Raw genomic sequence first — 72,089 nt, 5'->3', positions numbered from 1 at the left:
ATTCATCATTTTTAATGCCTCACAGCTTGATGCTGGAAATCTCATCAAGCACTCTGAAAGCTTCGTTGACACAGACTGATGATCTAAACAATTAACTTAATAATGGCATCAGCGACTGGAGGTTAGTATCAACCAGAAAAAGAATGGGCCAAACCCATCCCTAGAGTAAGCCTAATAAAGTCAAAGGAGGTACACTGGGGATCAATCTATTTACTGCAAACAATATATTTGACCCCCTTTTTCCTGTTCTGAGCTAATTTTTATGGGTCCAGCTATACTGTGAAAGTATTTTGCAGACAACACATTGAGATGTGTTTTTTTAAAAGGTTATGTATTAAACACTATAAACAGAACACTACATCTCAGAATGGTTTCCGAAAAGCTAATCATCTGTGCATATTTTATTATAGCTCAGCTGGAGGTAAACATTTCTCAGCTGTTAATTATTACCCCTCACCTGAGATGTGGTAATTGCCAATATATGTACTTCTGGTCCGCTCCACTGTATAGCTAAATAACTTTCAGTAAAACCCCAAGGATTTTTTTTGTTGTTGTTTTCTTCTGGCTTGTGGAGTGAGCATGTGTCTCTGCATGTGTCTCTGCATGACCCGAGAATCCACTGATGAACATAAGGTATCATCTGAATTCAAGCTGAGCAAATCACAACAGTCTTAAGGAAGATCTGCAATGGACTCTGAGAGATTCTAGACAACTGCAATCATGACGGTCACCTCATTATTATAGCCTTTGTTATCAGTCTTTCTGTAATATTTGCTATATTAACCTCAGCCTTACAGAAATCCAAAGAACTAACTCTTGAAATTAAGGATCTTAATTCTTCCTTAGATTTCTGTGATAGCTCAACAGTAAGTCTCATGTCTTGTGCCAACTGACGTAATTGTACTTGGCAAACAGAGCCTGGGAACTGCCAGTTTCAGGCTGGAGACTGACAAATAGATAGCTCTTTTTCCCTGAAGAGTGCCAGGTGCTTGGAGTTAGATGTAAAGGACTTAGGGACTGCCTTGAAGCTAAGCTGTTTCATCCTCTCTTTGATAGTAAGAAATGGAAGAAATTCATGAGTCAGATGAATTTAACAGTACTCAGACTTCAAAAGTGACATCTTCTGCCTTCTAGCTGCCTTTTTTTATGTTTCGTCATTTTTTTTTATGATATTGATAATTTCTACAGTCTTGTCATTCCTTCCCTCCACCAGAGTTATTTTAACTCTTATTTGGAACATATATTCTTCAGTTATTTCACAGCAGTTGATGTCTTTAACAGTACAATTAGGACTCCCACGTTAATACTAGTTCTTTTCCACTTGTACTTCTGGCCTCACAGAAATAGGGTGAGTGCTTAGCTAAGTAATTTTCCCGACTATAAGAACTCAGGCACAACTACACATAGACAGCTGCTTGTATTTGCCAGGTCATCTGTACATGTCAGTGACCTCGCAGTTGCAATTCCATTGTAGGGTCAACTATAATAGGCATGTTAGCTATGAGAACACTATTCATTACTTCAGGAATACTGATTTGTAGTAATTTTAGGGCAATTATTAACACAGCAAGACAAGCACTTTGCACGTGTACTGAACTTTCTCGTACTGAAATGTCGGATACATTTAAAATGGGGTTCTTCTCAGTAGAAGCAAAAGTCATTCTAAAGAAACAGGGTATTAGGGATGGTTACAATGCAAGGGAAGATGCTGACATTCAAGGCTTGGTCAAAAGTACATACATGTACGTATTATACATATAGGTCTAAATGCATACAAAGAATTACTGTGGCATGCAGGATGGCAACAAGGAGGGAGCAGGAACAATAAGATGAGGAACTATCGGAAAGTAGAGTGATACAGAGCCAGGTCAACTGGAGGTCTAGTCATGTTCTTGAAATAGGCTAACTTGTGGAGAAGACAGGAACGCATATACGTGTATATTTTTTAAAGTTATTTTCCCCTAAATCTTTCAGTTCTCAATGAAATTCTTTGCTGCTGCTCCTAACTTCTGAGAAGCAATGAATCTAAGTTGAGTCTGATGAGGCAGCAGTGAAAATATAGTTATCCTCTTTCATAATAAAAGAGCAAGCAGGCATTTGAGAAAACAGAAAGACAACATGCTTGAAGTTAAGAGAATATTTTCATACAGCACATAATTAATGTGTTCAACTCTGTGATAAGATAACAATGATGTGTTAGCAGCAGACAGAAAAAGCAATCATTCAGTGAAAATATTCAGTTACACTAGATAATATTAAAATACATTTTTACAGACGTAAAGTAATTAGGGAATTGCTAGATATTTCAGATATTATGACAAACTGATAAAAGCCTTAATTTCAGGAAACGAAAGTAAAGCTGAATAATACTATATATTCCTCTATTCACAATGCACTATTATCACAACTACTATACAAAACAGATCACACACCACAACTCAAATTCTGATGGCTTCAACTTTTATCATGCATCTCTTGCTCAAGATCTTCCCCTCCCTTCATCTCCACTCTGTCTTCCAAGAAAAATAATGTGTACATTTTTTTTGGGGGGAGTCAGTTCTGCTGTATATATTAGTCTGCTGACAATCTGTAAATAGAGAATGGATGAGAGGTGGTGGACAAAATTAATTTTGTGATATATCGTCTAACAACAATAAACTATTTTCTTCAAATATTACTTATATTGGATGAGACAGAAGCATAATGACTAAATATTTTGTTCATCAGGATCTGCACATGAACCTTTACCTTTTGTATGATGAAAGTATGTAGTTCCTTATAAAGAAGGCTATGAGTGTATGTATATGTGCCCAGCGCTCATTCAGCAGACTGGCACACCCCGCATGCACATCCATCACGATGGTATGCTTTGCAGACTTTACCCACCCTTATCTCTGAGGCTTTTGTATAAAACTGTAGTAGAAAAATATTACTTTAAAATGTAAAATGTACTTTAACAGTAGCTGGAAGTGACTTTTAAATCCATAACAAAAAAACCTTTATCCATATATTAAAGTTCATCTACCACTGATATTTGTAAAGAGGTATCAGGCAATGTGAAAAAGTAATTTCAGCTTAGCCTAATTGATTTTTTTTTCCTAAAGGATGCACCCATGATTGCCATAATTGTCCACTGGAGAATTTGTTCCAACTTTTCTGATGTATTTGATGCTGGCCATTCTCAGTTACTTTAAAATACTAAAATAAATAGACCGTTTATTTGGTTTGGTATAGCAGTTCCTATGAAAGGCTAGCCAATTTTACTTCTGTAGCTTTATCCTCTAAGATTAATGAAGGTGTGATTGTCAGGTTCTTAACAGATGCTTATTAAGAAGAAATTATTTAGTTTTCACATCCCTGTCTTTTCTGTGGATAGTATAAAGCAGACGAAGTACAAGTAATCGTATATGTATTTTTAGGCTAAGAGAGTAAAGGGCTATAGCTATTCATGCATTTCCAAAGTCTTTAAGCTATTTAAAATAGACTTGTAGCTCACAGATTACATACAGGTTATTTTCATACTCAGTGAAGTGATTTATATTTGCACGGAAATTGAAATTTGCCATACAGAAATACGCAGTTGAAAAGCAAGGAATTATTTGAATTATTTTATTTTGTATGTCGCTTCAACTTCTAACAGTAAGTTGCAATCTATTTGTTTATATCTATTTGTTTGCACTGAGAATACAGAAAAGGCCAGTAGTACAGGTCCTACTGTGCTGTTCTACAGACACAGTGATAATGAAAACATTACTAAAGGAACTAAATTTGTTGGCTACTGATGAGACTCAAGAGAAATTCCTTAACAGATGTTTCTTACATCAAATAGATACTTTGCCTTCTCTGATTAGGATGATCTTGAGAATGCATGACTTATTCAATGATCGACATTTCTTCGGTAGTCTCATAAAAAAGCAAAATCTCGCAGCATGTTTTCCTTACAGACAACAACTGGTAAAATATATTTATAGTCCTGAGTCCCTTATGGTGAAGCTGTATTACAGCATTCTGTGTTCACGACATAATTAAGGTTGTACCAGCACATCAGTCATACACTGATGAATCCACATCCCATTTTTAAGCTGCTTTCCTTGCAGTAACCAGTGACTACTACTAGCTGGCCTGACCACTTACTTACTTACAGAAATTTTCAACTACTGTACTCCAAGATGATTTATTATTTACTGCAAACAATTTCAACAAGCTTCCTGTGACAGCTGTTGTTCTTTTTTTTTCCAAACATCCATAACATGTGATACGGTGAATTTTACTCCTTCTAGCTATTTCCTTAACTTCAAGTTTCATTGAACACTGCTGAAGCATCTTTCCAGAACAGTTATCAAACCCATTCTAGAATAAACAGTCACAATCTAAACTGAGCATTTGCAGTTTATACCTAACTGTACCTATACCGAACTGTAGCTAGCCACACGAGAGCAAAAAGTAGTAGTTTGCATCACTAGATAAGCCTGGGAACAGAAAAGGGTCAAATAGACATTCCGTTTTAACACAATATCCAAAATTTATTTGTTCCATCTTTTTAAAATTTTCTGTTAGGACTCTTCAAATCTGGGATTATGGTAGTAGTTTTTTCTAACTATAATATAAGCCTGCTCAGCTCATAAAATATACAGTGTATGTGTAAGACCAATGAAGTATGGCCATTTTGGCAAAAAACAGCTGGAAACAAACAGCCCATTGCACAGACACTGAAAAGAAATTATTGCCAAAGAAACTGTAGTAATCCCTTAATTTTTCAGTTTTTAGACTTACATTGTAGCTTTTTGTCAAATGTTCATACTCTGTCAATTTTCACAAAGAAAATACATCATTCATTCCACAGCTCAATTTAAGTTTTTTGCTGCTTTTCAATTCCAAAAATTTTGAGAAAGTTAAAATCAGTCATCAAAATAGAACCTGGAATGCACTGATATGGATATTTAGAGGTACTAATATAGAAATATGTCATAGTATATTATTATTCTATTTCATTTTCTGTCTGCAAAAATACTAATGCCACTTTTTTTAAAAATGGTGCAGAGTAAAAAAGAATGCTTATACTGACTTCCATCTAAGTAGATAACAAAAATCTGTAGTTTTAGGCTAAGTTTCCTTCACACCATAATTTTCAATTTTTTTGTAGTTTAAGGAAATAAAAGGCTATGTATTAATTAGCATCCAATATCAGTAATAACTCTTTTATTAAATAAAAAAGTAAAATATCATACCTCTTAATAACTTGCTCTGCTATTTATTTTGTTAGTGTGAATAACAATTCAAGCACTTGGCAAGGCAGCTGAATATATATGATTTTATTTTTGCTATTCAAGGCATCCTTAAGTTTTTTATGAGTATACTGAAAAAAACTATGGCTCTTTAATCAATATAAATGACTTCTCTCAAAAAATACAACTGTACAATAAATACTATTAACATAGTTAAACTTTTTTATTTCAATAGCATAAGTCAGGCAAAACTGCAACTGAAATTAATGTAGCTATGTTGGCACATAACTGGCAATAGAGAAACAAAGCCTTACATTCTCAATATAATACTTCTTCATAGCAAGTCATTCCAATCTGACTGCATTCACAAGAGATGCAAATCCTTTAGCTGGATAACTCCAGCAATACAGTTTTTGTAATTATAATATTCATGCTGAACAGTAGTGAACTTGAACATCTGAGATAATCCTGGGAGGTTAAAAAATACACTTTAAAAAAACATCACCTTGCCTACTTCTTGCACATAAATCACAGACTGCCACCTTGTTTTTCAGCCCTTACCTTTTTAACTGCTAAAAATTGCTGGCATCATTAACTCACTTCATATTATGCTATTTCTCTTTCTGCCCAACCTGTCACCTCCTCATTTTCTCCTGCATCCCTTAACTTGACAGATGCACTTGTAGTAATACTTTTCTATTTCTTGAGTTACTCAGATTGCTATATTGCCAGCTTCCTCCTGAGAGCGCTGCTGTATTATCCGCCTATTTTCTGTGGTTGTTAGCTGAACTATCACAGACTTTTAAGCACCACAAGAACTTCAAGGTTGTCCTAGAGATACACTTCTTATTTCCAACTTAGTCCATGATTCATCTCCAATTCACAAAGACAACTGGCTTTTCCAAGGGAAATCCATACAGCCCACATTATGTTGGACTATACAGCTGTCTCATTAACACTGGTAGGGAATGCATTCTATTTGTGTAGAGTGTATGCAGGACATTATATGTTACATATATTCAAAACTTCTGAAGAATCAAGCAGATTTGTGTTCTCTGTTGTTCAACTGTATGTGAATGATTTTTAGAGCTGCTGATCATAGCTATTGTTTTGTGTACCTTACCAGGCTTTAACTAAAATCAGAATATAACAAATAGTGAGGATCATTTTCCTTTTAAAATTTATTTTTAAAAGGACAATTACATAATAGTAGTAATTGCTCCATGGACAGATTGATACTGAGCCATATCAAAATCAAAAAGCTGTTGATACAACATTAATTCAGTAAGGAATTAGAGTACAATTAATTTCCAAATCCATGATTTCTAAAATGTCTTGCAATCAAACAGTTTGGTGACATTATCAGGTTATATGCAATTTTGATTAAAAGCTGCTTGTAAAAATACAAATTCAGAAAGATCTAAAAAAGTAAAGCTACAATTATCAAATTGAGATGTCCATAGTAGGGCTCTATCAAGCATTAGTCTTAGTCCTGTACACTTTAACGTTTTCAGCAATGGTCTAGACAAAATATAAAAGCATCATTACTGTCTTGATAAAAGGTATATTGATATTTCAGACATGCAGAATAGTCTGGATCACCCACTCTACATTTAAGCTTTGTCTGAACATATGCTCTGTGGTGCACTCTGCAGTCATGGTATTATGACTGTTCAGACCAGATGACATGTTATAAGCGAACATTGCTCCTTTCCTTTCCACACTTTTAAGTGGGAATTAGATGCAGCCTATCTAGAATTGATAATGTGTTTTAATACAGCTAAATGCATGCTTTTTGTTCCTAGGATCAGTGACTTCAGTTCATGGGATGATATATGAATGAAAAAAATGAGTCCGAAAGAGAGTTACTGCTCAGTTGTGTACTTTCACTTGAACAAGTTCAAGTATTTACTGTTATGTTATGGCTAAGACAAGCAGCAGTCTGGGGAGAGAGCTGGCTGGCTGTGCAAAGATACAGAGCAGACCTGCCATGAGAGAGTGTAGCGTATCATTTGGCCTTTCACATGCTCATATCATGTCGATCCTCATATCTGATATATACAGGGAAAAGAAGATAGATGAAATACTAGTCTAGCTACAGAAGAGTACTTGTTCCCACCTCTCTGAAATGTGCAGGTTGATTGCAAGAATTTCTTTTCTGCCAACTCATATGTTGTATGTTAGATGATTTAGACACATGACACTTATAGAGCTATGGTTCGGCCTATTCTGGGATAAAATTAAGTTTTAAGGAATAATTATCAAAGGAAAGAATACGGAGTGTTCAGGGACTGTAATAACAAACACTTGGTTTTATAACACTTGGTGTAACAACAAACATGGAAGCTATGGAATCTAGGTCCTGGAATTTGTTCCTAGGTCCAACAATTTAGATATAACTACATTTCCCTGCTGCTGAGTCTGGATCTCCTCCCTAATAAGTCTCATGTCCATGCTGGGAATGTAGAACACACTGTTTATTCCTACTGTTTCAGCCTACATTGATTCCTGTGGGAAGGATAACTTGGAAATGTGGCTGAAGGAGAGCCATGACATGCCCAAAATTGATCAGGGAATGAGGCTGCTGTGGTACTGAATGAATAAAATAGAGTTCATCAGTCCTAGCTAGTTTGGATTATTTAAATATACATTTGCTGTCCAGACAGCAAAGACCGAAATGAAATGGCTACAGATAGTAAAAATTATGAGTTTACATAAAAATATAAAATATGAGTAATATTTTACAATGTACAATATATCAGTAATATGGTGCTGACTAGAAGTATTGAGCAATAACTCTACAACTGTGACCACTAGCAGATAGAGCACCAGAGAGCTTTTTCCAGATGGTCCATAAAGCTGCTCTGTCTTAGTATGGAATCAAATATATGGTGTTTTGAGATAGATGTAGGCAGATCAGACAAAGGTAGGTCAGGCAGATTTAAAGTATAGAGACTTTTTTGGATCAAGTAAGAAACCAAAACATACTGCTTCTCACACCTTAACCCTCATGCCAACTGAAAAAGAAGGAATCCTTGAATCTTGTGTGGTTGTTGCTTCTCTCAAGCTGCTGAGTGTTTAATTGTAAATAAACAACATTTAAATATACAGATGATACAAATGTATATACAACCACAAATTGCAAAATAACTCAGATGTGGCTGCAGGCATAGAGACTGTGTTTTTCCCAAATTAATCTTATTTTGTTAACACTGGTCTTTGCTTTTAATTTGTCTGTATTTCTATTCTAGCTAAGATCTTGGAATTATTTCTCTGTAGTATCTGCCAATTTAATTAATGGGCTGCTTACTCCCTCTTCGAGATCATTAATGAAATAATGTAAGTAAGACCAGTTCTAACACTAATCCCAGGGTGCCTTGGCAGACACCTCCCACACATTCCCCACATCATTCATCATATCCTTTGTTTGGAGATTGCTTGGAAGATACAGCAAAGCAAAACAAGGCTGCCCACCTGCTTGGCTATGTTAACCACAGGGAGCATATACACCATTTACTGAAAAACTTCTTGGACTTCATCTGCTTCTTGCTGTAATTCAGAAAATGAAGAATGTTGATAAAGTTCTAGATAAGAGATCTAACCCTGCTGGTCCTGGATACCTGAGACACGGCTTCAGCAACCAGGATAAAGGTATATGATCTTGGCAATAATTTATACAATCACATTCCTACTTTTTAAAAAGAACTACTACTGAATTAATAGAGGAATGTGATAAAAAATAACAGTTAAAAAAAGACTAAAAATTTCAGCTTTTGAAAGCTTCCTTTGCATCTCTGAAACCAAAATTTATTCAGCATTATCTAAATTGTATTTAAGTTACTTTGGACTTCTTAGTCCAACGACTTCTATAGAGACTTCTACAAATAGAAGACTCTCAAGGTAACTTTTTCCCCCAGATAATGATCTATTTTTTTTTATCTACCATTGAGCCATTTTTCGTGCAAGTAGTTTGCATCTGTTCCTTCCTATAATCTGCTGTCATACTGTGGTGCTATAGCTTTTCTGTCTGCTAAATCAGCCTCCTAATGGTCAAAGTAAGATCCTTCCTCTTTGAAAAAACAAATGTAAAATAAGATGCTTAGTGTCACTGTAAGCCTCAGCAATCTTTATTCTGTTTGTGTAAATATTTTACGTAACTTCTTGCGAGTCATAGTGGAAGCTTCCCACTACTACAGAAAGAGTCCAGGACGCTTACTTTTTGGACAGCTGTCTGCTCAAAGACAATTGTACTTGGCTATTTCTTTCAGCAGCTTCCTACTGTGTACTTTATTATGTTGTTCAAGGATATAAATTCTGTCCCCATATGCTTTTGAAGTCCAGTTATAGGCCTTCAGTGGTTTATTTTATGATGTTAGTTTTTTTCTCATCAGATTAGTAGTAGTAACCAACTTTAACTCTTCCCTAGTTATTCCAGGATCTAAAACCAGTGCTGATCTTTCACTCACATAACAAAGTTTCTCTTTTCCTTAGATCTGACTTCCAGTCACACACAAGATGGTGGGGGAAAAACAGGCACAGTTCAGAACTACAGTTTTAACAACCCTCCTCAGCTTGTAGTGGACCACACTCTATTAATAGAAAATACTAACCATTTATGAAGTTTGCATGAGGAAACTGAGGGCAAAGGTTGGAAAACAGTAAATAATTTGAAATATCTGAAGACAAAATACTGCAATGTCACCACCACTAAATTGAAAAAGTATATCCAAAAGGAAAGTTTTTGTCCTTGAATTTTCCACGGCTCCTGTCAAATGTCTTATTCATACGCTTCTTATATACTTTATCTATCTACTTTGCCAAATAACTTTGCTGCCAAAGCAACAATTCTCCCTACTTTACAAACTAGGAGAAATTTTATTGCACAGAAGCCTACATTTTACTGGTCTAGCACTTGAAATAACAGCACTTTAATGATAGCTGCCTGCCAAAATCTCTTAGAAATGGTATTTCAACAACAGGATGAAAAAATAAAAGTGCTGCAGCACGTGCAAGGCAAGGTTGAAAATTTGGTTAAGAAACATGAATAATCTCACACATAATTCCTAAACTTGCTGGGAGAATTCTGGCTGCCTAACAGTGTGGATCTTAGGAGCACAGAATCATGTAGATTTGGAAGTGAGATCAGGTTCCCAGGGTCTTCCCAGAAAGAAGATTTTAGAAAATCTCCACAGACTGAGATTTCACAAGTACCCTGGACAACTTGTTCCTGTGCTTAACCACTCTTCCTGAATTTTTATATTCTTATATACAATCAGAATTTCCCTTGCTGAAACTTGTGTTACATTGGCTCTTTTCCTCTTTGCTGTGCACCTCTGAGAAAAGCCTCTGCATCTGCAGTAACTTCTCACTTCCTTAGGCAGGTAAAGAGAGCAATTAGAGAAACGTAGACAGCCTTACTCTTCTCTTCTACCAAGCCAAGTCAGCTCCCTCTGCCTCTCCTTGTACTTCGGGTGCTCTAGTCCCCTAAACACCCTGGTGGCCTTTGGCTGGACTTTCTCTAATTTGTCTACAATGCCTTTCTTATACGGAGGAGTCCAAAATTACACACAGTAGTCCAGGAGTGTGCCAGGTAAAGGCAAATAGAAACTTAAATTAAAATTTAGCAAGAAAAACCTTGCCCTGATGGCTACTTTCCTTCTGATGTAGCACCGAATGCCGTTAGCCTTCATCGCCACAAGGGTGCGCTGCTGACTCATTTTCCAACAGGACCTTCCTTTCCCTCCCGCAGATCCTTTCCTGTGGAGCTCTTCTCAGCCAGTCAGTCCCTAGCCAGTACCGCTGCATAGGTTATTCCATCCTAGTTGCAGGACTTGATTTGAAAAAGCAGCATCTTCTTGCCTCTGTGCAAGCCCAGGCTTCTTTATTTCTGAGCTCCTCCAGCTCTACAAAATACACTACAAAAATATACTACATCTATACACTCTGAAACCCAGCAAGTCATTAACCAATCCTGGTCTTTAAAGGCCATTTGCTTAATTTTTTCTCCTTCTAATCCCTGCTACTTCTTCATCTTTAATAACAGAAATCTTGACTAGTCTTTCTCCACTTCCCCAAATTCTTCCTGGCTTGAAAGCCAGAAACAAAAGAAAAACCTTAGTTGGAGTACTGACAGGCTGTTCCTTTCCTGTAATGCAGCTAGGGAGAAAAATCTTTTTCTGCTCTCCCCAAGGAAAGGCAGAAATTTAAATATAGTTAAAGCTTTTCATCTAATTTCAAAACTGTCTCATACCCTGACCAAACTCAGCAAAGTCTATCCTTTCCTTCTAATCTGTTACTCTTGACCTATGGCTCAAGAATAAAATAATGATTGTAAACTCTGGACCTGGGCTTGTATGACTTCATCAGGAACCTGACACCACTTTGGGGCATAATGAAAGGAGTATTTTAGAACAGGAAAATAGAAATAACTTCTTCTGACTTTCACTATCCAATTTGAATTTTGCTACTGTATTCTTACATAACTTGCTATTAGAGGTGAAAGTAAAGGTAATAAATAAATAATATTTTATGTATGTAAGGCATCTAGTTTTGTTTAATTTACAGGCACTGTTTGAAGGGCTATGAATCATGTTAGAGATTTAGAAGGATTACTGATAGAGAAGAGTGTAACCTTTCTTCCAGTGGAACAGCTGTTCTGAAAAATTTCCATAACAGTTGCTTTTAATTATATAAAGAATTGCAAAGCCTTTTGAGCTTCATATCAATAATGCAGCTTTGATTCAAAAGTTGCTAAAGAGATAATCCTCAGTCTTTTTTTTTGTCAAGGCTAGTTTGTGAATAGCAATGATTTAAATCCCAATAACATAAATTTTTGAAAGGAAGGAAAGAATAGTCTTTTTTTTCCCCTCCAAGGATGGACTGAAAAATGGAAAATCATGCTTGGAAGGTATTACTTTAATGAGAGGCTTTCAAGAAATACCACTGATGTCTAAATAAATGTTTAAATAAAAAAAATCAGGAATACTGTACAAATGTGATAAAATTTTTATCCTAAATATCTAGTCTAGCATTATCTGGTAAGAATTAAAGGAAAACATCTGTATTTCTAAAATAGGTCTGTTTTATTTAAAAGGGAATTTTCTTAGTAATTTTGAAGGCCTAGAAAAGTCAGTGAAAATCCCCCTTCTTTAGCTCTTCCTGCTTCACTCTGTGATTGAATACTGGCCTCTGACTGCTTAATGTCTTATTCATTCCTCATTTTCTGGGCAGATCACTAGTTTGTGAACATGATTAGAAACCCCTGCTATTCCTTCTAAGCCTTGAATCTTGAGGCTAATTAAAATGGAGCGCTGCACGTATGTATGCAGCTGATAAAGGCTTGCAGCAAGGTATCAGGAGTCATAGGATTTGTACAACATAAGTAAAAAGTAGGTGTATGTGCTAAGACAGACTTTCCTACGGCCCTCATTGAATTTTGCTCTACTATTTGAGCTTCATGGATCTTACAATAATATCCAAAATGCTGTTTTAAATGAGTATTATCCTGTTTTTCAGGGTAGTATGAAAGTCCAATATCTAAATTTGAAGTAAAAACAGCTAGTTCTTCATCCCAAGATCATTTTTACCTGTCTCATCTTTCCTTTAAGTGCTACTCTTAAAATATAAAACATGGAGGGCAAGAGAATATACCTCAGAGCACTGTATGTGCAAATGCAATGCAAGGAGGCTACATAACATATTTCTGCCTCTTTCTAGGTACTTCTTTTCTCTTTTTTCCTTTTGTTTTAACATGTAGATAGCCTAAAAACACCATTGGACCCTTTTTCTTAAATGTCTTCATGGCTTTACCCTTTGAGTAAACTACAGCAACTTCTAAGTCTCCTCCAAACAAATATTGTAATTACTACTTAACTTGGGAGAAGCCAAAGCCCATCAAAAAGCAAAGAAAATTACTGGCACTGAATTGTGTTTCAGGACGCAGTCAAGTCATGAGAGCTGTTCATAAGCGCTGGGGTAAGTTATCCCATGAATACCCAGTTTTGATAAGATCTTCTGTTCATACCTCGAGGCAGTTCTACGTTGCTGTCAAACTTGTTTCTCCAAATGAAGACAGACCATGACTGCAAAACAGATTATGCTATTGTGAACCAGCAGAGGCACCTATGCTGACAGATATGAATATCTAAATGCAAACTAAAGTTTTAATTGGGAAGGGAATGGGAGCCTTTAAGGAGTCTAAAATTTTGAAGTGCAGATTTTCTGAGGTTTTTTAATGTTTTTGAATTTCCAAACATTTTATTTCTGAGGTTAGTCTGTGTCTTAGTGAATTCCTTTCTGATATTTCATCTAAAATTTAATAACTGAAGAAAAAAACCTTTGGAAAGAAATTTGGTATTAATATGAATATAGAACTTTGAAATGTCAAAACACATATACTACACTCAACATTTCTGAAGGAATTCCTATGTTTTCAAATCTTTTTGTCAAGTTCTGCTTTCTACCCCGCCCCAATATTTTAGAATAACACTCAGTCTGTAACAGTCTGATCTCTGTCTGACATCCAAGACACAACTTTGGATGCCCAGTCTGAAAAATAGGGCATGCAACCTTCCCACATTCAACTTCCCTTGGGATACATACACTCCTGGGAAGCTAAGCTTCTGCTATAGCCAAATTTCCACTCCTGTGAGGTACACAATTATAACGACTTGAAGATATCCAGCTGCTTCAAATTTCATATGAAGACAGGATTGACCAACTACACATACCCACCTTTTGGAGTCTGCTACAAGAGATGTAGTTTCTTATCATGTTCACCAGGTCAGCTCTTGAAAATAAATGCTCAAGAGTTCAAACTCTTGATGAGCATGATGAGGAAACTGTTGCAGTGGCCTCTGCAGCTCTCTCTCCTGTCATCTTACAACATAAGAAATAATTTATCTAGGTTCAAATCACTCTGATTTGGAGCAGCACGTGGACCACTGGTCTCATGACACCGTAATTGTCATAATCACTGGGTTATTAGGCACTCTAACAGAGAAAGGAAGGGGAATCTCTTTTGTGATAAAACATTCCCTTTAATACAAAAAAAAAGACACAGATGGATACTGAATACTTAATAACACAACTTAATAAAATAACTACATTATTATTATGGCTTAAATTCATTCCCAAGGTGACAAAAGTAAGTTCATACTCTCAAAAGCTCCTGTTGTAATTAATGGCAAGATCAGAGCCTATGATCAGAATATCCTTCTGGAGCTAGTCATATTACGCTATATGAAGTCTAAGGTGACTATGTTCAGGATTCAGATGCTCAAAGACAGATTTGATAATTCCAGGCTCACCTAAATTTGCCTTGGTTCCAGTCATTGCTTTAGTTAAAAGTGAGCATCCTAGGCAAGGTAAAAGCACATTGACGAGAAAGATCAAGGTAGTCTCAGTTCAGAACATGCATATTGAAGTCTCCCATGTTTTCTCAGGCATTTGAAACTTTAGGATCAATTTCACTCCAATTCTAAGGGAAAGGATGTGGTACTGGATTTTCCATGTAATAACTAAGTGGCTTTAGTAATCAGCTGATAAATAAAGCAAGCTGCCACAGTCTTTTTTTGAAAAAAAATACTTTTCTTAGATGTCTAAATGAAGGAGGTAGTTCACTGCTCTGAATCCAGAGTGCAGAGAGGCACTTCATTCCCCTATATAGTAGGCCCCTATACATCTAGGCCATCCTGTGGCATTTCCAGTTTCCTGCTCAGCATATACATGAGTCACATTCTTAGACATAACTCTCTCCTTGTACTGTACACCGAAAATAGCTGTCTGCTTCAAGTTATACAGTAGGGTATCCAACAGAAGGAACTGGCATTGCTCCCGGTGTGGCTAATGGAGAGAAAGACCTAATGAGGCTTCTGCTCTAAATCACTCTTTGATGAGGTGCCTACCTTTTGCCATTGCTTATATAGAGTTTCAAGTTTGCAGTATCTTCCAAACATTAAGAGTTTATGTACCTCCATTATTATTGAATTTTAAGGAGCGTAAGGAGTAGCTTGCCTCTCTCTTAGTCCCTTTTCTGAATGTAACCCTTTGATCTACATAGAAGAAAAATTCAGATTTGAGACAGATGATTTCTGCTTTTTTCTCCCAGTGAAGACAGAAAGTTTAATAAATACAGTACAAAGGTCTCTTAGGAAATAAGTATAATTCTCAGTGTTTGAAAGCAATCCGCAAGTAATTTTCTCTTCCTGACTGAAAACGACAAAATTACTTTGCTAAAACTAACACACCAATCAAGCTAAGATTTGCAAAAATTATTTGTTCATCTCAAGGCAAACCAGGAACTGATACAGAGCTAAGAAGATATTTTTTTACTGAAAGAGTGGTAAGTAACTTGCTCACAGCCAAACGTAGTCACTAACAGATGACCCTGTGGTCACACTATTAAGCCTGAGTCAAGGAACTCCAGAAACCATGTGACAACATTAAAATACTAGCAATTTTGTTTCATACATGTGTACACTTAAACCACTTAATTATTTTAGTGTTTTGGTGTTTTTTTCATTCTCTGTCTGGCTTCCTGTTCTGCTTTGGCTAAAGTACAATACATTAAACTTATAAATAAGTAATAAACTTTCTTATATAATATGTTAATCAGAACCCTAAGAATATGCTCATCTGTGACCAGTTTTTCTGTGGCGTAAATGAGGATAGTATCATTGCATTTCAACTATCCCTCTTCCTTCTAATCCTTTCATACAAGTAAGTATTTTTGATACATACTGCGTGTTCAGTGAGGGTAGCACATGTGTTGCAGCATTTGTTTTAAGAAAATCCCATACTAAATCTGTAACTTGCCATTTAGTTAACTCTTTTATTTTGATACATTACTGCAGTTTCTTCCTTTTCCTCCTTCCTTTCTACCGCAAGAACCCCCTTGGTCCATATTTTTATTTTACAGTTACTGGAGCTGTAAAAAACAGTTATGATATGAAAAGGACTTTACACCAACAAGAGGATCCCACCACTCACACCATCATTTATTCTGAGATAATTAACAAAAAATCCATGTTGGCTGCACATGATCTTCAAAATTGAATAGCAGACTGTGAATCCATAACTGGAACACACTCACTGAACAGAGCACTATTTGGATTAATTGCATTAACAGACTTCATTTGGAAGGATTTGGGAATGTTTTTACAAGGTTTAGAAAGAATTTCATTAGGATTACATGATGAACAATTTTGAGTGTGCTTAACTCTTCACATAAAGCTCTCTAGGCAACCATGTAATAGATCATGTCACCTACTACTTATTAATTCTTATCCAAGATTTTGTCACCATAAAGGGAATATCTTTGTAGTTCACCGCATCCTTCGAGCAATATTAAGAAAAAAAGTTATGCCTTAATGAGCATTTCAATGCTGACACGTTTTTTCTGACTACTGGATTAGAACAGGGAATGCTTGTCTTCTGCACATTTCCGTTCTGTTGCCTTCAGTTATCTGTGTTGTCTAAGAGAAATATAACTCCAGTATTTGGTTTAAATATTCCAGTTTGATTAGTCTATTTTTGCCATGTGATATTGTTTCTTGCCAATTCCCTTTTCCAAAGCTTTGTTAATTGCAATTTTAACATATGTATTTAAACTGCGTACCAGTACTCTAGGAATAACACATTAATCCAAAGGCAAAAATGCACATCAAACTAAGAGCAACTGGATGTTGGTAGCTCTACTCTTGCAAATTAATCACATTAATTTTATGTCAAATGGCCTACAACATGAACTGGTACAACAAGGCAGGGAATAAGGTTTCTGGTACAAGCTTTGGAAAATACAACCAAAAAAAAGGATATGTATGTTTTCCATAATTCTGGGAAATCTGAAACTTTTAAAAGAAATGTTCCACTGATTTCTAATGAGATCATAACTGCAATAATATACTAAATATGTCAGCAAAAATACAAATGTCCAGTTCTGAGCACACTATTGTTGTACTGCACACTAATATCTGAATGTAAATATTGCAAATGTGCATAGAAATATCCAGAAATGGTGCCTGAGAACACCACTGGGACACGAACTGAGGCAGCTAAGCACATGGCTATAACAAGAGGGGCAAATTTATCAGCATTGATTTGCTCAATTACAGTTTAAAAAGAGATTTAACTTTCATCATAGGTGATTTGCCATTAATTTCTGTATCTACTATCATAGTACAGTAGAATGATATGATTCCACTGATGCAATAGCAGACAAGTGACAAATAGCCTAATAGTAAACATCTACTCAAGTGGGATTTATTTGCTTGTTTGTCCTTTGAATTTGAAAATTTAATTACCCATGGGGGAAATTATGTCTTGTGGCCACTGAATTTCTCAAAGTCAAATACAGTGTGGACAACTAACAGTGTAATTATCTGACCCAATGTGTTATATTCTAACAAAGAATCCTGAAGAAAATTAAACCAAAGCTTTTATTTAGTATGCAATCTATCAGCTTCCTTTTAACATCTCCATCTTACAAAATGTATCCCTGTAGCCCATATAACTGGAAAGTACAGCGCTGAAACTCAAGAGGCAGCAGTTGAGATTTCCTGACTGAAAGAATTGCTGTTATAAAAGCAGCTGATTCTACTTACCACTCTGTAATATGTAAGCAGCAATATCACCAATAGTTTTGCCCAACAACTGCTGCCATTTATGTACTTGCATTTCACACTATGGAACAAAAACACCCTGACTATCAGATTTCAGCACTGGGCACTATATGACACTATAGAAGTGTCATATCTCTTATAGTGCCTCTCTTCCCTTTGTTGCAAGGGAACAAGTTGCTCTTAAATACATTTTTTTGAACACAAAGAAACTCCAAATTGTTATCAACTATCACCAAACACATATAACAGTCACGAACAATGGTTTGTATCTACCTGGAGTTCAACATGAGGGAGTATAAAACGGCATGCAAAAGATGAGTTACTGCAGAATCTCAATGAAAACTAATTTGTTTACATAATTAAAAAAGGGAAAAGGGAAAGAATCTTTTACAAGGTTAGTATTGCAGTTTCAGATACATCTGCAGAATTTGATGCAGAATTTAAAACCCGATGTGCTGTAACATGCTGCACAAACCATCTGCTGAAGAATGTCCAGTTATAAACTCCCTTATCATTAAATGCTTTATATTTAATAACTAAATAACAGAAACAACTGTTATCTGTAAGGTACTTCAATTCCTATGTGAATGCATCCGTATGAGTTATGCACCCATTTCTACACCTTTGGAAGACCAGTAAGGTAAGACTCAAGGGTAGCAGAAAAATCAGGTTGAGTTTCACATATATTGGAACATAAGTGATCTCTTTTCTCTGACTAGTGAGTTTAATCCTTTGGCTAATGATTGCCTTATTTTTAGAATTTAGAATATTCACAGCAAACATACCACTGTGAAAAACAAAAAATGGAAAGGGATTACATTTAGCAGGACACCCTAACTTTGAAATACCCAGCTTCACAATTCAATTTTAGCAAACATAATACTTTGACCTGATTTATTCACTGCCTTTGGGGAGAAAAAAGTGTTCATTTTTTTTAGGAAATGAGAAGCATTTCACTCTGCCCTGAATAGGCCTGAATATTCAAGGCACGAAGCTTGAAAAAGCCTGGATATGATCCATTTATGTAAGTAACTGTGAACTGAGACATTTAGGCCAGTGTGAGTATACCTCTGGAGGTGGACATCAGGAAATGGCATCTAACGTTCTACGTGCAAATACTAATTCCCTCAAATTTCTTAAATGTTATAGAGTTTATTATTCTTACCTCAAATGCAGCAGTGAAAAGAATCTTTTCCTTGTGTAAACAGATTTGGACAACCTCCAAAACCTATTATTTAATCTGCTAAGGCCGAACTTCCAATTGTGCACGAAGTGAGTCTCACAGAACGACGTACTCGCAAGGGTGTTTTAAACAATAAAAGGAATCCAGTGATAACTGAACTATGCATTTGAGGATATTTGAAGTTCACACTTGAGAACAACAGAAATAGGATATACTGCGTTTTCTCTGCAGTGTCTGGCAAAACGAAGCCTGTTGCTTAATGTTCACATGGTTACTGTTCCCCATCCATGAAGACGGTCCTCTAAGCTCAAAGATCAAGCTGTGATGGGTGGGCCGGGACTGAAAAGAGAGGTATGTCACCTCCCCGCCCTCCGGACTCTCCACGGAGCGGGCGGGTCCCTCTCGGTGACGGACGAGGAAACGGCTCAGCCCTTTCCGCTCCCCTCACTGGACGGCCCCAGATCTCCCCTCGCGGTTGTGCCTCGCCGCCCTGCCGCTAGGGGTATAACAAGCGTCTCCATGGCGTTGCCTTCCTTCAGGCTTGGTCTGGACTCGCCCGGGCGGCGCAGCCCTTCGCTCCACGGCCGCCCGGTGTAGGCGGAGCGACGCGCGTCCCGGCAGCACCGCCTCCAAGCGAGCGGGAGATTTGAACGGAAGAGGCGGCGGGCGGACGTGCAGCGTTAGGTGGCGAGCTTTGGGCATGGTGGAGGGTCCGTGCTGTGCCTTGTACGGAGAGAGGCTCCGCGCCCGAGTGCGCCAGGGCCAGGCGGTGCGGAGCACGCAGGGCAGCGCATCGCCAGCCGGAGCTGGCGGCACGGTGAGGGGCCGGGGGCTGCTCTGGTGGCGCGTGGGGAGGAGGGCGTTGAGGGGCGGCCATTGGGGGCGGGGCGTGGGGAAGGGGCTGTTGGCGGGGCGGCCGTTGGGGGCGAGGCGTGGGGAGGGGGCCGTTGGGGGCGGGGCGTGGGGAAGGGGCCGTTGGGGTCGGGGCGGCCGTTGGGGGCGGGGCGTGGGGAGGGGGCCGTTGGGGGCGGGGCGTGGGGAAGGGGCCGTTGGGGTCGGGGCGGCCGTTGGGGGCGGGGCGTGGGGAGGGGGCCGTTGGGGGCGGGGCGGCCGTTGGGGAAGGGGCCGTTGGCGGGGCGGCCGTTGGGGGCGGGGCGTGGGGAAGGGGCCGTTGGCGGGGCGGCCGTTGGGGGCGGGGCGTGGGGAAGGGGCCGTTGGGGGAGGGGGCCGTTGGGGGCGGGGCGTGGGGAAGGGGCCGTTGGCGGGGCGGCCGTTGGGGGCGAGGCGTGGGGAGGGGGCCGTTGGGGGCGAGGCGTGGGGAGGGGGCCGTTGGGGGTGGGGCGTGGGGAAGGGGCCGTTGGGGTCGGGGCGGCCGTTGGGGGCGGGGCGTGGGGAGGGGGCCGTTGGGGGCGGGGCGTGGGGAAGGGGCCGTTGGCGGGGCGGCCGTTGGGGGCGGGGCGTGGGGTGGGGGCCGTTGGGGGCGGGGCGTGGGGTGGGGGCCGTTGGCGGGGCGGCCGTTGGCGGGGCGGCACTGCCGCCAGTGCTTAGAGCAGGTTAGCGTGTGTGTGTAAATTCTGCCAGGTCTGGGAAAGGAGACTTCTCGTTGCTGTTAGGAGTTGTAGGGCTGCTGAAGCGTGGGAACGTTTGGCTGAATGACATGAACTTAAGAGCAGGATCATTAGTGTCGCTGACATCCCTTTCCCTTGCCCTGTAATTATGTCAGAGCCTTAACCGCAGCAAATGTTAGCTGACAGCGTTCCCCCCGCTTCCCGCCCCACACACTTTTTTTTTTGTTCCTTTAAATTGATATGCCTTAAAATACTCTTGTCTTCAACAAAATAAATTAGCCTTAGCAGTAAGGTGTTTAAAGAGATGCTGGAGCTGGAGAAAATTAGGCTTTTTCTAAATGAGGGAAGTGGTAGAATTCCTTCTGTTCACTAAAAAGGGTAAATTTTAAAATATCATTTGGCTTCAGGAAACATGGTACAAGGAAAATTACAGTATTAGTTTCCTGGTTTTAATGCTTTTTTGGGTGATCTCATAAGCCTTCAAAATTGAAGGAAACAGGACAAAGATACACATTAGTCTACAGAAAAATGAATTTATTTACATAAGTATTAGCTTTAAAAACATCACATTAATTCGATCAGCTATTTAAATAAATAATTCATGTGGCATCTCTGCTCTCAGTGTATACACGGTATGTAATTTCTCTACTAGTTTTTATCCTTTTTGTTGGCAGCATAAAATAATTCAACAGTATAAAACTGCTGGGGCTTATGAGACCTTCTGGTAGAAAAAAGATGTTAGCGTATAAATGAGCAGTTCTAGCTAATGAGCTGTGAAGATCCAGTACTCTGGTTTTGATTATGGAGGTGGCTATTTTTTTTTTCTCGTGCCTATTTTTGTTTAGCTGTGAGAAGTGTTATGCATTGCTTGTGTCCTCAGTATGTGGGATATCACCAGACAGAAAGCTGGTGTGTATTTTTCCTCCTTTTGTGTATGTAAGTTAGTGTAAGATAATACTTAAATAAAAGATCTATTTTAGAAAGAATGTAGTTCAAGATACTTGCTCTGTTTAAAAGATATGTAATCAAAAGATTAGTTTTTATAGCTTTATGTCTTTCAGGCCTTTGATTTCAAACTTAAGGAGTTATGCCCTTGCAGTTACGTAAAGAAATTTCACTAAATATATTGACAATCCTAACTTTGTACCGTAAAAGTCACCTCAGGATGACTTTCTTCACTAGCAGGCAACCGTCACAAGGCTTTTGCACTGTTTAGATCTTGAAATGGTTATTAATCATGGATAAAGCCTTGGCCAGTGCAAAAGAATCTCCATACTCATAGAGACTATTTAAGAGTCTCCATACTAGGATTAATACAAAGGCTTGCCTGATATCAAAGTGGCATCAGTTTAACCTAAAATATTTTGAAGAACAAATTAGTCTTCCAAGTCAAATTTGACTCTCAACTGAGTTTAAGAAATCCTAAGTGGCTTAAAACCAAAATAAACCTTGTTGCACATGGATTTACTTATTTAAATTTCACATGCTATTCAAGAAAAGATTTTTGCCTCAATCTCACAATTATCATTTTTTTTCTCCTTTAATAGTATTCTACCTGCTGCTCAGCATCTTCTGAGATTAGCCTTTCAGCTAGCAGGAAGAGAAAAACACTTCTGTAGACTTAGTCTAGGCTCTACACACAATGCACCATGTTATTAGCATGGCTAAACACTCCAGCGAGAGGCATTTTGAGGAGTCTGGAATTCCACAAATTGCAGAATTAACTCTTTGACAAGTATTTAGAATCCAAACTGTACCTGTTGGTTTATATCATCCTGAAAATCTGTTTGAATTCTTGACTTGAAGAAAAATGCATAAAATAACTTGATTAAAAAAATGCATTATTTCAGTTCAGAAAAGCATGGGCTAAGTTATGATATCCTTGGTAATCATGACTACCTATTTCCTTAGTAAGTATCCTCAGCTTTTGATAGAGCTGCATAAAGAGAAAAGCTTTGATGCTGTGTACATGGGAGCTGAATGAGTACTGATGCTAGAATCAAATTATTGTAATTTCTGTTGTAATTTGTGTGTGTGCGCACTCATTTTCAGATTTCCGTGAATGAGAATAAAATCCCTGCTCACAATTTCCTTATTGGACATGTTTACAGAGGCGTGGAAACTTTGGGAAAGGAGCTTTTTATGTATTTTGGTCAGATAGCTTTGAGGTAAGAGATGGAGGATGAAAAAAGTCCCTCATGCATTTAAACTGTACATTTTCAGGGGGGAATCTTCTTGTTCGTTCTTGTCAGTTCCAGAGATTTGAAAGTTAGTGTTACAAACTTCTCTGCAATCTGTCTTTAAATGCTAGAAATACTAAATAGTGACTTAACTTGTTTCAGACAACTTACTGCTTTATTCTTAGTTTAAGATATAATGTAAACGTGTATGAAAAGAACAGTTGTTCCTTGAAATGCTTTATTTTAAACAGAAAATTGCGCTATTTTAGGGACAGAACTCATAGAAATGCATACAGTTGCTTAGTATCATCTATTACAAACTGTATTTGCAATTACCTTTAGCTTTCCTTAAACAATTTAGATTCTGTATTTCAACTGTAGTTCAACATATTTCTGTACTGTAACGGTCAATTAAAACATGAATCTTAACAAAAGGTGCAGTGTAATGGCCTATTAAAACAAAAAAGAATTGTTCTTTATGCTAATTACTATAGCATAAATAGGTGAGGCTCTTACATTTAATAGATAATGCTTATATTTAATGCCTTTCTTTCACCTTCCTATATATATATTTATTTATTTATTTATTAAAAAAAAAAAAAGTCTCTCTTCTACATTCCTCTTCTACATTCAAGGCAGTTGTTGTCACTTAGTAACTGATCTTGAAAGGTGCCGGGTCATGATTTTTGATTGTTGATAACATCAACAAATACCTTACAGTTCAGTGACATATTTCCAGTGGCACTGCTGTTGTGGGAGAGTGATGGGACTGAAAATGCTTGGCTGAGAATAGAAGAGTTTACAGTGGCTGCACTCTGGATAAGTAAAGTGATATATTGGTAATTACCTGGGATGATATGCAGACTGATCTCTGATAGCAGAGGATTGCTGGTTATCGGATATTGTGCTAATATGCTTATTTCTCCAAGTGTTAGAGAAATGCAACCAGGGGGTTGATATAGAAAAAGTATACACATCTAGCTTTAATACAGAGAGTACTCCTTGAAAAGGTATATCTTTCATTTTAAATACAAAGTGACAAAAGATGGAAGCAATAAAATAAAAACAAAAGCCCCAAATCTAATATGTGATTATGCTGAAAGTCTCTAGGAGTAAAAGTTTGTAAACTATTAAAATAGTCCACCTCCCTCCAGGTGTTTCTTCTGGAGTTTTTAATCTCTTGATACAGGTGTTGGATATCCATTGCAACATTCCAAAAGACTTTTCAGTTAGAAGTCCTTCCTAAAGGACATTAGATTAGGCCTGATGGTTGAAGAAACCAAGATTTCCCTATAGATGAATTCTTAGTGCAGCTTTAGGATGTTTAGCAATTTTTACTGCAAAATACTATCTGAGGAAAAAAGGTAGTGAGAACTACAATTCCCATTATTCTCCTATAGTTCCATTGTAGCATCAACCAAAGTGTCTGACAGTTCAATTGAAAGGAATTGGGTGTCCCCTGGGAACTTAGCTGTTCATCATCTAGCTAATTATTTATGTGAAGAAACAAAACCTAACCCAAGTTCTTATTTTACATTGAGGTATACCAGTGGTTTTTCCCTGGTCACATTCCTGTTATATAGTTTAGAGAAGAGGTTAAATATGAAGAAATATTTGACTAAAAATATCTAAAATACATAAAATATGCTAATAGAAAAAAGATACTATAGAATAAGCACTTATTTTTTTTTGTTTGTTTTTGACCCTAATTTAAGGTAGAATTATAGATGATTATATTAAAGGTGGCAGTTTGTTTAAGCTGAATCATTAACAATACTTTATAAAATAGCATAAGGTGACCCTTTCTCAAGGAGTAACAAGGTGTTAGTCTTACAAGAACACTCAGTGCTTTATACAACAATCTTACAAGTAACTATGAAGACAGAACTGTGAAGGATAGGATTATGGTCCTAATCAGTTTCTCTTGCCTTGTGTGAGACTTTCTTAAACAGAGAAGAAAAGGCAATTAAAAAAAAAAAGACAGAAGCTAGTTTTAAAGGAAAAAAATAAAAAGGCAGGGGAAGTACCTGAAACAGATGTTACCCTTTTTTAAATGACTATATTATAAATTATTCGGATAAGTAAAGGAAAAAATTGTACAATAAGAAAATATTTTCAAAAAACTGTATTACTTTCAGATACAGGACTTTTTTCATGAAAAGGGTTACTGCTGTACAGATTCTGAATCTATACATAGTTTTTCAACATATCAGGAACAGCTTTTCTTGTCTGCCAAGGTTTCCTGTAAAATCCTGGTAGTTATACTGAATGTTAGTCAGAAAAACCTAGGTAGCATGTTTTCTGAAAGACAGAGCTCTGAAAGCTCTTGAATTTTTGCTCTTGAATTTTTTTTCAAGTGGGAAATGACTGCCTGGTGGAAGAAGATAATCTGGCCATGAAATCCTTTTTTTACAGTATGGTTACTGTTTGCATGACTTAAAAGTGAGGCAGGCACTTCTGAGATATTGTCATTTTACAGATAGCAAATAACCAAAGAAGGAAATCCAATTCAGTATATTTGATATCTACAAATTGATAAAGTGGGCAGTTAGTTTTGTTTAGAGAGTACAATGAGCAATAACTCCTAAAGAACTTAACCACTGGTACTGTTACTTTTAAGTAGATACTCATTTAAACAAGTGCATCAAAGTCACCAAAGGACCAAAGTGTAAAGTTTTAGGAAAATATGAGGCATTTTTTTCTGAATGTGCCTTTAAAATCACTAAAAAAAAAAAAAAAAAAAAAAAATTAAAAAAAATTAGCAGTAGAGGAAATGGCTAAAAATATTTGCAGAGGTTACTGTCCAATGATGCTAGTGAGCTGTCCCATGGAGGCCATGTTGCCACATAAGTGATACAGTTATGTGAGAGAAATGGTACTAGGCCTAGTTTCTGTAATGTGCTATTAATATAAGTTTACAGTGATAAACAATTTATTTCTAAAAATTGATAAGGTGCCTGTGTTTTTGTATAGCTGAAAGAAGATAAAATATATTGTTGACCCCAAATTCCTTAAAGTGAAAGGAAAGATTTTTTTGGCTGGAAATCATGTCTTAGCTGTTAGAATTTGATAATATGAACTGTAAGAGTTTTATTTATCACTATAATAGACTGTGCTGTTATTGAGCTCTTTTATTTTTTTTTGGGGGGGGGGAATGTTTTAAATAAAACCAGAGCCTTATAATATTGTGTGACAGGAAAACATTCTAAAAACTTACTTTTTTTTCTCCTCTATAACAATAAATTCATCAACTTACTACTAGCTGTCATTGAATAACATGTCTATGTTTAATTAGAGAAACTTTTGTACTTGTAGTTAAAATGAGAAGAGTTCCATTTTTATCTCATTTTAGCATATCAAAGTAATGAACCACAGAGGCAAAATTTTGTAATATTCTTAAGGCTCCCTAATGTAAAAGGGATTTATGCATAGAGATAACTGTGAATTATTTTCCTAGTCAAGAACTGGCACGTAGCTATGACAGCTAGTAGTTGTGGCTTTTTAGGCTCCTTTTAAATAGTGTACTGGAGCTTGGTAAAAGAAATCGTCAGCTACCAATGTGCATGCTGTTTCCTTAAAACAAATTTACAGGAAATGTTTAATGCATTTCTAATTGACAGCAGTACATGAGAGTTTAAAGCTTGCTTAAATAATAGGGGCGAGGAGGAGCTATCTAAGCCTATGTAGTATTATTTATGGAACTTGAGAACTGGAATTTGTTAGAAACAAAATTGGCCCAAATAGCTATATTAACTGAATTGAGAGAAAATAAAAAAATCTTTTGAAAGGGACAGCTTTTTGAAAATTGAAGAAAATTTAATGAATAAATGCTATTAGGAAGTTGCATAAAAAGCTGACTTACGATCGCACTTAGTGAACTGTTGTCTTCACCTGGGTATAAAAAAAATTTAAAATGCCTGTCCTTTCTGATATGCAGCAAAGAGAAAACAAAAGGAAGTAGACACATGATATGGGTTTCTTTGGTCACATGTAGTTTGATCTAGTCATTCTTTCTGTATCTAGAAAATAATCCACCTTTTTTGATATATAATCTGTTTCATTTAAGAAGTATAGAAGTAGGGCACTACCTCCATTCTTCTCTCTGCTTTCTGGGAGGCGAATGTATCAGGTAATTGTGTAATAAATACATAAACAAACCAGATGGGACAACAATCAAACTTGTCCTTTGCTTAGGTAGACTGTTCCCCAGTAGAACATGTTTTAAAATGTAAAACCTCTTAAAGCATTGGTGATCTGTAAAAGGATTGCTTGGAAGAGTCTGTTCCACTACTTTGCCATCTGTGTATTTTTCACTTTTTCTTTTATTAATTTTTAATTTACCTGCAGTTTTTCCCTTGGTCATAGGCAAAGAAAAGCAGAAAAACAACATATGGCAGTTGTTAATTACATTGTTTATGGCATTATTGAAAGTAGCTTTGATATGGTAACAGGGTTGACAGTGTGAGGACTGAAATCTTTCCTTTCTTTTTTGAAGACTTTTTGCCCCTTTTAACAGAAAATTATCTGGGGAAGTTGTCTATCAATTCTTTAATTCTTTGCTGGCGACCTTAGAACATATGGTGAAAGACTGGCATTTCAAGCAAAACTATTCTAATTGAGATAGACCAGGAGTGTGTGTTACTTAATGATCACTTTTGACATTTACGTAATAAATTCTGAAGATTCCCTGAAAATTGCTGTGTTTTGGAGTATTTCTAATTTGGGGCAGAAAGAGTTCTTCCCTGGGAACTGAGCACTATGTGAACAAGTCATGTGCTGCCATACTACTGTTAATGACTAGAATTAATGCACATGCATACTGATTTAGTTAGATCAGAATAGTTCACAATTCTTAAAAAAAAAAAAAAAAAAAAAAAAAAAAAAAGACTAACCTAAGTCTAAGGTAATACCCTTAATAACTTTGTTTTTTCTCAGGGTTCACTTTGGTATGAATGGTTCCATGTGCATTAATCATGATGGAAGGAAAGACAGAAATGGAGCACTACCAGTTTTGGAGATACAGCTTGCAGAGGATACAGTTTGTTTTTTTGAGGCAACAGTAGAGTATAGGTAAGGTAAAAACTAATGAAATCACAATGTGATTGTCACTATGTTATTAATGGAATTTATTGAAGTGCTTGGATTGCCATTGTAGAAACAAATATAATAAAAATTCCTAAACATATCATGTTTATAGTATAGCAGTCTACTATCTGTTACTTTTTGTATCAGTTTATATACAGGTAGTTTATGCAATAACTCTTTAAATAGTGTCAAGACTGAGAATTAAATTTGGATTGAATTCTGTCCTCTGATTTGATTGCTGAACCCCATTACTCCTTTAATTTGCATTCAAGTCTCAATTTCTTAACAAGGATAAGAATGTAAGGTTCTTCATATGTGACAATTATTGGTTTTAAATTTTTATGCCAAGGTTTTATGCCAATTTTCATTTTTGTTTCCTTTTTGAAAGCAAATTGTGTTACTGTTCTAGTTGGATTAATACATCAAGTTAATGTTATCCCTACTGTACTTCTCAATGCTAATAAAACTAATAGAAAGCTTGATTTAAAAGCATTTGAGGCTCCTGGATGAAAAGGAATTTGTAAATTAATTCACATACATGTTTAAAAAACATAACAGCTTATGTAAGTTTGAGACTTCTTGCAATTAATTATTTTGAAACTTTGTACTTTTTACTATTTTAAAATTAGGTTTAATTGTAAACCTAATTGTGAAACCTAAAATTAACCTCATAAAATCAAGGTTTAATACAATCTATCTTTTATTATCATGTTGGAACTACTGGACCCTGTAATCTTATAGTTAGTTATGGCTGATGGTCCAAAACCATGATATTTCCATATTCAAAATAGTTCTAAGACAAGGACCTGGCAATTATTTTTCAAGCTAACATGAACAAAAAGAGGTGATTTCTTTCTTGTGTGTTGAGCCAGATGCTAGCATGCTCCATAATACCTCTGCCTGTCATTGGTATTCTCTTGGTTTGTTCTATCTGCATATAATGATATAATGTACCATCATATCGTAAAATGTTGTATTTAAAACCATATAGGTAAATTAGCATATAATTAAAAATACTCTATGTCTTACTGTGCCTTTTCTTCCAGAAATGCAGCTGAAAGTGAGCAGAAAGTGAGAAGGATGGAAAGTTTGGATGTCTGCTCTCCAAAATTTAGCTGTTTAAGAGCAGAAAGTGAGATTAAGCAGCAGAAATCCCGCATGTTGTGTGATGTGTTACTGGATCAAGCAGTATTACCTGGAGTGGGAAATATCATAAAAAATGAAGCACTATTTGACAGTGGCCTCCATCCAGCTGTTAAAGTGGGTGAAATGCCTCAAGATTGTTTTTAATGACAACAAAATATTAGGAATGTAAATATATAATGTTTATATAACATTTTGTCATATCCTCTGAAGTCTTGTTTTTTCACTTCTTATTACTTAAGTTCTTTTAAGACCTTAAACTCATGTTTTATCGTTATAATCTAGGATATTTGTTTTATGCTAGCTGAGATCGTTTTTGTTTTGCTTGTTTGTTTTTTGTATTCTCATATTTCTTTGGTTTGCATCCTCAAGCAAGTGTCTGCAAACTTCTGTGGAGAATAAAGTCTGATGTTTGCAAATGAGTCTGAAATTATATAGACTGTAAAGCAAAGCTGATGAAAACAGTATCTGGAAGTCTACAACATATATCTTTTAAACATAATTTGCATAAGAGATTTCATAGGATCAGTCTGGATTTGAATCTTATCTAGAGTTGTATGATGATATCCATTCTGAAGTGAATGGATATTCATTACAGTTTGGGGAAGGTTGTCAGTGCATTTGCAGCAGCTTATCATTTCTAAGACTTAAGTATTGCTGTAGAAAAGAGCCTATCCATTCTGGGGGAATGTTAATGTAAAAATGGCACTGCTGCTATGCTTCGTTTATTTGAACAAAAGTTAAAATTGACAGGAGCTAAAGCCTTCTTATGTATCCAACACCCAAAGCTGGATGAATAGGTTAGGAATTGTGCTTGTATGCTTTCTCTCAATCAGTGTTAATAACAAAACAAAAGGGTAAGTGAACTATTCTATCCTCCACAGCGTTATCAATACCTTGTTTCTGTGGACTTTGAATGCTGGTTCTGTTGAAACTACAGAGAAATCCCTTCATTAGTCTTCTCTAAAATATCTTAAAAAAATAAAAATAAAAACTTAGAAAGGACATCCTGGAGGTTTATTCTAATGTCCTTCTCAAAGCAAGACTAAACTTTCACATTAAATCGGATTGTCTGGGATCTTACGCAGTGGAGTTCCAAAAATCTCAAGGACAGATTCCACAGCCCCTCTGGGCAAACCACTTCAGTGCCTAGGTATTAATCAAAATGCATTGGGGTGTGTCTACCATGTGAGCTGGCAGAGGAAAGAAAAATATGACTTAGAATTTTGATATTCTTAACAAAAAAGTGACTTGATATATCTCTCTCAAACTGTCGTGCCTTTGGCTCAAGTATTCTTCCTGAAGGTCTCTCATGGGAAAGAGCCTATCTAATGGTAGTTAAGTTATGTCATTTCCCCTAGGAAACCGGGAGGGAAGTAAGAGTTATTAACTCCAAGAAGTTAAAACTCATGTTAGTGTCCTATGATCAGGAACTCTTACGTCAAATGTAGAGGAAGACCACTGAAACTTTTTTTTATCTAGTGTGCCTTTCAGCAGTGAGACAAAGTACGCTATTTAGTATTCACACAACGAGTTTGTGTAGAGTTATATGTGTAAATATACTATTTTACTGAGATATTACATAAAATATGTAGCCAGAGAATTCATTTTAACAGGAAGCCATATAATTCCATATTTGCTGAAGATGTCTGGACAGCCAGTGTATTACAGGTGGTCTTACTATTGCTTAGCATACTAATATTGTAAAAAATTGTGTTTGTCTTATTCACAGGTTTGCCAACTGACGGATGAACATATACGTCACTTGGTGAAAATGACACGTGACTTTGCCCTCCTTTTTTATAAGGTAAGGCCTCATGTTTCTGAGAAACCTCCAAAACTTGGCTCCAGCGTGTATTTAGTTAAATGTTACCTTCTAGTGGAAACAGTAAAAAGATGCAACAAGACAAATATTTCAGTGAATAAGAATCTTGGTTTGGGTGCTATTAACTGTGAATTGTCAAATGGGGGAGAGGTGGTAGAGTGTAGCCTGTTTTAAACACTGCAGAACCTTGGCACAGTTGCAGCAGATGAGTTTGACACCATGTTGCCTGGTGAGTGAGTTCAGTTCTGCTGTGTATGCATTGCAAAGGCACTCTGCACATGTCAGAACTGATGTACATTGAGCACATGTTTACAGGCAAAATAACTAAACTGTAAAGTTCATCTTTCAACACGAAACTAAGAATTGCCTTGGAAGGTGATTGAATTAATATAGCTTCATTTATGAAACTTTGAAATAGTAATTTTTTGACTAATAAATGGTAACTTCTAACAAGGTTAATTTTGTATAGTTAACAGGAAGTCTGCCCAGGTATAGAAGACAGGAGCTTAAAACTGGTTTCGGAAAGTAGTTCGCAGGCATGTGGGAAGTGTCCTGGTGAGATGTTTGGCTGCCAAATGCAGCTGATGAATAGGGTGCTGAGATTCCTGTCAATGTATTATTAATCATGGGGAAAAGCCTTCTATCAGGCTTTCTCTATCTTTCTTGTAATGAGTTGAATCTTGATACATTTTAAACAACATTTTTGGTTGCTGGAGGGGAGAATTCAAGGTTCTTCAAACTGCTACAAAATCAGTAGCATTTGTTTCTTCCCCTGAAAACCAGTAATTCCTGGTTCATGGTGGCAGTTGCTCTTTAACTTTAAAAACAGAGGATTCGTAGAGAAAACGTAAGGTTTTGTTTGGTTTTGTTTTTTTCCTGTTTGCAGAGAAATAAACAGTAGCAGTGAAATGGCTGTCTGTTTCTCTCAGCATTTGTTTATGAAAAGCAAGCAGTTAGTCTTTGGAAGGTAAAGAGAAGAGCACTTAGTTAATTTTCCTAATGCAGCCTTTCTGTCACAGAGGTTAAAACTTTAACTGTTTAATACAGTTTAATAATAAAAATTTAATAGTAAAACTGCTTAAATTCCTGCTTCTCCCCCAACTCACTGAAGAGAAGTGTTCAATCTCTCCAGGCAAGGGAAATCTCACTCTCCATACTGGTGAAACCTAGCAGTAAAGAGATAGCACCAGTTCTGCATTAGCTATAATACTGAGACCTTTAGATGTGCAACAGGCTTTTGGAGTGACAGTAAACAAATAGCTTAAACTTCTGTAGCTCTGTTTATCTATTTTCAAAATTTTTATAATCTGTACTTACACAATATTTGTTCTTTATAAATATTATTCTAGTAATAATACTGTATTATTATTTCAAATAATCCCTTACAGATCCAAAGATGTGCAATCTTATTGATGTAAATAATTGCTGCTTTTGTTTGGCTTTTAAGTTACTGAGTGGTGGCTCTACAGATAAGAAATTAACTCCAACCTTTAGGAAAAATCCATGAAAAAACAAACTGCTTGTCAATATTCAAGCAAATATGTAATAGAAATACTTTCCAGTTAAATTACTGGATAGTGAATTGTACTTTCAAAAGCAGAAACAGCTGTCATTCAGCAAGGCTAATTAATATGGCTGCAGCAGAAGCAAATATGTTGAGCCACCTGTATTCTCAGAAAAATCCATGAGTCCTCAAGCATTGTGGAGCTAGAGCCTGTCAGAGGTGGGCTGGTTTTGCTAGGCCAGCTCTGATATCATCTGATCTGTGCTTATGGAACTGAGACTACGGTGCTGATTCTCATGTAACTGTCCAGAGCTGACTTGGCTCTCCTACTTTCTTTTCTATTTGTTTTTTTCACCAGTTTTATCAGCCTATGATGACTTCATGCAAATTTTCTCATGAGATGTGCTTGTTTGTCAGCCTTCTGGGGGCTAATTAGATCACATGTACTAAACTAGTACCATGCTTCCCTTAATATGACTTTCTGCCACAATCTAGGAAGCTTGGCGTGGCTCTTCAAGGGCCAGCTTGTGTTTTGCATGGCTTGTGCTGATGTGAAACTTTACTGGGTTCAGGCTGGCTCATATGGAGTCTCTGGAATATGGCATTGTGCCATTCTCCAGGTTTTGGGAAGTTTGATTAACCCAGATTGTAGTGTCAGGCCTGAGCTGCCTCTGGGGGGCTTTTTGTTGATTTTTTTGTTTGTTTTTCTTTTTTTGTGCTATGCTATGTTGCTGCTTGTGAAATTCCTTGGGAACACTCCAGCAGGGAGTAGGTCAAAGACTGGTGCTAAATCAGCCTTAGCTGATCTAGCCAGACTCAGGCTGGAGCCCTGGCATATGTTTGCCTGTGCCATGCAAGTATGTTTTCTGGTTTTGTTCTATTCTTTATTATGTGGAGAATTCCAGACTCTAGTCTAGATTTGGAGTCAACTCTTCTTACATAAGTCTGAAGTACAGGTAATAGCATTTATGAGTATCCCTTAAATGTCTTTGTGTAGTAATTCAACTGTCAGTTTACATATGGAGGGGATTTTTTGCCTTTCTTTGGCCTTTTTTTAATGCTGACTTCAGTTGAAATTAAATTTTTATTGGGTCTTTAACTTGTATTCTAAATATGTTCTGCTTTAGTGTCGCAAAACAGGTTCTCCACTCTACAAACACTACAAAGTATACAGGTGCCCTACCTGTCATCAGTGCAATGGGAAGATCACAGTATGTCGTTTAGGAGAGAACGACAGGATGACCTACTTTTGCTGTCGATGCCAAAAGACTGATCCCCAGCTTGTCAATCTGAGGTATTGTTGTCCCAAAATCTGGGTGCTATTACCCGGTGTGCAAGCAACCAATAGACACACAGGGTCGAGATATTTGTTTATTTCATTTCTGCACAGAGATGGGTGCTAGGTGGTAAATCCACAAAGCTAGCACACCTTCTCCTCCTCTCATTCTTGATCTATACACACTTTTCAGGGAGTATTTTATACAAATCTTTCTATTGGTTACAATTTCATTACCTCAGGTAATCGCTCTGCGCTTGCGCTTTCACATTCCTGTTAATTAGCATAGGAAGCGAAGAAGAGGCGGTAACATCATTATCATGTCATTTCCATCTCATTATTCATTTAGGGGGTGTGAAGTTTAATATGTTAATAAGCCTTAATGAACCTAAGGTCACTTCTGGGTTATTCTGCTGTTTTTGTCTTACCTACCCCTCGCATTCTTCAAAGCGCTGTGGTTTCATCAAGGTTCTTTAGCTGAAGCTGGTTATCCTTTGCAGTACTGTTTTTCTCTCTCCCTTGTCCTTGAGTCTCATTAACTATTTGCAAGGTTTTTCTCACAGTATCTCTCTAACAGTATGGCTGTGATTCTATAACACTTGAGCATAGTTGTTGTCTGAAAAGTGCTGTAACAGCAAGAAAACATCAGTTCACAAATATGGTGGATCCTTGTGCATTTAATATCCAAAGTTTCTTGACTTTACAAAAATAAATATTTTGGCATTTACAAGTGTTTAAAACTGGTTTCTTGATACCTATATATTTCAAAGGGCCTAACTTCTATTAAATAGCTAGTACTGTAACCAAATGTGGGAAATGTATTGAACAATTCATAGTACGCAGAATTATGCACTGTTTCTGGAAAAACTGCACCATATTCTTGATATTATCAAAATAATAGGCTTGAATGTTTACATACCACTGAGTTGAATGGTGGAGGGAAGAAAGAAATGTGTGCCCCTTTACAGCCCCCTCCAATCAAATAGGAACAGCTAGACAGCTTTGCATCTGTGCTATTAGTAAAGTGTGCCACTGAATGTTCCATGTGAATTGTGCTAGCAGCAACTTTTTTGCTTTTTATTTTTAAAAAAGCACAAAAAGCATTTGATACCACACAGAGGCAAAAAGTAATGGTTTCAGAAGAGTCTTACTCACTCGTAAACACTTACATTGCTCTTGAAAATTTTCATCTCAGGCCTCAGAAGCTTGCTTTTTTATTTTGAGCTTTGTCAGTCTAATAAAACATACTGTTCTGTACAAACTTTGCCTTCATTATTACATACATTTTTGGGTGGAGGAGGGGGGAGAGGATAAGATTTACACAACCTGCAAATCCCTCTCCTGCCCCCTTCTTTTAAGACAACTGTAACTCAGATGGCTGAAGGGATTCTTGCTTAAGATTTAAAAATCATCCTTGAGCACAGATCAAACAAAGAAAAGTCCAGCATGGAAGATAAATATTTCACATGCTGATAACCTCAATTTGCTATATTTTTCAAAGGTTATAATGAGAAATATTTTGCAAGGAAGTAAGAGGACAACAATGTTCCAATGAGTCAAATAGAAAATAGTACAGGAAAAAATAATTTCTCCTGTCTCTCTCTCTGTCTCTCTCTCTGTCTCTCTCTCTCGCAGAAAAGTAGCTATGGTAGACTTAATTTAAAAAAAAATCTGTTGCATTTTTTTTTAAGAAAACAATAAAACAGTGGTATCTTCCAATTAAAAAAATGTGGTAAAAGTAGCTGTAAAATAGTCATTTTTAGTGATATCCTCATCATAATGTCAAATTGTTGTATTCTGCTGGTCTGTGTTTTCTATTATGCAGTAGCTGTTATCAAAGTATGTTTAACTCAAATGGCCACTAAATGCTTATCTGCCATTTCAAGCTTTTCACGTTTCAAGGCCAAAAGGAGCCATTGTGATCAGACTGACTTATTGCATGCAGATCATAAGCTGTAGTATTTCACCCAGTGGGTTCTTGGGTCAAATTCTGTAGCTTATGATTTTACTCACTTGAAAATATGAACAAAACACCTATTATAAGCTACCTTATCAAATCAAATGTACCCTGAATCTCTAAAACACGTTTTTTCCCCTATCTCATGATAAACAGGTAAAACAGGAAAACATACCAGATTACACATAGGATATGCTGAATATAAACAGTCTAGTAATGCATCTTTGATACCTCAGTAGTAGAAATGATTTAATAATGTGAAACTATCCATTTTTAATACAGACTTACCACTTAAGCTGTTTCTTATTTAGCTGCAGTATTTTGGTGAATGCTGCTGTAATGTCTATTCTAGCTCTTGACAGCACAGGATCTCTGAACTGTGAGCATTTCTCATTATTGTCCATACCCTTCTTGCTGAGAAAGATGTGGTAGGTAATGGATATCCCTACCATTACAAAAGAAGCATATCTTGGAAGCCTGTTGAGAGTGACAATTGCAGAATAAATGACAGGTCTGACGAATATCTCAACAATTCCCCAAAATAGCATTTTATTTTTTAATTGAAATATTTAAATTTTTAATATTAAAAAGTCTCCAGAATGTGCATAATTTCATGACAAGTTATGCAGAAAAATGTTTGAACACTTATCAACCATAGTACTTTAAAATTCTCATATATGCCTTACTGATAACAGTTTCTGTTATATTTAATATGCTAACAACATCTGGATATTATGGCAAAAATAGTCCTTGATAACATGCAATGATTGCAAAATAGTAACTATGATTCTCAGCAAATAAATCTGCCAACATGAGAAGGTGCTATCATTGAACATGACCGAGCACTGGAACAGGTTGCCCAGAGAGGTTGTTGAGTCTCTGTCCTTGGACGTACTCAGAAGCCGTTAGTACACAATCCTGGGCAATGTGCTCTAGGGTGACCCTGCTTGAGCAAGCCAGGGGTGGACTAGATGACCTCCAGAGGTCCCTTCAAACCTCAGCCATTCTGTGATAGTTTACAGGAATATAAATACAAATAAAATCTATTGAAGTGTTTGTAGTACAGCTTTGGCTCACCAGTCACAAGTAGGACATTTCTGAACATTTCTGACATCTTTCCTTTAATGAGAGGAGAAAATCATGAAGCAAGAAAGAAAATTCTTAATTTTGAACAGGCTCCTAAATGTTAAAAGTATTTTAGCAAATGGTGACACACAGGACAAATCTTCTAAGTTTAAGGTTTTCAGTTCTGTTGGCTGTTACGATAACACGACCTAATGGCTATCATTTAAATGATAACCAAGAAATTTGTTTGTTATATTGTGTGAATTTCTTTGTATCAGCCTCTGGACAATTCTTCATTCGTTAATGCATTTATTAGCTAGCATTCTGTAGAAGCAAAAATATTAGAACAATCTTAATTTCTCCCCAGATTTCTTGCTGCAGTACTTGAAAATGGTACAGAATTTGAGAAAGGCTGGAGTATTGTGCCATAGAGTATAATGGGACAATAATTAGCTTTCTGTCAACTTCAGTTTGAATATTTTTATTTATATTACCTCTCCAGCATTGGGGAAGATTTGCCCTTTAGGTAAAGAAGAAGATCAAATTCTAATCATGACATGCTGTCCAAGCTCAAATAGACAGCTGTAACAATGCGTTCACTAGCCCTGTGTCTCCCTGTACATAGTGGTGTAGGGTAATTTGTAGAAGAAACATCACAAAATGCTAACATCATTCTTTTTTTTCACAGCAAGCTGCCAACTAGAAATAGCTTAATTGGCTGGGTATATGGCAGGGGGTCATGTTCTAATGAACATGTAGCTCAGAAATCTGAAGAAGAGTGGACATGTATGCGCTGTACCCTAATAAACAAGCCTTCTGCTAAAATTTGTGATGCCTGCTTGACTTCAAGGCCTGAAGGTATTGAAAGATAGTTTGGAACTTGGATTGGGGGGAGGGAAGAGGATTGTATATTTGATGCCATTTTCAGAACCATAAAACTATAGAAAAGTGCCTCATAGGTAAACTGTAAATCATTTTTATGTAACTTTCACTAACTTTAAAGCCAGATTTTGGGAGAATCTTATGGAACCAATCATGGTAACTGTCTTGTCTTAAACTAAAACACTAAAAATGTCCAATCTTCTAGCTTTGTGTGCAAGTGAGGATTCTATGGACAAGCAATTTCTGCGACCCTTTGTTTTTAATGGGGGAAGGAGTGAGACAAAATGCCGTTCTCTCATTCTTTCAACTCCCCTTAAAGTCATCAAATGTTTGCAGCATATTTCTGATAGAGGAGAAAATTGCTGTGAGGGGAGGGCAAAAATTTCTATTCTTTCATGTGAACAAAAGCACTAGGAGAGTGTATTTTAGAACTCTTTGCAAAGGATGAGTCAGGGTTTCTTATGGGCTAGGTATATAGGCTAACTCCAAGTTCAAAATAGGGATGGTTCAGGACTTGCTTCCTAAATTTGTTGTTTATCTCTTACTGAAGCTTTACTGCTACTACCTAGACTCTCATTGAGCAGCAGCAGCAGTGTATGAGACACAGAAAGTGAAAAGAAAATGGAAATAGAACTGAATGAGTAACATACTCATTCAGTATGTCATGAGTATGACAGCCTTCTGTCCAGATTTCTGTTTAGAAATGCAGATATTAAAAACAGATGAGTGAAGTAATGGACTTCACCTTGGCCCTGAAACCTGTGTGTGGGTTTGGTAGGTTTTTTTGTTTCGTTTTTTCAAATATGAAGAGCAGAGCTTAGTTTTCTCTTTCACTTTCTGTAGTAAAAGTGTTGTAATTATTCTGCAGTTGGATTTACAGGAAGTTAGGTGGATCAACACTCATGCTCAGAGACATTTGAATTGTTCCATGTATTCCAAGAAACATAAGTCTAAAGGTGTGCATGTATGTGACTTCTTAGAACTAAAGCTGATTCTATAACAGCTCTATTAATTGAAACTCTTCTACTTTAAAAACTAACCCTCCGCTTACTTCTTGCTGTGCCTACAGAATCACTCAATAAAGTGTCAGAAGTCTGCATACTACAACTTAATCTTTTATTTTTCTAGCGTTAATTCTGCAAAACTGAGGGAAGCTACTTTTCAGTAGTATACAGGCTCTTCATATTTGAGAAGAATTAATGCATCTATTTAAGCTCCAGGACTGATTGTTTAAAAGTTCTTTTGGATTTAACAACGTGACTTAAAGTATATATGCTGAAATTGAAATTAAAGATCACAGATTCTCATAGCTCTTGAGGGTACTTTGAGCCATACTTTTCAAAGTGCCAAAAACCTCCCAGCCTGCTTGAAGAAGCATCTTAGGGTACTGATGCCTGTTTTTTACAAAATTAGTTTAAATTGTTTCTTTAACGTAAGTGTTGATTCACTCGTATGAATGGAATGGTGTGTATCAAACTCCTCTCTTATTCCAGTTAAACTCCCAGTTTCCCAAGCCAGGAATCAAGAAAAGTATATTTTTGTGCATAGCATAGGATTTGTTGCCAGCAGAGGCTAATCACCTTGTTCTTTCACTGCAAAATCAGTGCCAGAAACCTATAACCTTTAATCTGCACACAGACTCAGATTTACCAATCAACATCTCTCCTAGAATTAATACTCTTTGCTGGATCTTAAAATATATAGCAACCTCTGCACAGCACAGATCTCTAAAGCTTTCTATCAAAATCTTGTTCCATTTCTTTTCCCATACTACTTCTAAGTTTTGCTTCTTTAGCTATATGCTATTACTGCAAACAGGCTTGGAATTTGAAAACTTGTTAGATTTAATGGAATACTATTACAAACTTTTTTTTTTCTTTAATAAGATTTTACATTGTAGAAGTGTTATCTGAGTTGGGGGGGGGTTGTTTTGTTTTTAAATATGGCTTTGCTTATGTCTCTTATCTTACAGGCATTAAGGTTCCCTGTCTTCCATCCTCTCCTATAGCTTTCAAGTATAGAATTGTCTTCCATCCTCTCCTATAGCTTTCAAGTATAGAATTGTCTTCCATCCTCTCCTATAGCTTTCAAGTATAGAATACTCTTCAAATCTAGCCCTATTCAAATAACTGTAACGTTATCCTGAAATACACAATGTTGGCTCCAAAACTGTAATAGCTTTGGTAACTGAAGAAATTTGGTGTTATATCTAATCTGTGACAGGTTTTACGATCTTTCAAGATGTAAAGTAAACAGAAGTAAATTCATTGTTTCACTCTGTGAACAGTTGTAGATTATAAATATGATCTATAGACTTGCTCTACACAGATGGATTATAACCAATGTTTTATTTTTCCTTAGTTCCAAAGATAGAGAATGATGAAGATTCTGTAGCCTTTAACAGAAGCTTAATGAAGTACCCTTGTAATGATTTTGGAAAGCCAAGTGTAGAAATAAAGATCAACAGGAAAGCTGCATTTGGACATACAACCCTTGTCTTAACAGATCTTGGTAGCAAAGTTGTTCTGAGAAACAATACCCAAATATCTGATGGACACACTCAGCATGATTCACCAAAGAGAAATTTGGATCAAATCCAAAATAATGGATACCAGTCAGGGGGAAGCATAGACAAGTACTGTTCAACAAATGTCACGGCTATGGCTTCATCCTCCCATCAGCAGCCTCTCTCTTTCAAACCTGTCCAAAAGAAGCAGAAAACTGATCATATATCCTCTGTTCTCCAGCATAATATAGGTATCAGGTACGTTATTCTAAAATGTAAATAAGTCTTTTTATAATCACATAAACAAACTTTATACCTGAAGACTAATGGAATACTGTAGGGTTCGGACATTGGCTTCAGATTTCTGTCAGAGGTAACTTATTCCTGGGTAACTAAAATTACATTCAGATTTCAAAAACACTTAATGACCTAGACTTTTACTGAAAAAGTCCTGATTTTGGCATCTAGCCAGTCCTGTTGTTAACTGAACTGCTGTTCATAGTTCAGATTTTTACATGGAATAGCACGGTATAGCTCTAATCAGTAAACTGGACCAGTTCTGTCTAAAGAACTATCTGATCACTGCTTGCATTAGTGATGTAGTTGCTGTATTCTTAGAGAGATCTTGAAATCATTATGAAAGATTCCAAAATGTGAACTGATGTCCCTCTTTAAAGTAGACAGGTGATCTTTTCTTACTATTTTGATCATTAATTTGTTTTCCTTGTTTAAAGAGATGGTCTTTAATCCTTTACTTTTGTTATTTGCAAGAGCATATATGCTTAGCATTTTTACCTATTGCAACCTAAAGAGAAGAGAAACAGATCTGTGATGGGAACTCTGCTAAAATGCTATCTATCTGAATATTAGAAGCACGAAAGATAAATCTTTTTATCTCACTTTAAATGTTTAAATTCTTACAGCATAATGAGAGTAGCCAAATGACTGACTTATTCTAATTAAAATGACTTGTAAACTAGCAGTTTTCAATATTTGTCCATGGTATGAACCTCTGTACTGGTAATTTGAAGAACCTCCCAATGCTATTTTCTCTTAATCTTTCCCTCATCCTACATGTAATTACTTGACTGTCCACCCATCCTGAATTTTTACAGCTACACAGCCCTATTCAGACACATCCATAGTCTAGTTAAGAGAAATTTGGTGAGAACTTACTGAAGTTGTCAGGAAGAAGACTGGCAGAGATCCACAGCAATAATGGGAGTGCAAAGTTGATAAAATTAACGGTGATGAATTATATAGAGTGAATGTGAAAGACATTCATGATATGCTACAAAATTCTTGGTCATGTATTTCTTCTGAAATGTAGAAGTATTTTTCACTGCTGAAGCACCTGGTTGTGAAATCAGATCTTGCTTGCTGGCATACTAGGCTGTATGAATACAGATTCTCCTTACGCAGTAAAGGGCCACAGAGAACTGAGGACGTAGGCAGGATAATTGAGACTAGAGGGAAGCACAAAGAAAATGAGACAGCAACAGGTAGTTATGGCAAGTCATCAATTTAAACATATCTACAGTTTGAGGGAGTTTGTTTTTTTCTGAAGCTGTGCCAGAAATGTGTCTCATTTTAATGAGATGTTGGAAGAAAACTTTGCTGATGTCTACAGGACTGTCACCTTCCAGATATAAAACACAACATAAAGCTCCTAAGCTGAAAAACTTAGCAAGAATGGAGTGAACTAATTAATCTTTTCTCTTTTTACTGTGGTTTCATCACTGCTTTTCTGCTCTGTAAATAGATTAGCAATATCTATTTCAGAGATACTAACCTTTTTTAAAAATTGTAATGTGAAAAAGAAGAGCCTTGTGAATTGCATTCAGATAATCTCTGGCTAGTTCAGTCATGAGGAATGAAGACAGAAACTCTATCTCCTTCAGAGAACACTTCCACCTGCTCAGCTAGATTACTTTTTGTCAGAATACGATTTGGAGCATTATAGTAACTTTTTATTGAAGAGGATGTGAAGCGCATCTGTGAAGCGCATAAACATCTGTGACCTTCAGTAATTACTTGATATTGTTGTGCGTTTTTTTCTTCCTCTTCTGAGAGAATTCTTTTAGTGCATGTTGGAATTTGGGAAGGAGGATACAATATAGGGACTATGATTTGTTTTGCAGATGATTGTAAGAATATGTTCAAATAGTTTAAAACAATAGTTAATGATAGGGAAAACTGGTATAGTACCTAGAAGATGAGCACAGAGTTAAAGTTGTCTGTTCACTCCTAGGAATCACTCATCTTTACTTAAAAGCACAATAGTGTGCATTAGAAAAGCAAGCTTGTTGGCTGCCACTGTGTGAAAAAGTACATTGAGTGTGCTATCCTAACAGTAGGAGAAAGCATTCTTTGTCTGGATGTGGTGTTGGTACTCCCTTTAACATTATGCAGAAGTAATTTTTTAACCTGTCATTACAGCAAACATCAAGTTAATATGACAGATGGTATTTGTACGTTAAACACGGGCCATCCTCGCTGCACTAAACATAGCCGCCTCTGCAGCCTCAGAGTTGTGAGAAAGGAAGGAGAAAACAAGGGCAGACAGTTTTATACTTGTCCTCTACCCAGAGAATCTCAGTGTGACTACTTTCAAGTACGTATAAGATTTCGGAGTCTGTTTTCTAATAAATAAGATTATATGCCATTTCCTTAATTCAGTAGGTCTCCTTGCTGCTCACTTACCCTAGTCTCTGTAATTGTGGAAAGATATAATCCATTTAAAGCTTAAGGTCATTTTGGATACTTTTGCACACTGAATTGAAACTGAGAACATAATGGTAGCTATGAATGAGCAGTTTATTATTTACTTCTTATAGCTTTGAAGGCAGGCATCTGCTTGTACAAATACTCAATCTAACTGAGTGCAAAGTAGGAGAGATACATAGTAGGAATGTTGATTGGAAGGGACTTCTAGAAGCTGTTTAGTTTAACCTCCTGCTTGAAGCAGGACTTTTACCAACACATATATCTGTCTAGCCAAAATCTTGAAAACCTCCACAGACGGAGATGCCATAATGTCTAGCTAACTGCTGTGCTAATGCCTAATGAGACTGTTCCAGCTGCAACTTGTGGCCACTGCTCCTTATTTAACTGAGAAGAGTTGTCTCAGTCATTTACTATCAGGCAGCTGCAAATGAATTCAGGACAGTAATAACTGTGACACCTTAATTTTAAAGAATGTGTGTGTTCTAAAGTTACAAAGTTAAAATATTTAACACTAATTTATATGTAGTTACAATTAATGTTACAGAAAAATTAAAATCATTAATCACAAAAGACAACAAGTTGTCTTAACTATCAGGAGAAGTACACTTACCTGCTAAAGCCTCCTCTGTAGATCTATTTCTGTTACCAATTTTAAAATAAGGAATTCATAGCCATCACATACACTAAAACTTATTTCTTTTGGCAGTGGGCTGATTTGAATTTTCCATTCTGTAACCATGGGAAGCGCTGTGTTATGAAGACTGTGTTGAAGATTGGTCCCAATAATGGAAAGAACTTTTTTGTGTGCCCTTTTGTGAAGGAAAAACAATGTGGCTTTTTTCAGTGGGCAGATAATGGGTCAGGTATGCAGATTATTGCTTGATACTGAAATTTTCACCTGTAAAATGACATTCTGTAGTTATTTGCTCCTTAGGATGTCTTAAAAGTATTTGACTTTTTTAGTTATTATTGGGTTTTTTTTTTCTGTTTATTGGTTCATAATGAAATAGGTCCAACAACTAAGAAAAGAACTACAGATGTTGAAAGAGTAATTGCTACATCTAGTCCTATGGAAAAAAAAAAAAAAATCAAACATTGCTTGCATCTTGCATACTATTTTGAAATAAAAACATTCAACTCAATGTATTGTGAGATACTATTAAATTCCAATTAGTAAAAAGTGAACCATTTGCTCTCTCAAAAATGTCACTGAAGTTTGTCAGCAATGTAAACTTCCAAGTATATGTAATTTATATAATGGATAACTACTTAAACTATGAATTTAGATTTTTTTTATGCATGAACATGAATTTAATAAAACTCAATTTTTTCAATTAATTTAATTCAATTAATTATTTAATAAAAATCATTACTTTTTAAATAAGCACCATACTTAATTTCTTCTGAACTCAAAATGAAACAGCAATGGTTTATATACTTCAAATCTTACCATAGTTGAATATATGTGACCTTGTTAGATTTGGAAAACAGTGACAAAAAATGCCCCATAACCAACAATATAACTGTACAGCTTTCTTTATTACATATTAAGTCCAATTCCTAACACTTGATTCTGGCTGCTTTCAAAATTCCCCCCCACCCCCACCCCAATCTATGTGAAATGTATTTTAAACCATACCACCTAGGTCGTTTAATTTCAATTTACATTTGCTTGTCTTAATGCTCTTTGATAAGGCAAGAGGGAAGGTAAATAGAATATGTTAAATTATACGTGTGAAGCAAAGGAGAAACAAAACTTTTAAGGTCTTAGGAGCACCAGCTGTAGACAAGGGAAACAAAACTGTAATGAACCAATGGGGGTTAGGTTCAGCTCGGTTGGTTAGAGCATGGTGCTGCTAATGCCAAGGTCGCGGGTTCAGTCCCCATACCGGCTACACTGAGGGTTGGACTAGATGATCTCCAGAGGTCCCTTCCAACCTTACCATTCTATGATTCTATGAATGCCTGTAGCTTCAGCCATAACTGAAGGACAATCAGCTTTTGAAGAAAATAATTGAAGAAGCTTATTTGTGAGAGAAAAACAGGTATAAATGTTTCTTTTATATACTGCTCCAGTCTGTGTCTATGCTTCAGAACAAATTCTGTCATTTCTGACAGCTAACTGCTTAGGGTCAGTGGGTCAGGAGGACTTCACTGTACCTTAATGCATATTTAGTTTTTCTGAGGATGTTGTAGAACTTCAGTCCCACTTAAACCTTCCATGGTGCTTGTGAATTCAATTCATTCTTGTCCTATCCAACACAAATTCAGACCAGGCTTTTTTCTTCCTCCTTTTAATAGCCTTTAAACATTTCAAGTGTTCTAAATCTTTCCTTGTAGGAAGGAAATCCTTTCTAATAAGATTACGGAAAACACAATCCATATGTTGCTCAATGAACTTTTTCCAAATAATCTCTCTCATTCATGAAGCTTATTATTTAAAGCAGGGTACAGGACTCCAGCTGAGAACAAAACAAACTACTCTGTAGTGTAGTCATTTTTTTTACTGTCATCTCTTTATATGATATTTATGTAATGTATACACACATTGTGTACATGTGTGTAATATATCACTAACACACTATACGTTATGGGTATACATCATTGTAACAACGCTTAGACCTCTAAATCTTTAAAATTGCTATCTAACCAGTTCCTCACTTGGATATGCACAATTGATTAGTGTGACAAAGTCCCCGATCATTATTTTTAAATTGGGCATGCATCATTTCTGAATGGCTTGCACAGGGATAATCCTTTAGTAGTCCAGCTAAACATGAAAGAAATCAAAAAGGAATATAACCCTTTTTGGTCACTTGCCTGTTACATGTTCGATGCTCACTGAAGATTAAATAGGTTTTTCAGATTTTGATGCTTGAAGGAAAACTGTTGGACTGTTATGTCTTATTTTAACAGCTGGACAAGAAGTAAGTATCTGCTTACATACAGCACATTTAAGTTTGTAAAGGATTACTGCTTTTACTAACTACTATAATTACTTTCTTTTTACTGTTCTAATAGGTCTAGAATGTATTGTATTGTTCATGCACTTTTTTTCATAGAGAAAGTTAATCTGATCAACAGAGTAGTAAGGTGTAAAGCACATTTACCTTTTGAAGAGGCAAAATCTGAATCCTTTATTGAAACGAGCAGGATATCCTGCATTAGACTAGACACCCATACAATGTCCTTAGCTTATATAAAAGGACAGAGAATATTTCACTTCCTAGTGGAAATAAATCTGCACTTTTTTCAGTACTCTTCGTTATGTCAGTCAGGCTGCCAAAATTTCAGTAGGCCTTTAGTATGCATTGTTTTAGAAGTATTGCAGAAAAAATACGTTTTTTTATAAATTGCAAAAACCATTTTGGAAACCAAAAGGAGAAAAAGTGTTTAAAACAAATTATTTTGGTCCTTGTTATTGGTTCATCTATTTAACAATAAATTTATCCCAAAGCTTGGCTAATTTAAATAAATGTGAAATAACCTAGAGTAAAAAATTCATTCATTTTTACAATAGTAAAAGTTTCCACCTTGAATAAAAGCTTATTTATTTTTAAAAAAGTGATTCTGTATCACCTCATTTCTGCTACTTCCTGTTAGCATAACTATAAGTATTACTATTTTATAGCTTATATTTATCATCTCAAGCATAAGGTAATAGGCCAGAATAGGTTAGCCAGTTGAAGTAACCAGGGTGACTGCAGATAAAATAGTGAACAATAGCTCTTCAACTCTTTATCAGTGAGAAATTTTATAAACTCTACTTGTACCTAAAGTCACAATAAAATATGTTAAGAATTCTTAGCATCTACTGCTCTCTAAAGATGTTTCAGAACTGTTGCATCACTTGAAAAAGGCACTATTTTGGCCAAACAGGTTTCTCTAAAGAAACAAACATTTAGATCAAATAAATTCAGACAAGAGATGTAATCTATCAGATAAAATGTTTTAGAGGAATTTTGAAATGTATAAAATAACATTTTAAGAAGTTTAAGCAGGAAATAAGGCAAGAGCCAGAAAGAAAGATACAGTTATCAGAGAACACAAAATGAAAGCTTTTTTTGAGTGAACAGAATAGTGAAAGATTCAGACCTGTGAAAGGTTCTCAGGGTACTGCTTGTATAGATATTTTTCCTTCTCTGTTTATTCCATAAACAAAACTAAATCTAGAAATTGATTCTTCAGTTTATTACCTCTTCCTTCAACTTCATGAAGGTTCCACATGAAGGTAGGGAAACTCTAATACCAAGGAGAATTTATTGCTGTTTTAAAATGCTACAGCTATCACATGCTATACCTTAAATAAGCTTTGGTAAGGAAGATTACCAATTATTTTATTGTAATCTCCTATGTCTCTCCTATATTCACCACCTATTTAAGCTATAAACTTAAAAGTTTGTAGACTCTGTTCCCTTGGGCTTATGCTTTGTGGGGTTGGTATAGGCTGAATTTGCTTATGAAATATTCTGACTGTCTAATATGACAAACTTCAAAAAGGTGGGAACAATAACAAAGGGCAAGGATACCCAAGTACACTACAGTAAACTAGCATGTGGAGGAATTGGGGAAGTGCGCATGTCAGTGAAAATAGAGATACGGTAACAGACTGAGTTCTAACCCACTGTCTGCCTCTGCATAATTTACCAGTGCACCAGCCTCTTTGGTAGGAGAGCATTATATAACTTGTTTAACAAGCTGTGGCTCGTAGCTGGTTATAAAAGGTTTTACTAACAAAGCTGTCAAGAAAACATCCCAGAGTGGGTACACACTCAGTCTTTCAAAAAGAATGCATTTCAGTAGACAGGTCTTGAAAGCATATCTTACGTTTACTCGAGATAAAACTATTCATTTTTTCTTTTGTCCAGCTAGTTTACTGTGTTTTCTTTTTACACTGATTCATCTATTAAAGCACAAATGACAGAACATCCTTAATTCAATTTGTATTTGTTTTCCTATTTTAACAGCCTGTGTTGTATACAATCAACTCTGAAGGTTGGGAAGAATAACAAAGGCTTAATTAAGAGAGGGAACTGTCTGTGCTTCAAGGCTTTGATGATTTTTGTTCCTCATGAAAGCCACTACAAGTGGCTTTTAAAACATAGCTATTTCTTAAAGGCCTTAGGGTTCTAACATACAGGTTTTTTACTTTAACTTTTATCTGTACACAAATATTGGAAAATAGGGCATACTACAGGTTTCTACAGAAAGCTATTAGGACTGAAAGGCCTACATAAGTTCTTCTGAATCGGCACATTCTGAAGGAGCAAGTAATTGCAGAAACTTGAATAGAAGCTGTCCCCAGATTTTGATCACAGGATTCAGGAAGACAAATAGGGCAGAAGTATGGTCATTTTTCATGTAAACAGAAAACATTTCTATAAACTAAGCTTTTGATAGAACTATATTCATCTATTAAAGGGTATCTATTCAGATCTTTAAGCCCAAAAGGTATTATGGTGATCAGCTAACCTAGCCTTTTGCAGAAACCAAGTGGATTTGTTATGCTCTTTTAGGTGGCTGAAGTGTTTTAATGTCCACTAATCTTCTACATGCACTTTTTCTAGAATTTCTTTGTGGTTATTTCATTCAATTATAACTTCTCTCTCTCTCCCCCTCCTTCGTGATCCCAAAAATATTTGATCTCACACCAGTGAAAGTTATGGTTTGACATGCAACAAACATCATGCATTAGAGGCCAGAACACTGTACTCTGGAAAAAGAAACACCACCTGAAATAGGGAAAACTTGGAAATATGCCTTAAGGTATATCCAGAAAACACAATTCAGCACCGCACAGAAATTACCAAACCAGTTTTAGTACCCCAAACCCAAAAGGGCAGCATTTACAAGGCACTTTTATTTTAGTTAACTGATTCTGTTAAAAGCAGAGTATTGACCTAATATAGCCTATTTCAAACTCAGGACGAAGTTCATCAAGAACAACTAGAGTAAAAATGGTTCACAATTAAAATGATATAAAACAAAAACAAAACTACATTTCTTGGTGTCTTGGTTTTACCAGTAAAACCCTAGGTTTCATCAAAAAAGAAACAAGTCAGATTCAAATTCAAGCACTTATTCAATAATTTACTTTAGAACTTCAGCATGATCTGAAACATACAAATGGAAATTTTGCAGTGTCTTCAAATAAATGTTCAAGCAACAAGTTACAAAGTATAAGTAAGTGAAAGTTTAAATTTCCAATTTAACTCTAAATTACATTTTAACAGTAAGTTTACAGTACAAAATTTAAACTCATTATTATAACATTACTGTAGAAAGTCTGTGGAAATGAAAAAAAAATCAGCTAAAGTGCTATTCTGAAGACAAAGATGGTAGGCTGTATTCTTAAATACAGTATTTCCAAGTGAGGAGATCTTGAAGGCAAAAGTGTGATTTGCTTTGACTCTAACTGAGAAATAGCATTTCAACAAATGCTAGGATTAGTATATGAACAGTATAAAACTGAAAAATGCACTCAATACTGGAATGTACAGGCAATCTTAAAAAAAAGTGTACTTAGAAGAATTTAAAAAGATTATGCAGTCATCTTCATCTTTTCTTTACTATTCATTCTAATATACTTATATAGTATATCCTCTGCTTTCTCTGATAGCTTACCTTATTTGTGTTGTATTTTCCACTTCCCCATTTCCTTTCCAAAGTTCAGTCTTCACTGGAAAAACATGCAATCTCAAGATGACTAAATCTTTTTCCTTGATTAGTCAGGATGACTATAAGTAGGTTAATCCAGTATCAGATACTGAGGGCAGTAGGAACAGAAATACAGAAAGTTCATGATAATGTGAGAAGGTTTCAGCAAGTTAATTTTAGTAACTTAGAAAGAAATTTTTGTGTCTTCGCCTGAGACACGTGACTACCAAAGTGGAATTACATTTTTTTTTTAAGAAAAAAAAAAAGGATAGAAGCATACCTAGAAGTGTTTTTCCTTTTATCCAAAAGAAAGATATCCTGGAACATACTAAACATGCAGCCTCAATGTTGCCTACTAACAGATCCTGGACTGGTCTTCACAGAGACCAATATTAACAGAGATCTACCCAAATGACAACTGTTGCAGAGTCAGACTAGAGTTTCACTTTAAACAGTTACACTTTGCTTATTTGTACCCAGTAATGAATGAATCACAAGCATATAGACTTTTTTATAGTCTTGCCATAAAATTACTCATCTATACACACACACACACACACACACTATAGGAACTACAGAAGCTTCAGCTATTTATAATTTGGTAATTATAGCAATTACCAAATTATAGTAATATTAGTAAACTAAAACAGGAATTGTAATATTAAAACGTTGGCTCCTGAGACATTACTAGTAATGGGATGAAATAGAAGGCAATATTCAAGCAGGGGATTAAAAAAAAGAAAAAAAAGAGGAACACCCCCCCCCCTTGAAACTGTAATGGATACACAAACGGAGGCAACAGGAGAGAACCTAAAACTTCATTTAGCAAATCCCAACTAACTATGTGATCTTAAGTCAAATGTAATAAAGAAATTAAGATACAGCAGTGCTAGACTCTCAGCACCTGATAACGATAATCAACTGGCACTCATAATGAGCAACTTTTTTTTATTCACTGCTCTATAAAATCTAGTTTGAGGCTTTTATCTATTATACATTCATTTTAAATTCAGTTTAAAGCCTCTGCTGGCTTGCACAAGATAGATCAACTTTAATTCACTGTCTTACCAGTACTTGAAGCATACGAAAAAAAATCCAAGCACTTAAAGTTTATTACTTAAATCTCAAGAAACTAGTGAAAAAAACAAACTTATTTTACTTATATCCATTTTGCTGTATCTATTATAAAGTCTCTTCAAAATAATGGAGTATGCACTGACATGACTGACAGCCTTGATGACAAATATTGTAAAAAGCCATTCCTGGGATAGCGCTGTTAATCACATCATACTCGGTTATTTTTGTCAAAAATACTAGTCATTGGGTTAACTGCAAGTTTTCAGGTGGTTACAATCTAGTGGGCTCTGACTGAGACAGAATTTTAGTGACAGAGTAGGTGATTATATTCAGTCCATATTTTCAGATTGCCTAGACTGATTGAAAAAATTTACTGATGAAAAGCTTGTCACTGAGGTTGGAATTATTTTGTAGGCTAGCAAACAAAATCAGCACTCTGCTGCTACTCTCAACTTCTACTTCTACAGCAATACTGCGGGCTCAGCCACCAACAGGAAGCAGACTGCAAGTCTGCCCTTAACTAATGAGTTAAGAACTGCCTGTCATATACACTTTAAGTGTCAAATGAGCATAGCTGTACCTACTTTGGAAAAAATCAAACGTACACCAAATTAACTCCTACTGTATTGAAAATCAGTTGTATTTAGAATTTCTTGGGAACTATCCCCAGGATTCCTATTCACTATCCATCCCTCTTCACTTTTGAGGGATGAAGAGGCTGTATTATGGATGTGGGATTACATATGAGACTTAGGAACTTAAGTCTTTTAGAATTGTGGCTAACCTGTTTCATCATAGATGCATACAATCCAATTAAGTAGACTACCATAGTCATAGCCTATCTGATATTCAACATACAGAAAACTCACCATTAAATATCCGATTTCTTCTCATTTCACTTACCAAAATACAAAACCTACAGAAATGAAAAAAGCAGCTATTCTTTGTGGAAAAAAATAAAAATCAGCATTGAAAGCAGCTGAGTTGGTGAAAAGAGTTAGGAAGCTATTTCCAGTGAATATGTACAGTATTCTCTAACTAGTTCACTACTTAGTAAAACGTTTGTGTTGGAAGTTATAGTTGCGTATATATATATATGCAAATGCCCTTTATGTCCATTCACAGCAACTTCTTGCCTTAGTGATTTCTTTGTGGGCCTGCCCCAACTGCCCCCAACTTTCTTCTCACAATGAAGAAATGAGCAATTAAAGAAATTTTTTTTATATATTAGTTTCTCTCTGTACTGACAGGAGGTAAAAACTAAACTTTTTCCTGAACTTATTGGAAGTTTCCCCCAAATAACATTAGTTTAAGTTAGTCAAGATTAAAGAAAATATTTGTTTAGATAGCAGGAAAAAACAAAAATCTCCACTTGTTCCCTGCAATCTTTATGACTTTACGACTCTAGCACTAAATGACTTCAGAAATCTAGTGCTTCTTACAGTTACAAAAGTATCACAAAACATACAAATCTCATGCGCTTGGCTATATCATTACCAAAACATGGTAATTACATTCTCTCACCTAAACCTCATCCAGTTCTCAGGCTCCAACACTGCTTTGCCAAATTACTTACTCTGATTTGTCACATCTGAACACATGTAAGGCTAAACTAAACACTCCTGGATGCAAATTTTACTGTTCATTAATTAATTACTCAGATTACAATGATATAGGTAAGTTGTTCTTCCAGGAATATTGCTGCTAACATTGCCAGAATATCATTAAATACTCAGATTTGTCAACAGTGTAAAAGGATGAGATTTGTACTGTCATCCAGATATAGGTGATAGCAGGCTTGAAACAGGGTGATTGCATAAAGGGAAACATCCTGTCTAGTGTGGTGGTCAATCTCATAAATTTTGCTTGAAAACAAGATCTACTGTATTGCATTTCATATGTATGATAGAGAAACACCTAATCTGTAATTCTGACAGTGCTTCAGCATGCAACAAGTATGATGTTGGTCATTCACTACCAACACATGGACTGCTATAACATCCTTGGGAACAGACCTTTAATATTCTAAAGACTTAGATGAGAACTCAAGGAACCTAAGTGATAGCTCCAGACGTCCCTTCCAACCTTACTGATTCTATGACAATATGTCTATAGACAATTCCTGATGCTGGAAATCCATGTTTATTTCTTACTCACCTAAAAGTTGCCCTTAAGACTCTGATGTCAGTGAGCTAGCTGCTCAGGAACTTAGCCCATTTTCAAGCTGTGCTAGTATTAAAGAATGCTTACCAGATGCCAGGTACCATGCACCTAAACAATACTGGCAGAGAACAGACTTATATCCCAAGCTTCCTCATGAAATCTTACTTCTGCCTTCCTAGAGAAGCAGATCCTCACCCTAGATCTTCCTGACTATCTCAAGATTCTTCCTGAAACTGTTTATCCTTGCATAAATGAATTAATGTTTATGACAGAAGAGTAAAGAGGAAAAAATTCTTCAGTCTCCATGTTCTCAGATAATCAGTCAGGTTACTATTTGAATACTGATTTTTGTTTTCACAGTGATTAGAACAAGCACATGCAACAGCCAATTTGCTGTCTGTTGAGCAGCTTTCAGTATGTTAGTGTGCTTTGAGACTGCCTGTCAGAACAGGTCCTAAGGTTACAAGAATAAGAGAATGACCAGGGCTTAATTGCCAAATGGCTTCCTAGCATTGTAAGTCATTTTTTATACATGCTTACTAACAGAAACATGTATAGGACGCATCGTAATATCTCCAAGGCTAGAAAGCTGCATCTGAGATGAGGTTAAAATATTGGACATAGACACCTAAGTCCCCTTTAGATCTTCCAAAGAAAGGACGTTTTTTCTGTAAGGATGCTGCATTCAAACCTTTGTGTACTGAGACTAAAGGGTTCGGTGGTTCTGTATTGTTCAGTGATTTTGTTATTCACTGTGAGAAATGCTTTAGAGGCATTTAAATGAGATGGTCTATTGTTTGACCAGATTGCCTCAACTTCTAGTATGCATTTGAAGCTCTTCCAAATGCTAAGACTGAAATAATCACAATTATAAAGTAGAACATAATGGTTAAGTAAACCATTGATTGGCATACTATGAATATCTAAGACTGAGCAAAGGTACATCACTGACAATTATAAATGACAGCTAGAATATTGATCTAGCATTAGCACTTACATTTGACATAATGAGACACATTACTGTTATACGTTTTTAAGTACAACTTTATGCAAGCTCAAATTTCTATTCAACTTTGAAAGAGACTTGATTTTTCAAATCAAGTTAAAGAGTTACAGCTCTATTTCTGAATGTGACTGGAGATGGTATCTTGGCTCAACTGAGCATACTGGCTCTTATCTCACGCCTAAACCTCTTTATGAGTCACTAACCAGACATCTCTGTGACAGAAACCCCAAGAGACCAATGTTGTAGTCTATCTAAAATACAGTAGTATTAACCAAAAGCACATCTCACAGCCACTTTCAATTAAATAGCTCGTCAAGGAGAATGAATTGATGGTGCTTACCTTTTCACAAAAAACTGTAGTAAGGGTAGTTGCCCTGAAGTAGGGGATTTAACTTCTATAGCTTCCTCAGTCAGGGGAAATTCAAATTCACATTTTTAGCAAGAAAAGGCCATCAGCAAAAGTTTGGAAGTGGACTCTGCACTTTCTCCTCCTGCAGATGGGAAACCGTATATTAAACATTTAGAAGACAGGAGAGAGAGCATAGCCTGTCGATGAGAATGTCCCTCAGGCAGCGAAAGTCCTGGATTCAAATTCCCTCTGATTTCTCATGTCTCTTGCTGAATTTTACTGGGGAGAAATGCTAGGATCGACATCCAGTTTGAGGGCTGAATTCTGAAAGATTTGAGAGATAGGCACCTTACTTCAGTCTGCAGAAAAACAGCTAAGATTGATTACAGAGTCTACTTTTGCCAGTCTAAGTGTGAGCTGTCAGCAACCGGGTAATTCTCTGCCTTCCTCAACCCTCTCCTGTGTACTGCTGCAGCCGACCTTGTGTTAGTATCAACAACTGAGTGGCTGTATGGTTTGCTGCTGTGGCTCAGAACACTTGCGGGGTTGAGGAGGGGGATGGGAGCATTGTCAGATCTGCAAGCCGATCACCAGAACCAACTGCACAACTGGAAAAGAAAACGAAAGAAAACGCATACTGGATGCCTGAGGGTGGCAGCAAAACCTTTACCCAACTGAAACCACACACCAGAGATGGACACAGCTTAAAATATAACCTTGTCTCCAGCACTAGGTAACTGTTCTCTGTTCAGTATAGCGGCAATTTGTGGAACCCATTATCACTACCTATGTGCCTGGGAGCTTAATTCAGCAGAACAAGGATGGTATTATACACATACCTAAGGGCTTTGATGCATACTCCTTCTGCAAACAGCTGCAGTCAAATTGCCCTGGAGCTGTTTGTTACTGCTTTTTGATCAGAAGTTATGAACACCACAGCAGAGCCAGGGGAGTGGAGTGCAGGCATCTGCTATTCTCAGTGTATTCAATTTGTAAAGTGCAGATGGAGGTCAAAGAAAGTTAAATTGCTGGATTTCATAATAAAGCAGTTTGGGTGCATGCATACATTCTAGTCTGCCACTCAACCCTGGTATGCGAACAGTAATCTCTAGCAAAAAGAGAGAGCAACAGTTACAAGAAGTAACACTGTAGCAAGATAGTTAAAGGCTGTCTGCTAACATCCTAAACCCATCAGGGCAAAACATTATTTTGCCTTAAGTCCCATTTTGTGGCGCTGTCACTTTCACAGAAATTGTCATACTTGGTCAGAACTGAAACCACAAGTCTTTTCATGTTGACAGGTTTGTAAGAATGGCAAAAGACTGAATTTAACTACAGTTATAGTTCACTGACACTGCAGCTTCTCCAATACAATTTCTTTTCCACTCTGTAACATGCAAGTTTTTCTTCAATAATGATCAACTAAATTAACAAAACCCACTTGACAGTCCAATACTGCCTATTAATTACTTGTCTTCTTACATTTAATGTATGTGTACTTGTTACATTTATCCTTTTAATTTACAGTGCATTGCTTCATCTATTACTGTAAATCCTACAGAAAAAGAAAAAATCTTGTACGTATAAAGAATTGTTTGCTTTTCACTGTTCTGCCAAGGTGAGAAATTATTTAGAAAGCATTCATAAACATCAAGCCTTTTCTCTTAAATGAGAAAGGTGTCTGTCTTCTGTAGAACTGACCTCCTTTCACTCCCTAAAGTGTCTATTTTTCAATGATACCACACAAGGATTATTTTATTTAACTAACAGGTTTAGTAAAGCAGTAAAAACTATGCTTGACACACAGCATTCTTGACAGAAAACATGACAGTGATGTAACAAATAGGAAACTTGTCAATTTTATATTGCTCCTCAACACTCAAGAAAAAAACGCTGCAGACAAAAATATTCAGTTATGGAAAATTTCAATTTCTATGTGATTCTGCATGTATCAGCCCGCCAACCTAACATCTATCCTTGCAAACTATCCAAAACGATCTGAGAATGAGTATCCAGGAACAACCTTAGGCTGGCAGCACAACCATTTTTATTTTCAAATAGCTTGTCACACCATATTTGATAAATAACCACGTATGCCATAAAGCATCTATTTATGAACAATAGGAATTCACAGCCTAAGTATAATTCTTAATTTTTTACACCCATTGGCATTATTTCTTCTCAGTTTAAACATCTCCCTCAGTCCTCAAAATTGCAGTTTCCGTAGTCAGCATTAAATCACTAACACACTAGTTCATTTAGGACAACGAAGTGCTTTTTTTTTTTTTTTTTTGCTTGTATTGTATTTTTATTTTACAAACAAATCCTAAGTTAAAAAAGGTCAAGACAAATGACTAATTGCTTGAGTAATTATGCCACTTTCACGAAGCCCTGACATCTAGTTTTCTGACACTCCCCATTTAACCCTACTGGGCAAAAAAAGCACAGAACAGTCTATATCATGCATGAAGCACGCTTCCGAAAGGAAGTTAATCGACAGTTGAGCTTGTAGCCATATACTTAGAATGTGTCAAGAAATCCATCTTAATGACATCACTCTGCAGCTGCTAAAGTAAGTTAATATGAAGAAAAAAATTTAGAACAAACTAAACAGCTGTGGATGGTATAAAGTACCATTAATGATGAAAGTACTGAAAAAGCAGTATCCTTCTGATCTGACAAGTGGGAGAAGAAAGGTGCATGCCTACACATGGAAGAAGGCCAGAGAAGAAAAAAAGGAAAAAACACACATGCTTTTCTGACAGGCCAGATGATGTTTTGCAACTGCTGCAGCTGTTGCATGTATGGTAATTTATCTATTTGGTTTGTTACTGATTTCATCAAATTTCTATGAAATAGCTTCAGTAATATGTGATACTGGTCATTAGCTATTAAGGCTGAACTGCAACAAATTCTCCAAACTAGTAGCAAAAAGAAGTCCTAAAATACATTTTAAAAAGCCATAGATGCAAATACTTTTGCAAGGGGCAGGAGTGAGGGGACAGGGTGAAAGACCATGTGGTTGCCTAAAAAAAATAGTTTATACCACAGGGCTGAGCAAATGGTTTGCATAGTAGTATAAAATAACTCTTTAATTTGCCAAAGTTACATCCTGTCCAACAACAGAGCATCTATACAGCAATCTTAAGTGAAAGTTGCAAGTAAAATGATTGTGGCAACCCAGCCTGTGGAAATTAACGTGAAGGCAAATATTCTTCAGATTTTCAAGGAATTTAAAAAAAAATCCAGATCCTGAAATCCCATATGAAAAAGATTACTTAAGTTTATATTTCCCATTTCAGTTTTGCAGTTACAAACTGACTGCACGGCCACTTAACATAATATTATGCAATAGTTCTGTAACACCTACTTACGTATGTCATCTGGAATGCCTGCTGTAACTTAATTTCTTTCACAAGATATTAAACAGCGGGGAAAAGTTTACAAAAATCTGCCAGTGTTTGACAAAAAGCTCATCTGTAACTGAGACCATGTAAGTTTGTGAATTCAAATCACTGCACTTTCAATATAGAAGTAGTTTAAGCATTTTGACCTGGTAAGTGACAAAATTAAAATCAAAAGGAGGTCAGAGTATCCCTGTGCATTCTTCCCATTCAGTTAGTCTGACATTCTACGAAGACTAAACACACTTTACAAATACAGACGAAAGATCATATTTAAGTTCACACGCTTTCACAAATGCCTTTCTCCTGTATTAGTAGAGATAGGTTCTATTACAATCTCTGTACAAACTCTTAGAAAAATAATAACTTCAAGTTCTTCCAATCTGTACATAAGAATATTCAAATACACCATTATCATTATCACTGATTTCTTGCTACACCAAATATCTTATTCCTTAGCATATTCAAATGACAAATGCTAAGAAAATAAAAAATTCAACTGAACTTCACAACTACCTTAAAGGGGCAGAATAACTATATTATTTATTTATATATTTGACACAACAGGCAATCAAAACAGTTACATTTCACGAACAAATACCAGTTGAAAAGTAACTTGGAATTTGCCCGCAGAAAACAGTATGCAAGTGTGAAAAAAAAGCAACTTCTTGTCAGATATAAAATTTTTTCACGTAGAACTCTGAAGTTATCATTATAATAAATAATATAAATAATAATATAAAACCCAACACTTACAAAAGCAAAGCTGTTTTGAACTCCACCTGTGAAACACAATCAAAAACTTTTCTTTCAAAGATTTTTCCCTATCCTATTAGGGAAAAACAAACAAACAAAACCCTAACAGGAATTCCCTAAACAACTAGCGTTCTTAAGCTGCTATTGCTCTTATTTCACGGAATGCCACTTGTCACTGTAAACAGATCAGCTAATCACACCAATGGAGCAAGTGTATTTACCTACATTGATTCCAGCTGTCAGCGGAAAAGAAGAAAATGAAAACCCAGCAAATACTGTTAAATGCACAAATATCCAAAAATGTTCTCTGCCTGACTCAGCAGCTCAAAAATAATAGCAAAACTAATCACAAAAATCCTGAGATTCTGTTGCTTCTGCTCCATGGACATTTCAGTAATGTTCTTTTGCTGTAAATTTAATGCAACTTATATGAAGGAATGAACAGACTCCCTAGTGAAAACTTTTTTAATTCAGCACTTTGTCTGCAACATTCCACTTCTGTATTAGAGCTAGAGTAAATTTAACTATATTACTGATAATTAAGTTTACTGATGTTTTTCCCACCAGAGACTAGAGTTATTAGCTGTGAAATCCTACACATTTTGTTTCAAAACAATAAACAAAAGTTGTAATGAATGACAGCAATCATGCAATAACTAAACCCCAACAACTGTTAATAGAAGAATTTTAAGTTAAAAAACAATCATTACTACTGTTAGTTTTACCCCTTAAAGTAATTACAGATTTTCTCCAATTTATAATATAACTTGTTGCTTCTATCTGAAAGACCAACCTCAAAATCTCTAAAAATCTGAATTATTCCCTGTTGAGGTAATTACAGACAAAGAGAAACATTTCATGGTGAACTCGAAACTGAAATTTCGGGGAAGTTTTCTTCAATAAATACATACAGCATATTGCCAGGGCTCATACAAATTTCTTTATTAAAGAACAATCAGTACCATGCAAAACATGGCATAGCTAGCTCTATCGGTCAGACCATAAACCTAAGAAAATCTTTCTGTCTACATCAGATGAAGCAATAATTTGGTAAGAAGCTTTAGAAATAGAAAAAAGAGGACAGCTACCAGCTAATACATTTAAACAGAATTAAGAAATCCTTTATAGGATGCAGACAACTGTGTAACTAACTTACAAATACTCATTTTTTGTAGTTTTTTTCCTGTAATAAAAGTTGTAAAGTAAAACCTTAACAATACAAATTCTCTGAAATCAGAAATAGAACTTTTGCAATGACAGCAGAAACCACTGTATAGTTTTTGCTTGCTTTCGACAAAAGTTTGTGTTTGTAAAAGCTTTTTTAAAAAAAGCATAAACTCATGTATCTGCTCAGCATAAGAAAACAGCACTACTTTAAGAAATTTATAGAAACATTTTGAAGACAAAATACTAGGCAAATAGTTTTTTAATTCATAGGTTCAGTCCACATAATTGGAAAGATCTATTTATAAATATTATATTTCAAAATACTGTCAACTGAACAATATATTCAAATAGTTCATGCAAAGTAACCCTCTGAATTACAATAACTAATTAACACAACAAAACAATCCACATTATTATAACAGATGTATTAATACCTCATGGAAACAAGCAATTTTGTTCTCATTTACAGTAATTTCAAGGATGCCATGGCTATGTAGTAAGAGAGAACTCTACTTGAAATACACTTTCACAGAGCAATCATGAGTTTTCAGCATGGATTGGCACAACCTTTTGTTGCACATGCGAGCTAACACCAAGACAGAGCGGCATAAGCACACTAGAAAGCAATTCACGGATGTTCCCAAGGTTTTCCAAAAAAGCATCCTGTTGGTTTCAGGTACAGTAGTTTAAGACATTAGCACTCTTAGCTACCAGTACTGAACCACATTTACAACCAAAATGCTACCTTTAAGGTACTAATCACTGGGCTTTTTGTCAATCCATTTGCATTTGGTTGCTTCGGTTTATGAGCACTGACACTGTTCTGTCCATTCCAACTAAAGATACATCAGCCATGACAGAAGGCCAGTAGGGAGACAGAAACTTTACCTTAAATCACTGTAGATATATTCAATAACAGCTCCTCTGACAAAATCTTAATGTGACTGGCACTGAAATCTGTCCTATGAAATATTCTAAAATCCAGTAACAGCAGTGAATCCTCCAAATAAATGATTTTGTTGATGAAGTTTAACAGCAAGCCATTAAAGAGGGCTATTCTAGTCTGATTTTTTTTCCAGCTTTTACACATACAAACTTAGAACCTAAGGCAAACAATCATTTTAAGGCACAGTATATAAGCATCAAAACAACCTTAGTTATAAAGAATACACTGAAGTGTGCTTTTACTACTCAATGCTTTTATTTAAGTAGATTAAAAAAAAATAAAGTAGTTATGACAAGATGTGGTCATTTTACTCCCTCCCCCTTTTTTACATTCCCCTAGCAATTTTAAGTTTAGCTTGATGATCATTTCACTGAATCTTTGCTATCAAGTTTACAGAAGGATCAAACATATCTTCAAATACCAATAAAACAATCCTCCAGATGCTAAAGTTTTACTGTAAGTGAACCCTGGTATCTCTGGATACAGAAAAGGAGCGACAAAAATACCTTTGTTAGCTATAGGTAACTGCCATACTATACATATGCAATTACTCTTTTTCGGAGATAACGTGCTACAGAATGGGCAAGCACACTTGAAATCAGTGACAAGGGAATTACTGTGATTAAAGCTCATAATTAATTTCCACTACAGAAAAAAAGGTGACGGGAAGATTTCCATCTGTCTTCTCATCCACTTTAAAGAATCAGCAACAGACTTCAATGCTCCGTGAATGCTTGTACTATCAGGGATGTCTGGATGTTCTCTCTATTCAGAGACACTCTTGGGCATTGCAAAGCACGTTAGAAATATCCAAAAGTTAGAAATGTCCATCAAGCAGATGCTGCTTTTCTTTTAAGATTTCCAAATCTTCTCCACCACCACCACCACTTTTCAGTCCCCTTCCCTTGCTTGCCAGAATTTGCATGCAATTCACTTTTCAAAGGAAAAGAAGTCTGGACTAAATCTTTGAAGGATGATTAACAATTCTCAAAATAAATCCTCCTTTCCTCTCCCCCTTTTCCCCATACATTCCAGATTTCTGCCAAAGACTTGATTTTAAATGACAAAGTGAAGGGCCAGTTCAACGGTTACTACACATCACTTTTGGCTACTTAGCTCTTACGAGAACAGATTAGAAAGGCTATTAGACACTCAAGTCTTTGCGTGAACATGAAAAATCTGTTTGCATTATGAAACCTGGAATTACTCAGAAGTAAATACTCAGAGAAATTTTGCCATATTTAGAACCACAGGTTGACTCGCAGGTTTGCACAAGTTTAAGAACGGAGCTGGGATGCAATGGAATGTGTACGGAATTCTTGACTTAAGCGACGTCAAGCATATGCAGAAACAAGGCATATCAATTTCAGTCATTTTACTTAGATGCTGACTTTTGAGCAGAGATGAGTTCCCTATGCTAACTGTAAAAGTGTAAGCACTCTAATTGTGCAGATATATTCACTTCCCTAAAACTTCACAGAGTTTCTTAAATATCACTCTAGATTAAAATCCACAGTCATTTAGAAGTAATTTTACAAACTAATTAGATTAAGCACCTAAAGATTACGTTTACTGGCACTAGACAAAGTAATTACAAAGTAGAACATATTAAGAATAGTGAAGTAACAGGTGCATCTCCAACATACCTTTGTACTTGCTCAAAGGATTACACGACAGTAAAAATGAACAAGCACTTTGCAAAGTAACACCTAGGGAACATTTTTAGCCCCTCCCCAACTAAGTTTAGACATTACTAGTACAAAAACAATTAGATGCAATCCACTACTTGCTTAGATGGCTGACTTAGCACAGGATTATAAACCATGAAGTGAAACTGAGTGAATCCTGAAATTTTATTGCACGCAGCACCTAGGAAAGAGAGAGAAAAAAGAAAGATTTCCTACATTTAGGATTAGTGTCTTTGTCACTGCACTTTACCATCTAAAACCTAGTCATTAATTCTGCTACAATGGTGTAATTATCCTTTTACAATGTTTAACCCAAGATATCTCAAAAGTATTTAATTTTGAAGTAAAAGTACAGGTCTACTGACTGCTTTAGTGCAATTAATGCCCTTATAATACCATTCAAAATAGTAATGTAAATTAGGAAAAAAAATATATGATATATATATATATCAGTCCTGATTAATGTAATGAATTCCTCAAACTCTAATCTCTCAAACACAGAATTATGGGAAATAAAAGATCAAAGAACAGCAATAAGCAGTCTAACTCAATAAGCCATGTTGATTAGCAAATTGCATTTTCTACTGATCTAAGAGTTCACTAATGAGATGATGTGCCACTAATGGCACAATGATTGATTTTGGATTGCTTTGAAGCTATGATGAACTGTCAGTCTCGCTGCCTTGTGCCGTATCTATGAGAGGCTTTCTTTAACCCTCCAAATTTATCACAGACAATCCACGACAATTTATTAAGGTTGTAAGAATTTTTGATTTGTACTAAAACTTATATAAATTTCTGTGAAAGGCTAACGCATCAAAATGCAGAGTAATAATTAAGTCCACAATAGGACAGTAGTAATGATAACCAGCAATTGATACTATGGAGGGACAATAATGCTGCAGTGGTTAAAGAATAATTAGTGACTGCTGCTTTAAAGTCCACCTTCATTTTTGTATTTCTGTGGCCTAGCTAGCTTTTTTTATTGAAGAACATACATACCATAACTTCCAGTTGCATTGGCACATATAACAGCACCAAAGAACTTTGGTGCATACTTCTGGATTCTAGAAATAACTTTCTGACAGGCTACTGTTGGGTCTGTTCCCATCCTCATATACTCCACAGCTTGATAGCTAAAACAGAACAACCCAACACCCAGAGAGTTAGTTTTCCTCAAGTTATACATTCCAAAATATGACTGAGATATCAATTTCTTCAAATAATGGAAAAGCATGGTAAGGAACCTTTAGCCAAACTTCAACTGGTCATTATCACCCAAGTGTTATATAAAATGTAATTAGAAATAGGACTAAAATGACTGCAAGATGCCATCTAAGCCACTCATCATTCTAAGGCAGTACCAAACCTGGGATATCTCTGTCTAATCATCTGCAGAAGAAGAGGCTAAGCAGCAGACCAACTCCAACAACACCAAAAAGAGCAATTAAAAGAGTTCTCGGCTTTTATTTTCCATTGCACAGCTAAGTTTGACTTCAAATGTTATACTAGTGCTCAGAGGCCTATTTCAAGATAAATTTTTGAAAAAAAAAGACCTCTGATACTACACTATTGACAAATTTTGACTCCTGTAAGTATCAAAAAGTCTGATAAAAATATGCATTTCTGAAAAGCTCAAAATTGACCATCTTTCCTTCTTATTCCATGAATGATGTTACTATGTTTTGATCAAGACTTTCATCCACTCTCACGTTTTCTGCAAACTGATTCTTTTTTTAAAATATTATTCTAAATTCAAGAGCAATCAAAATTATTTTCTTTTTATTTACAGTATTACTAAACAAATGACAATATGAACAATGCTTGAGATAAATCATTTGCATTTCCAAAAAGTTCACAGAAGCAAAAAATCTACTTTTGTTGTCATTTACTTTCAAAACTTGAAGGTTAAAGGATAATACATAATGTAACTTAAGTGCAAACAATGCTGATTTTATTTTGATGAAAAATAAAAGTGTCAACTCCTGTTACACTAATATAGACAGACAGTATTAACTATAGATGTCAAAATACTTAAGAGAATTTCTTGCATTTTGAGACTCCCTATTACTTTTGATTTATTATACCTATCAGATGGGTTCAAATTAACCAAAGATATCTGAATATATAGCTGTATTTAACAGAGGTCTCTTCAGTGATCAGTAACTACATTAAGATGTTACTATTTCAAAGAAGGTGGTCAGAAAATAGCAACAATTTTGCCCTTGGACACATCCTTCACTTCCAGCACGTTGATTCTGCTCACATGAGAATGCACTTTGTTTTTTATTTGTGAACACCTAAATAACATGGAATTCCCTTCTATTTAGGTAAAACCTGTATAAGGGACTTCTGATCAGTCATCTAGTTTGAGTTATTTTGTTTGCACCAACTGGTTTTAGAAAATATGTTAAGCATTTTAGCAGCCTGAAGGATCTAGTTGAAAAGTAATGCAAACTTTTATTTATTAGCCTCATCGTGGAAGTCAATTCACTGCTCTTGCCAGTACCTCAGAGTGATAGTTGTCAATATCCTCTTATCTCAAAAGTGGCTTGGAATAGTTTGAAAAATCTTTGAGGAATTACAACATTTACATTCTACATTACATTTGAGGATTTGCAACATTTACAAATGCTTGCTAGCAGATGGGTATTTATAACAGCCACAGTTTCCAAAACAAGAAAGTTCCTTCAAGAAGCAGTGTCTGTTATGTTCAGCATGGACTTTCATAATGCATTCTCACTGAGACCCATCCACAAGGATGACTGTCAAGATTCAGAGAGTAATGAAAAGTCGTATACAGGTTAGGCAACCATGACAGCACTAAAACATCTCTTCTAAACGCAAGTTAGATACCAAGTACATAAAATATGATACAATTACACCACGCACCTCCGAGTAATTTGAGACTCCCTCCTCATCCTTTCTACAATTTACAACACTTATTTCCCACCCAACCAAACAATCAAGAGGAGAGAGTTAGTGAGTTTGTTAAAGAGCATGCAGATTAGGCACTACTATTGCCTGCTTGCTCCCAGCTTGGCAATACTGAGGGGATCAGTCATCCAGAAATTTAAGAAACACTGAAGTTCTTTGTTTCTTTCAAGACAGGTTATAAGGGCAACTTGATTCTGCTACTGTTCTTTCCCCTTTCATTCCTCTTTTACCTCCACTTCAGCACCCTACGTATCAGACTGACTTTTCAATCAATTACTGAATTTGTTGAGTTCACATAAGGACAAACCTGGGTAAGAAGCGCATCATGATGTCACCATCCCCAGTGGCTGCAGCCCCTCCTGCTGTACTATCAGCATAAGCTCCTGCGCCAGCTATTGGAGAGTCCCCTACACGGCTTCAGTGAACAATGGAAACGAAAATGAAAACAATATATACACACACACACACACGTATAATTAAAAAAAATCTATGGCAAAAAAATGGGTTATAATCTACTAATTCAGTGAGGTTGCATTGATGTATTTCTTCACCTGATACTTACTGGCAAGTTCTTATGACTTGTGCACCAATTTGCCAAATTTACTGCGTCTAGCTGTGTCAGTAGTAAACCCACAGGAGAACAGAAGAGGTAAGAAAGTTATTCAATTGTAGTCAGAAGTCTTGTCTTAAAACTACTGATGAAAGTACACTGTGATAACCTGACTGACCTAAACCTTAATCCACCTCCAGAAATACCATCTTGTTAGTATACTAACTCCTCCAGCTGGGGCAGTAAGGTTTAGCCAGTAGGCAACAGTAAGTAGCCGGGGACACTGGTATCTTCAATAATTTCTGTTAAATCCAGAAGATATCCAACTTTGCTGACAAACAGGACTCCTGGTAATGGAGGAAAGGAACCTCCAAGATAATATATATATAGATACAGATATAGGCGTTGGGCTGTGATTCTGTGTACATTTCTTTGGAGACTGTGTATCTTTTCAAGATGGTGCATTGTGCCAAATCATTTTCCAGCTTAATCAGTTTCTCAGTACTCAGATTTATGGCAGCCCAGAAATAAGCAAGGTCAATTTGTGATAGCCATGATCTAGAATGTACACTGTCACAAGCATCCCAAGCTTTTTACTAAAACCACAAATACTAACCCTGGAATTTTGTGGACTCCACCATTAGTAGATGTCCCAGAAGCAATGGTTCCACTCTCACCAATTACTATCATACCTAAAATTTTTAATAAAGAATGAAACATACTCAGAAGCATATCTGATGCATATATTAAACTGTCACTATAGTTATCATCGGAAAGAACCATGATAGCCAGACTATTTGAAATTACTGATACTTTGAAATATGGAAAAAACAGGCTCTTGAAGAAAGTTCTTTGTAAAACACATTTGGAAAGTTTTGGATGGATTACAAGAGTCTAAAAAGGAATTCTTAAACAGTGGCACAGTAGTTATTTCAGAATATGTTATTGCTGTCCAAGTAGCCAACATCTTTTGATATGCACCTATGAGATGTGGTAAAGAACCAGAAGCCAGTCTGCACTGGTACCATCAGAGCAACAAAGTTTGGAATTCGATAAACTGTGCTTGAAGCAGATCAGAGAGAGAGAGAGACATGAACTTAAACTTGGTAGAAGGTGAAATACAGCCTATCAAAGTTAAAAGGATTACATGACAGAGTCATTTGTGTGAGTGATCCCACCCTTCACTAATTTCATTCTGATGAGGAAACCGCTGCATCATATTGGAGCAATTCAGATTGATGCTAGGAACCGGCTGGGATCAGCAGCTTCTCCATAAGGCAAGACTTCACCTCTTCAAGACAGGGCAACAACTGCTGCTGGCAGCAACTTCAGAACATACTGACAGCCAAGCAACAAAATTCAAACAGCTGAATTCTGGTTCTTCTTCTCATAGAAGAAGTTTTCTAATCAGTAGAAGCTAAAAGCATAGACACACTGGCTCTACTGGAAGGACATCAGTTCCTACCAATTTCCTAAATGCATTCTGAATGAAGACACTTTTCAAAATGTGTTAGTCAAGGAGATGTTTCACAAATAAAACCGTGGGATGGGAGAACACAGAGTACAAAGATAAGTGTCAATATATACTACAAATCAGCTTTAGACTGCTTAATCAACTTCTGCACTGTATTAACAAATTAACCTCTCATCCTGACACTCTACAATTTGAGTTTGCTAGAATATATTGAAAATTGTATATTCTAGGAAAGAAAAATTCTTAAATTGGTAAGTAGTCTGACTTTTGTAGAACATTAATACGTTATTAGTAGCGAGGAGTAGAAGCAAAGATGAAAGACCAATGCCTGAAATGACTTGTTAATTCTTCATATTGAAAATACTGTCAGACAAAAGGTTCTAAATTACTAAATTGAGAAAAATCCAGCCTAAAACAAAAAGTTAAATTTTAAGATGACAAATTATAAAGCTTTGAAAGATATGAATTTGTAACCACTCCACTATAATGCTTGCTGCCTTTGTCAAATCTGCTCATGAATTAGCTAACAGACTTGGCAATTAACAGTCTTTTATCAGTAGACTCCTATAAGTCTTTGGGACTACTACTGCTAACCTGTTTTAAACATATCAGTTTCTGCAGAAATTTACTGCTTTAATTAAATGCCAGAACAGAAGTAAAATGAAACTTGGCTTTATTTCGTAAGTTTAAGGACAATTTGACAAACTTTTCTTCTGGCAAGAGCACTAAATTAAAAACGTTTATTCACTTCTCCCACCTCTGCAAAACTATATATATATATATATATATATATATATATATATATATGTATATGTATGTATGTATGTATGTATGTATATTTAAATTGGGCTGACAGCTAGCAGGGAGATTTGACCCACGTCAGCCATAATTTAGATATCAAGGTTAAAAATAACCATTTCTTATTTTTTCTGAGCACCCGTATCTGCCCAAACTGTGCCAAGACATCTGAGGCAGAAGCAACAGGTCAATGAACACAAGATGAAACAAGTGGCTGTATAGGCAGTACACTAAAACAAGTGAATTAAAAAACCCCCAAACCACCCAACCAAACTGAAGCCTACTTTATCTAAGAATTTATAGGCATTCCATTATAATACAAATAAGATTCTTGAAAACAAGAAATATTGCCTATATGAAGTATTTTTATTTAAAGTCAGCATGATTTCATCAGCAAAGGAATGAGGGAAAAAAAATTAGCATCAGAGAGTTACCAAAAGTTGTTACCAATAGTATCGTGATTATGAACACTTATTCTTCTTTGGGAGATGGTCCAATCTTCTTTACAAATCACTTTTTCAGCCTTTTTGTATGGTCCACAGGATTTTGAAGAGTCTGGTACTACATTCTGTAATTATTTCATTATTTGCAAGAACAATATATTATGCTTCATTACAAATAGATTTAAGAATGCCACACTCTACCTACAATCTACTACCCACAGAGCAGATGCCATTTAAAAAAACCAAAAAAAAAGCAGCTTCATCAGAATGAAGAAAACAAAACAGGTTATAGATTTTAGGCTTCAAAGAAAGAAAAGAACGGAGCCTTTTTTAATAGAATCCAGATAAAGCATCACAGTACTTTCTTAACAAAAAGGAGAATATATATTGAATTAAAATGGTTCAATACTACAGCACTTCAGATGCAAGAAACAATGAAGACTATGTATAAATATGTAGAAATCTGCAATTCCAATTTCAAAAGAAAAAAAGAAACACAACAGGCAAGTTTAACATGGACAGCTGCACTAATTTAATGCATTCATAGGTCTGCACAAAGCAACTCAAACTACGTATGGAAAAAAAAAGGACCTTAATTACTACCGTGAAATTTCCTTTATACGTGCATAAAAAGCTACATTCATTGCTTAGTCTCGTTTGCCCAAATTTAGAAACTGGGGAAACAAGAGAGGGGGGGAAAAAAGAAAAGCTCCTCCAAACACAAAACACCTCTTCAGCAAGGTCAAACCCAATAGGATTTAAGAAAAATTGCTACACACACTGTTTCTATCAAATGTTTGACATATAGAACAAACCCAAAATTGTCAAACCAAACACTTCTTCCCCTAGATATCAAGCACAATTTCAATATGTTGAAGGAACAATGCCGCATGACTGACTTTCTAAAACCCACTTCACCACCACCACTGTACTGTACCTTCCAGTAGTTTGGCTGACAGCTCTGATTAAGCCACTCTGAATACATCGAAAGAGATTTTGGAGTAGTTAAATCTTCATATGGAAACCCCATCCTTACAGCAAACATGGAAGCTTCAAAAAAATTAATATATTAATGTATTTTTTATATATATATTTTATGGTAATGGCTTCATGTAATATTATCTAGGAATCAAGAAATTCTATACTCTCTATAAGGATGAGAAAAGGTAGCAGTAACAAAAAAATGAAAGCAAATGATCTTCTCTCTCTTTACTAGTGATACCAAATTTCCTCATTTCACTGTAACTATGTTAGCACATGCAAATTACATCACTGAAAGGGAGAAAATCTCAGTTTTGTCAATCAACTCGACATAAATAACAGAGTAAGAATAGCCTGGGCTGTGCTTCACAGAAATATTTAAATAAAAGTAAACATTTTATTTATAAAGCTAGACTTCTAGGAAACGTGAGTAGCAGAGATATTCACACAGTATTTACCACTAAAACTCTGATTCTTGCAGAAATCCATCCACCTTCCTACAAGGCATTACACTTCTTGTATCTTTCAAAGTGATTGCTTCCCTGTTTTGAAAATTAATAGAGTACATAATACAAGGGCAGATGAAATATCAACACAATCAACAAAAATGCTCCATTTCTAGGAAAAATTAGGAAAGTAAACTGTGAAAAAAAATCAATTGTTCTCATTTTTTAGTTATAGCTACCTTTGATATTATCTAGTAACAGATAGTGTTGCTAAATTCAGATGTTTTACAAATTTGTATTACCAATGCTTGATATTAATGTCACTGTAATGCATAGCTGAACAAGTTTCTCCTGTCCAAGCAATAGGAAAAGCTTCCAGTTATTTCTGGACAGCTTTATTATGTTTTTCTTAAAAAAAAAAAAGACACAATCAAATGTACTCAGGCTAATGCTCATGTAATGGAAAACTGACATCTTTAATGACACAGGCACTCATGTTCCCATTTCTTGAACAAACAGGCAGAGGCCTGGGGTTTTTTGAAATAAAACTGTTCTTGTGCATGTTTTCAGTCATTCTTTTATGACTTTTGCAGCTTTGTTTCTGTTCTTTGAACTTTTCTGTTTAGATATTGGTCTAAGTATTGCTAAGACATAAAAAGGAAAAGGTCAGGCACGGTGTGATTATTAAACTTTCCAATCTACTGAGACAGATCTGAAAATTTCTCAGCAGACAATAACCAAAATAAAAAATTTTGTTCCCACTTGCAATCATTCTGCACTCAATGTCCCTCGCCAGACTCAGGTCTATGTTGGTACACACAGTCCTTATTGCTGGGTTTCTAAGTCTTGTCCTAAAGAAAGTATGCAGCAAATGAAGTAGCTCTTTCAAAACTACAAGAATTGAACAGATATTCACACTGACCAATAAAAGCTACATCAATATGGAACTAATTAATTTTTATGTAGACCATTGTCACTATAAACCTCACCAGTAAAAATACATCAGCTTTGGTTACAGTCTGGTTTACAACTACAATGGCAAGACTAAGAAAATGACATTAGGTTTGAGGGGTTTTTTGTTCAAGACAAAGTCTACCACTGTCATCATCTTCATAGAAGATGTCTCAAGCTTTCATTACAGCTTGTGATTAGCTAAAAATTAGCAGTTCACTTACAACTTACAGTATCATTTTCCTTACACAATATAATACAATTATTTGTTCAGCTCCTCAGTTTTGCATTGTTTTCAAAGCCTCTTTTTTCCTTTTTGGGGGCAAAGGAAAGACATCTATGATATTTTACTCACTGCGTGAAAAATGATGCAAGACTTCAACAACTATTCGTTTGAATGGTTTTGCTCTCTAGTCAACTATTTCAGTGTTCATAGCGTCTGACTCAATTTTTGATTTACGGATCTAGAACCTTGTGACTCACGATCAGCCATTTTTAATTTACATTACTTGTTTTCTCTTTCTTCTACACTGAAAATGCTGAGAATGAAAAATTCAGAGAGATAGCTACAGAGTCTAGATAGAAGTCCAGATGTAGACATTTTTTAAAGTCCAAAGACTTTATTAATTGTTTTAATTTTATTAATAATCAAAGATACTACCATTTTAAATAATGCATACTATCATTTTCTTTGCATTGTAAAATCTAAGACTATGAAGGTTCTAAACAAGGACGTGACAGGACATGAAAAATATATCCTCTTCCTTAAGTTCTCTTTGTACCAAATGTTTCAAACACACTTACTTCAATTTTTGAGTCAAAGTAAATCAAATCAGTGAAGGCTATCTAGGTATCATGGCACTCTAAGAGATTCAGTAAGTATATTTAACTTGAAACTGAAAATTTTGCATTACTTTCACTAAAACTTTAATGCCAGGAACTACACACTGGCCACATATTATCTTTGGTTAGCTGATGATTTTTAAATGTGTGCTATAGCTTGCCTCCTCCTCTCTAGTGTGAATTACTCAGAAATTAAATTTTAAGAGAAAGACTTTCCTGGACTGCATCACTAAACATACTCTAATAAAATCATACAAATTCTTAAAGTTCAGGAAAATAATAAGGAATAATCTCTGGCATCTTCAACTGAAAAAAAAAAAAAAAAACGCTTGCATAGATTACAGACACTTAAGGTATTTATACGAAAAGATTTTACTGTTCTAGCTAGCTTTCTGGTCAAAAATGTGAACATTTTTATGTGGAAAAGAAACTGCCATTTCCCTCAACGTGATTTGAAGGTTAAAATGTTATGCTTCTGAAGCTATAGCTCTACTTTATCAGTCTTTACCTGCTAAAAGTGATCATGGCTTCTTTTATCCTCATTCCATTTTCCACAGAAAATATTCCACATTCCTTCACAAGGAATATTATTCTTCCTCAATTTCTCTACTGCTTTGATTCGTTCACTAGTATTTATATCTGAGTAAAAATTAGAGGTGGTTATGTTTTCAGCTTTCCTGTCATTTTTTTGTCACTATTGCTAACCA

The 72,089-nt window shown here is 36.0% G+C and overlaps 2 protein-coding genes and 1 long non-coding RNA gene across 3 annotated transcripts in view; 1 reads left to right on the top strand and 2 right to left on the bottom strand.

Annotated features, from left to right (window-relative positions):
- Window positions 1–19,633: 19,633 nt before the first annotated feature.
- On the top strand, window positions 19,634–43,751 carry NEIL3 (nei like DNA glycosylase 3). The gene is made up of 10 exons (XM_062575784.1): window positions 19,634–19,845; window positions 22,649–22,764; window positions 27,712–27,846; window positions 28,908–29,121; window positions 30,737–30,811; window positions 33,461–33,627; window positions 37,320–37,489; window positions 39,875–40,277; window positions 42,459–42,633; window positions 43,453–43,751. The coding sequence occupies exons 1-10, from the start codon at window positions 19,729–19,731 to the stop codon at window positions 43,627–43,629; spliced, it is 1,749 nt and encodes a 582-aa protein (XP_062431768.1). The 5' UTR covers window positions 19,634–19,728; the 3' UTR covers window positions 43,630–43,751.
- On the bottom strand, window positions 39,864–43,660 carry LOC134140489 (uncharacterized). Its single transcript, XR_009958406.1, has 3 exons — window positions 43,357–43,660; window positions 41,196–41,485; window positions 39,864–40,213 (listed from the first exon to the last, which is right to left on the bottom strand). It is a non-coding gene; the product is annotated as an uncharacterized LOC134140489 (long non-coding RNA).
- Window positions 43,752–60,504: 16,753 nt separating the features above from the next.
- Window positions 60,505–72,089, bottom strand: part of AGA (aspartylglucosaminidase) — a 15,800-nt gene continuing 4,215 nt past the window's right edge. The window contains exons 4-9 of the mRNA XM_062574538.1: window positions 69,099–69,211; window positions 68,166–68,286; window positions 66,063–66,138; window positions 65,204–65,311; window positions 62,962–63,095; window positions 60,505–62,140 (exon numbers count right to left, since the gene is read on the bottom strand). Coding sequence (XP_062430522.1) covers window positions 62,040–62,140; window positions 62,962–63,095; window positions 65,204–65,311; window positions 66,063–66,138; window positions 68,166–68,286; window positions 69,099–69,211 — 653 coding nt within the window. The 3' untranslated portion in view covers window positions 60,505–62,039. The remainder of the gene's footprint in view (window positions 62,141–62,961; window positions 63,096–65,203; window positions 65,312–66,062; window positions 66,139–68,165; window positions 68,287–69,098; window positions 69,212–72,089) is intronic.

This window comes from Rhea pennata, chromosome 4 (genome assembly GCF_028389875.1).
Source record: "Rhea pennata isolate bPtePen1 chromosome 4, bPtePen1.pri, whole genome shotgun sequence".
NCBI lineage: Eukaryota > Metazoa > Chordata > Aves > Rheiformes > Rheidae > Rhea > Rhea pennata.
The sequence above is the reverse complement of the archived record's forward strand: the minus strand, read 5'-3'. Positions and strand labels throughout refer to the sequence as shown.

Bases quoted from the DNA above. Each gene is read 5' to 3' on its own strand.
- NEIL3 (XM_062575784.1), top strand. From the start codon at position 19,729: ATGGTGGAGGGTCCGTGCTGTGCCTTGTACGGAGAGAGGCTCCGCGCC. The intron at 37,490-39,874 runs GTATTGAAAGAT...ATTTTTCCTTAG, and splicing joins CTTGACTTCAAGGCCTGAAG to TTCCAAAGATAGAGAATGAT. The intron at 42,634-43,452 runs GTACGTATAAGA...TTCTTTTGGCAG, and splicing joins CTCAGTGTGACTACTTTCAA to TGGGCTGATTTGAATTTTCC.